General features: G+C 52.9%; 1 protein-coding gene across 2 annotated transcripts; it reads left to right on the forward strand.

The window, feature by feature from the left end:
- The first annotated feature begins 12866 nt into the window (after nucleotides 1–12866).
- On the forward strand, nucleotides 12867–45656 carry OLFM1 (olfactomedin 1). 2 transcript variants are annotated; one of them, XM_063409518.1, is made up of 6 exons: nucleotides 12867–13439; nucleotides 26150–26299; nucleotides 31757–31912; nucleotides 34329–34548; nucleotides 40285–40391; nucleotides 43802–45656. In XM_063409518.1, exons 1-6 carry the CDS (start codon nucleotides 13374–13376, stop codon nucleotides 44474–44476), a joined length of 1374 nt encoding a protein of 457 aa, XP_063265588.1. In that variant the 5' UTR covers nucleotides 12867–13373; the 3' UTR covers nucleotides 44477–45656. The 2 variants fall into 2 exon arrangements, with proteins under 2 accessions (XP_063265588.1, XP_063265587.1); XM_063409517.1 differs by lacking the exon at nucleotides 12867–13439 and adding an exon at nucleotides 23829–24279.
- Nucleotides 45657–69580: the final 23924 nt, after the last annotated feature.

The raw sequence follows: 69580 nt of genomic DNA on the forward strand, positions 1-69580 counted from the left end.
ATAAATAGGGTCTTGCCCTCCTGAAAAAACCTTTTTTTGTTGTCCCAAACAGCCATAAAGTGCAGAATGTCCCTGTCCCTCTGCAGGCCTCAGCTGATTCCAGCACAGAAACGCCAAACCCCAAACGTGGGGCTGGGAAATGAAACGTGTGCCTGCTTCCTTCCAGCCTGGTTTGAACAAAAACACCTCAGCAAATGCAGAGATTTGCAAATGTCAGCCTCAAAAATCAGGAGGAGGACTCGGGAGCCTGGCAGGGATGGGGAGGGGTTGGTTTCCTACAGCGAGGTCGGAGGGAACCCCGTGGAACAAATGAGATTTTCTGTGGGGTTTTTGGTGATGGAGAAAATGAGGGAAGTCACAGCCCTGGTGCCAGCACATTCCATCAGCTTCAGAGCACAGAACAAGTGTGCAACAGCTTCAGTTAGCAAGGGCTGGGGCAGTGAAACCACGGCCTTGTGCAGCTCCTGAGGGATTTTTTTCCCTCTTTCCTAAGTCTCCAATCCATCTAGTTCAGGTCCTGCCACGGGAAATGGATGGTGGTGGAAAGGATTAGCAGTGCTGCAGGGATGCAGGAGCAGCTGGCTGGGTTAGGAGCAAGGGAAGGACGCCTGAGCAGGACTTTTGTTTTCACCTGAGCTCTCTGGATTAAACAGAGCTTTTCCAACTTCTTTTTTATCTAAGGACAACCCCACCTTGGCCATGCCTGCATCCCCACCTCGATGGACAGAAAGTGAGGGGCCTCTGGTTGGAAGAGGCTGTTTAGGAATGAGAAGCTGCTGCCCTGGTGCAGCTGTGACCACCCCAAACTCGATGGCCAGGCCAGCATCTCCATCATGGACCAGTAATTTGGGGTCCGTCACTGCTCTGCTGCTCTTTGGTCATCCCAAAAAGAAGGGAAAAGCAGGAGCTGCACCCACGAGAGACGCTCTGCCCTGGAGTGGGGAATGCTCTGGGAATCACTCAGCCAGCTGAGCCAAAATCAGAATCAAGGCACCAAATCCCCCTCATTTATCAGCTCCCACCTTGGCTCCTCCAGCACCAGCTCTGTTCCTAGAGCCAGAAAAAGCAGAATCCACTCGGATGCCTCCCAGCAGCTGCCTGGTGCCCAGGGCTGTGCACGCTGGGGTTGGTGACAATGATGAGCCCTGGAAATGTGTCTCATCCGGAGATAAGGAGCAGCTGAGCCCCAGCACCATGTAAGGCTCATTTCTTTCACAAGCAGAGCGCTCGGGCATGAAATGCTGCCACGCTTTCCCCCTGGATGAGTGATTCCAGCCCCGACACAGCGCGAGGCACCGCCAGCAAACGCGGCTCCTCCATAAATGATCTCAGCAATCCAGAGCTGGCAGTGGGGAGAGGAGGGAAAACACTGGCCTGGTGGTGCTGCGTGAGATTAATGAGATTTTTCTCTCCTTGTTTTGGATCCTGGGAGCTCAGGTGACGCGTGGCTCCGTGGTGGGTGTGACATTTCCATCCGGCTCACGTGTGGAGCCTGGGGATGATTCAGCTCAGCTCCAAGTCCCTTTTGTCACCATCAGCCCAGCCCCCAGCCTTTGGAACTGTTCCTCCAAAGCTTTTCCAAGTGTTCTCCAGCACAGAACCAAACTCTTTCCCTGTGTTCATGATGTGTTCATCCCCGAGGGTCTGACAGAGGGGCCCTCTGTGAGTGTTGGGAGGGACAGAGCTGGGGAGCATCCCATAAATACAAAAAAAATCAGTGTTTTTCCCTTTGCCTACAGCATTTCAAACCTGAAATAGTCCAAGCCAGATTTTGAAATAACCCATTTGTTTGTCTGTAATAGATGAGGGTGGTTGTTAACTGTTTATTTTTATCTATACTGGATCCCTGGAAGTGTCCAAGGCCAGGCTGGACAGGGCTTGGAGCAGCCTGGGACAGTGGAGGTGTCCCTGCCATGGCAGGGATGGAATGAGATGTCCTTAAGGTCCCTTCCAAGCCAAACCATTCCATGATTGCTTTAATTCCATAAAGATGACTCAGGGAAATGAAAACTGGGGAGACAACTCTGCCTTACACCTCCTGGTGGGTATTTTCAGGAAGCTGGGTTAGGATTTCAGCAGTAAATACAGATTTCAGCTGCACAGGTCAGTGCCAAGCTCCTACAGAGCACAGGCAGTGGGAATCAAGGGTCCTGGATGAAATGGATAAGAAATATAAATATTTTACATGAGCAGGGATGAAAACCAGAGAATAATTCCCCAAATCATTCCTGATCTAGGAATTGTTTCCCTGTGGATTAGCAGTGGGGGCTTGTCCTAGGGCAGGACAGGAGATTCCTGGGCAGGGGCTGTACCCTGCTCTGCTGGGGATATCTGACACTTCCCCAGCTCTTCAGTAACTCATGGAACAGCCCAAAAACCAGCGAGCCCCAAAGCCTGCAAGGGACAGGAGCTCACCCAGGGACGGAATGGCAAAACCAGGAATTCTTCAGGGCTGTGAAAAGGAGCGGCCGCTGCCTCTCGGGACAGATGGAGAGGAAAGGGAGACAGCAGGAAAAGCCCACGATTCCAGCCAAGCCATATGTCCAGTCCCCCAGCCTCCTCCCCTTCCACGGCAAGGCAGTGACAGCACGTTCTGAGGAGCTGAGAAACCCCTCCGGGGCTGGGGTGTCACCCTGTGCAGGCTGAGGGGTGAGTGACACCCCCAGACACGTCCCTGGGAGCTGGTGACAGACAGCAGAGCCTGTCCCCCATCCCAGCCCTGCAGGGAGCACCCACAGCAACCTGGCTCTCCCTACCTTCTTCCTGCCTCTTTTATTTTTTTAATAACTAAAAATACTCCTGTTTGCCTCCTGTGAGTGCCTCCAAAGGCAGGCTGAGTCCGGGCTTTGCAAATTGCCACGGGAATCTCTCGGGAGCAGCGAGAAGCAATATTTGGATGGGAAGCTTATGTCCTCCAAGCTGGCAAGTCCCAGCACTGACACACATTTCCTCCTAGCTGCAAAGCTCTCTGGAGAAAGGGTGGGAAGTCCCTGCTGCCTTCTCCTCCTTCTCCCCCCGCTGTTATTTAACAACTGGCTGTGATTTACACGGTTCATTAATGCGGTGGTGACACTGCCACAGCCATCCCCAAACAAGCCAGGAGGTTCATATTTGACCTGGGCCCTCTGCTCGCTGCAGATGCCCCAGAGGATTTGAAAAACAGTGATTTGAAGTGATTGCACTGGATAAGGACATTGCTCAGTGCAAATACAACTGGATGCGAGCATTTAATTTTTAAAAAACACGGCTGTAGCAGTGCCTGTGAGGCAGTGAAAACAACAGTTTAGCTCCCTTGGTGGCCTTGGCTCTTTATTCTCCCCCGAGGACAGGGAAGGGAGGCAGGCCCAGTGTCAGGCTGGAGAGGTTTTGGCAGGTGGCTTGGCTGGGATTGCTCTGAAATGACCTCCAGGGCTTCTCAGGTCCCACCCTGGGGACCGGCACCAGAGGTTTGGGGTGGCCCTGGGTGCTCCCCCTGCCCAGGCACTGCAGAGAAGCTCTGGTGCTCCCATGGAGATTCCCACCAGCATTCATCAGGCCCAGGGATGAACCATACACGGAATTATTTGTCCCCCTCGGGTTGGGTTTTTCTTGCTCTGTTTGGGTTGTTGGGGAGCAAGGGGAAGAGGAAAAGGAGAGGGTTTAAAGCGATAATTGCACAATAAACAGCAGCAGCTCCCAGCCAAACACCCACAAAGGTGGGTTTGATGAGGGGCATCACCTCCCCCTTCCTGCCTTAACTCCAGCCCTTCCCAGGCAGGCAAGGAAAATTCAGGGAGCTGGAGCACCAAACCCACAAACCCTGGGACAGCAGGAGGGGAGGGAGGGATGCCCAGGGAGCAGCTCAGGGATGGGGATGGAGTGAAGGAAATCCTGTACAAGCAGCAGGAGCAGGAGCCAGGACTGCTGAACACTCAAGGCAACAGCGAGAACATTCCCAAATTCTCCAGGGCCAAAGATTGCCAGGCACACCTTGGGTGGCTCTGAGGAAATGTTTCCCTCTGCAAAGTTTATTAAAGAGGCTCCCAAAAGCACCAGGAGAGGGACAGAAACGGCTCTGCTTCCACCTATTCAGGTGTTTTCTTTGCCTTTTTCACCCCAAATGAGAGAGAGCTGAACCCCAACAATCTGAATCCCCCAAATGCCAGGACCGGTTTCTTTGCATCCTGCAGCCACTCCCACATTAATCCTTAAATCCTTTAGGGATCCACACAGCTCTTCCCACGATTGTTTCCACACAAACCCCACCATTCCAGTTTGTCTTTCTGGCTCCCCTGGCTGCAGGAACCATCGCTGGCTGCTTGGGCAGGCAGGAATTTCCTGGGGAAGCAGGGACAAGCTGCCACCTCCCCTCTGTGCCAGCCCCACCCCCAGGAACCCTGGCACCATCCAGAGTGGAGAGGGATTTTGAGGTTAATTCCTAAAAAAAAAAACCCCAAAACCTCTTGGGGTTGGATTGAAAGACCCAAGTGAAAGGCTCCAGTCTTTGAGCACCTAAAGGTTGTGCACACCAAGGGATTTTCAGCCCGGGCTTGGGATGGCAAAAGGCATCCCGAGGAAACGAGATGGGAAGAGTGGAGCTGTCCCTGCTTCCCCTGAACCCCTGGAGCTGTCAGCAGCGCTGGGAGGATGAGAGCAGCAGGAGAAAGGCAGATCCTGCTGGGTGCCCACAGGGAACCAGCTCAGGATAATCCCCAGCAGCTTTTGGCTGGCTCTGAAAGGCAGCTCTGAACCCAGCGCAAAGGGCTGCAGACACTGGAACGCTTCTCCAAACACCCCAGTGGGCCTATTAATTGCAATATTGGATCTTCCTCCTCTTCCAGCAGGTTCCTGGCAGCGGGCACGCAGCCAGCTTGGCTGTGGGGTTGTTTATTTTCCAGCTAATGGAGCAGCAGGAGCGGTTCCAGAGGAGGGAAGTGGGAATGTCAGGAAAGGGCTGTCCAGTTCCCACAGCTCGTTTGTGACAGGCACCTGCTAGACAGTCATTAGCGCTGTAATTAATCCAGCTCTGTGCCACAGGAGCAGAGGATCATGGAAAACCTCGTGGATTTTGCCCCATGGATTATCCCTGGCAGCTGGCTGGATGGGAAAATTGGGAAGAGGGCAGAACAAAAAACACAACAATTCAGCTGTACAGCAAGGGCTGGAGGTGGCATCACTGCCTGGTGTCCCTGAGCTCAGAGGTGACAGTCCAAATGGAGCCACCAGCATTTGTCACCAAGCTGTGAGCAGCTCTGGAGCCTTGCTCCCTGCTCATCCCCGGCTGGGGACACAGAGGCTCTGGCACACAGGCTCCAGAGAAAGCAGGAGCTGCCAAAATCCCACCACTCACCCCTGCCGCGTCCTCTGGGAGGAAAAACAACCAAAATCTTCCAGGGGGGAAAAAAAAAAGACAGGAGTAGGCCAAAAGTGAACTAAAATGGATTTAAAAATCCACAAATTTTTGCCTTTTTCTGTAGTTTGGATGGGATTTCAGCAGGTGCCACCTTTGTGGGGTCTGCAGGGCAGCCCTCGCCTTGCACCAAATCCTCCCTTTCATCTCCTCTCCTCCCTTTTATTTTTAAATATGCAAATACACCAGAGGAGCCTTTCGAATTCCTGACTGCAAATAGATCTGAAGGGCTTTTGAGCTCCTGAGAGGCTCCTGCCTTTACCCTAACCAAATAAACAGCCACAAATTCGGGGATGTTGTGCATCCACCGTGGATCTGTGTCACTCCAGCCCTGGCTCCCAGCAGCTCCTTTGTCTTCCCAGTTTGTGGGGAATTTTCTGGGGTGCAGAGGAGGGAGATTCCCCCTTTTCATCCCTTTCCAGGATGGGATCAGCCCCGTTTCAAACCGGGGTTTTGAGGAGGAAATTTTTGGGAGGATGAGCAGAGGGAACGTGAGGCTTCAGCTCGACAACACCGAGCGTGAGTCATAATTCTCCCCCAAAAAACGGAACAAATAACAACTCCACGCCAGCTGGGAAGCACAGCGCTTCTGAAAATCTCTGATTGGCTCTGATTGAAGCATTCAACAGCACCGGGGCTGCTGGAAAATCCTGAATGAAGGCGCTGAGGCCCGGAGCTGGCTGAGCACACCAAGCTGAGCCTTACGGGCACCCAGCACTGTAGTGGGACAAATCCACAGCAGCAGAACTGGCTGGAGGAAGCCCCAAACCCAAGTGATTCCTGTTATTCCTGATATTCCATTTTTTTCTCTGCATTACCACCTCAACCAGCTTTTGTTCATCGATCCCTTTGCTGTTTTTCTCTGCTTTAGATGCTGGAAAATCGAGGCTCGGGGGGAATTTGTGCCTTGGGAGTCCCAGCCCTGTGCTCAGCCTTGCCCACCCCTCCTCTCCCTGCTGAAATCCCTATTTATGGCACCCTGTTTGCCACTAGAAACCTCAAAAGTGCGAAATGCTTCCAAGGTTTCAGCTCAGATTTGATCCCCGGGCGACCTGTGGTGTACAGTTAAATAAGGCTGGTTTATGTATGCTGCACCCTAAATCTAAAGGTCAAGGGTTTGGTGGCCATAAATATTCAAACCTCACAGGCTGGGTCTTTTCAACCTCCTTTTAAATATTTATGACGCTGCTTCCATGGCTGCAGGAGAACGTTATAATAGTATTAAGAGGGGGAAAAAAAAAACCCTTCTCCATCTAAAAGCTCAGCATGAGCCATTTTCATATATTATGCATCGCTAAGTGCTGTTTATGGCCGGTTTTGGCACCGGATCCCGGCAGAGTTCATGAATCTGGGGCTGGGCACGGTGTTGGCATCACCCGGGGTGGGCACAGCTGAGCTCCTGCAGGGCTCCCTGTTGCCACAGACCCACGAAAATCTTCCCTAAATTTTGCCCCAGGCCCTGGAGATGGTTGGAGTGAAGATGCCACCACGGCTGGTCCCTTATCAAAGGGACAAGGCACGGTTTGTGCCAGCTGCAGGGTGGCACAAAACCTCCCGGGGTTTTTGGCTGGGAAGCATCAGGGGAGGGCAGGCAGCACCAGCTGCAGGAATTCTGCTCCCGGCGTTTGTTCCAGCCCAGCTGTGCCCTGCTGGCTCCTGGCACAGCTCTGCTGATCCCTGGAAATCGGCAGAACCAGGGTGAAATCCCGGGATTTGGGCTTGCCTGGTGTGTGTGGAGTGAACTGGGGAGCAGAGGATGAGCCAAGCACGGAGGTCAGCAAAGCTGGAATCCCTCCTGGACTTTAATGAACTCCTAATTAAAACTGAGATGGGCTTTTGTCCTCGGGTAGAGCAGAATTCAGCCTGATTTTTGGTGCTTCCCACCCTTATCTCTTTCATTTCCAGGAGTGGTTTAGGGGAAAGTGCTGGCTCAGCTCAATTTCCCTGGGCTCGTGAACTTGTATTGTAAATTAATCTCTCACATGAAGTCATTTGGGGAGGGAAGAAAACTGGATTTTCCCTCATTCCATTGAAACAGACCCTGGAGCTCTGAAAAAAAATAAAATATAGGAGAATGATGGCCAAGCAAATGGACACCCAGCATCCACGGGCGTGCATCCAGAGTGGGATGTCACGGGCTTCATTTCCTCAGGAAATCAGGTTGCAAATTAAAGCTAATCAGAGTTAAAAAACACCACGGCTCCCCCAGCCCGAGCAATGCTTGATGTACTCAGTATTTTACATCCTCAACAGCAAAGCAGCATCTGCTCCATAAAATGAAATGTGTGTGCCACCATATGCAGGCAGCATAATGTGGGCGCAAATTAAATAAAAACATTTCGGGGTATATGGTCCAATCTGGAGTCTGGGCCCTGGGAACGGCTGAGATTCACTCCCAAGTTCTCAGCAGGTGGCAGAAAAGCTGAACCCAAACCAGGGCAAACTTGGGGGTTTTATCAGCAGAAGCTGCTGCAATTCCCTCCCTTTGAGCCAATGGGATTTTTGGAAATTCAGGAATTATTGGTCATGTTTTTAATATTTTGATTTTTCTCCCTCCTTTAGTTGGGTTTGGTTTTTCTCCCTCCTTTAGCTGGGTTTGGTTTTTCTCCCTCCTTTACTGGGTTTGGTTTTTCTCCCTCCTTTACTGGGTTTGGTTTTTCTCCCTCCTTTACTGGGTTTGATTTTTCTCCCTCTTTCAGTTCTGGTGTTTTCCAGTTCCCTCCCTGTGTCTCTGCACCTCCCCGTTTCCCGTGTTACTCCTTTCACCATTCCTGGTGCACACTCCTGGATCCTGACCTGCTCTCCCTGAAGCTTTGGTGGATGAATTGAAGTCTGGCAGTGTGTGCTCCTCAGCCCTCTCCTGAGCAGGGAGGTGAAGAGCTGCAAAGAATGAGAGATGTTGGCTTTAAAAAACACAAAAAACCCCAAACCCTTCCCGTGTTTCCAGATGTGTCTGAACCTTGCTTTTCATCCCTGCCCCCTCTGCCCTTTGGGGACAGTTTGAATTCTGTGCTGAGGGACCGGGTGAAAATGCACGGAAATGGCTTTGTCTGACTCCAAACCAAGAGATCAGGTCTTAAGAGATGATAAATCCATGGAATTCACCTGAAATCAGCTGGAATTGCTGATTTTTGGGGTATGGGTGGATCCTGAGGCAGCTTTACTTCAGGTCTGTCCTTGCGAACAACTCTCTCTGGGACCTGGGGGTGTTGTCACCTTCCTGCCTCAGTTAATCCACGACTTTTCCGTGCTCTCTGCGTGGCCAGAGGCTCTGCTGGGGTGCTGAAGGTGAGCAGGGACAAGCCCAGGAGGGGCTGAGGCACCAGAGGCTCTGGCAGGAGGATTCTGGGGGTGAAAACAGCCCCAGGAGCTGAGAGAGAGCTCAGCACAGGGAGCTGTGCAGGAGCCACAGCCTGTGTCCATCCCTGTGTCCATCCTGTCCTGTGTCCATCCCTGTGTCCATCCCTGTGTCCATCCCTGAGCCTGTCCTGTGTCCATCCCTGTGTCCATCCCTGTGTCCATCCCTGTGTCCATCCCTGTGTCCATCCTGTCCTGTGTCCATCCTGTCCTGTGTCCATCCCTGTGTCCATCCTGTCCTGTGTCCATCCTGCCCTGTGTCCATCCTGCCCTGTGTCCATCCCACCCTGTGTCCATCCCTGTGTCCATCCCTGAGCCTGCCCTGTGTCCATCCCTGTGTCCCTCCTGTCCTGTGTCCATCCGTGTGTCCATCCGTGTGTCCATCCCTGTGTCCATTCCTGTCCTGTGTCCATCCCTGTGTCCATCCTGCCCTGTGTCCATCCCCGTGTCCATCCCTCTGTCCATCCCCGAGCCTGCCTGCAGATCACAGAGCTCCAAATCCCCCTGGGATGCGTTTCCCAGTCCCCCAGGACCAGACTGCCAAAACATCCCCGTGTATGGGATGAGAGCTCCCAGGGGCAGCAAACGCTCCTGTCACACAGCCTGCAGCCCCACGACAGCCACTCTCCTGTGTGACATCCCTGCCACACTGCTGACAGAGGAATCGATGCTTTGGGGCTGTCTGGAACAGCAGTTCAGCACTGGACAGCCCTTGAAGGAATTCCATCAAAATATCAGGCGAGGCAGGGGTCCCAGGAGGAGACAAAATCCGTCTGGAGTCACGGATTGTGCAGGAGTGACGAGCAGGGGGAGGCTCTGCAGGTGCCTTTGGTTCCCAGCACAGAGGAGGGGGCTGCCTGCTGTCCCTGGCCCTCCCCTGCTGTCCCCTGCCATCCTCTGCTGTCCCCTGCCCTCCCCTGCTGTCCCCTGCCATCCTCTGCTGTCCCCTGCCCTCCCCTGCTGTCCCCTGCCATCCCCTGCTGTCCCCTGCCCTCCCCTGCTGTCCCCTGCCATCCCCTGCTGTCCCCTGCCCTCCTCTGATGTCCCCTGCCCTCCCCTGCTGTCCCCTGCCCTCCCCTGATGTCCCCTGCCATCCCCTGATGTCCCCCGTCTGTCACTGCCCTTTCCTGATGTCCCCTGCCTGTCTCTGCCATCCCCTGTGTCCCCTGCCAACCCCTGCTGTCCCCTGCCATGCCTTGATGTCCCCTACCTGTCTCTGCCATCCTCTGCTGTCCCCTGCCATCCTGTGTGTCCCCTGCCATCCCTGCCCTCCCGTGATGTCCCCTGCCCTCCCCTGCTGTCCCCTGCCATCCCCTGTCCCCTGCCCTCCCCTGCTGTCCCCTGTGTCCCCTGCCCTCCCCTGTGTCCCCTGCTGTCCCCTGCCATCCTGTGTGTCCCCTGCCATCCCTGTGTCCCCTGCCATCCCTTGCCATCCCCTGCCATCCCATGTGTCCCTTGCAGTACCCTGCCGTCCCCTGTGTCCCCTGCCCCTGTGTCCTCTGCTGTCCCCTGTGTCCCCTGCCATCCCTGTGTCCACCTCTGGCAGCTGCTCCAGGGGACAGCAGGACCTGCAGAGCCCAGCCTGGCCTCTCTCTCCCCTGTGCGTCCATGGGCAGGAGCTGCGCTTTCCCTCCTCTCCTCCATCCCACAGGAACAGGAGCTCTGCTCTGTGTCTGGAGGAGCAGGGCTCAGCTCTGGGCATGGCTCCTTCAGCTGAGTTATTCCACAGCTTGGTTATCCTCCCCTGAGGGAAAAAAAAGAATCCAGGCCTTATTTCTACTCCAAACTGTGGACTCTTGCTTTGCCTTTTTTATTTTTTTTAAGAAGATAAAAGAGCCCTCATGCACAGACAGCTTCCCCCTGGCAGCCTCCTCCCAGCCCTCCCTCTTCCCAGGAAAAAGGCGGAGCCTCTTTAGCAGCACTCCACGGGCAGAGGTTCTCCAGACCTTGAACTCCTTCCAAATTTCGAGGAGGTATTTTTCAAAGTCTGAGGAAGACACTGTGGGCATCAAAAGATCTGAGCTGTGTTCCCACTGGGTGATTTTTTTTTTTTGATTTTTTTTTTGATTTTTTTTTTTTTTCTTTTCCCCCTTTTATTTCTCGTGGTTTCTCTGATTTCTGTCCTGGGAGTGGAGCTCTTCCCTGGAGGAAGGGCCATGCAGGGCCTCCCCCTCTGGAGCTCCAGTTCAGTAAGGAGGCTGTTGACATTCATTCAGAAATACTTCAAAAGAGGAAGAAATTAAACCAATTGCAGGGCTGCTGCTTCTGCCCACATGCAACCCATGAAGGTCGATAAAACTGGATGTGTATAAAACCAAAGGAGGGGGAAAAAAAAGGAGATTCCCCTTTGATCCCTTAGGAAAAGTCCATTTCAGAGCCTTCCCTGTGCAGAACAAGCTGGGGCTTCTTCTTTGAGGCCTGAACCAAACTGAAATCACCCTCCATGGGCACAGCAACTTTCCAGGTGATGTTGAGCTGCTTTGTTGAACATTTTTTTGAGTGAAATCAGCTCTTGTTGCTGGGTTCTGCCTCTCTCTCCAATCTATTTTAAGCCCTGGGAGCTCCAGCTGCACCTCCCGAGCTGCACCAAGCCCGCGATGCCTCTGTCCTGTGGCCCAGGAGCTGCTCAGGTGGGTTTGGAAGTGCTTTAAGCAGTGAAAAACCCCCAGAGCCACACAGAACTCGCTTCTCCTCCTCCCTGCCCTGAGGTTGGGGTTATTTTTTGCCCTGCTGTGATCCTTGCCAGGGGGAAGGTGGTGCCTGTGGTACTCAAACACCTCCTGGGGTGCCAGGGGAGGAGGAGGTGTTCAAACCCTGGTGCTCCACTGATGCTCTTGGCTTTGTGCTGCCTCTCCATAAAGTCAAAAGGGGTTTAATGCCTTTTTTAAAAAAAATCCTCAGCTTTTATGGGCTCTGAAGCACTGAGTTTAAAGGCAGGTGCTGAGGGAAGTATCTCAGGAGGGATCTCTGACATTCCAGCTGCTCCCTGGGCTGCCTTTTCCAACCTCACTTGAAAGGGATGGGATGATTCCCGTGTCTGGAGCTGCTAAAACCCTCCTAGGAGGACTGGCACAACTTTCCCTTCAATATTTGCTGATAGAAACACACAGGAAGCTTTTCCCAGTTTGTTCTCAGGGTTTTGGCCCCACTAGGCTCAGCCACAACTCTGCAAATCCCCTGGTTCCTGCTGAATCCCCTGATCCCAGGACTTGGAAAGCACCAGCTCATCCCTCCACGGATCCCATGTCCTGCTGCACCCCCAAGGGCTCCAGGTAAAAAAACCCCGGAGAAATCAAGGGTGGAAAAATCCCCTGGTGGATTTCCTAATTAACAAGGAATTTCTGCCGTGGTGTTAAATAATCACCACGAGGTGACCTCTGCAGCAGGGTGGGAGGTGATGTTTTGCACTTGCAGCACCACAATCTAAAATATTCCAGAATATTTCTGAGGTGCTGGAAGGATCTGGGGTTTGGGGAGCATTCGGGGGGTGCGAGAGAGAGAAATGAGGGGCAGAGCCTGAGGTGAGAGGGGTCCCCGGGGCAGGTGAGGCTGCTCCGTGACAAAAGGATCCTCTCTGACAATTCCTGCTGCCTGCAATTCCCTGGGAGCTGAGCCTGGCAGCGGATGGAGCTCGGAGCCCTCCCGGGGGGGTTGGTTTGGGGTCTCGGTGATTTTGGGGGGGATCCGATCCCTGCGCATCCCCCCTTGCCCCGAGGGGTCCCCGGAGATGGGGGGCGCGCAGGGAGGGGCCAAGGATGGGGTTAAGGATGGGAATTACGGGTGGGAATTACGGGTGGGAATTAAGGATAGGGTTAAGGCTGGGAATTAAGGATGGGGTTAAGGATGGGAATTACGGGTGGGAATTACGGGTGGGAATTAAGGATGGGAATTAAGGATGGGGTTAAGGCTGGGAATTAAGGATGGGGTTAAGGCTGGTTTTAACCCCCTGCTCCCCGCGGGGTCCCCGCAGCCTCACCCTCGCTCCCGCGGCTGCTTTTCCCCCTCTCCCTTTGCCGTGTTTAGTTAAATTTCCCCCGCCTTACTTGATGTCACATCCTGTCCCACAGCCATTCCCTGCTAGTAGCCAGCCCTACCAATTCCTTTCTTTTTCTTTTTTTTTTTTTTTTTTTTTTTTTTAATCCCCGTCCTCTCCCCATCACCCCCCTTTTCCAGGCAAACTTTTGGCAATAGCGGAGATAATCACTGCGTGCTCCGCTGAATTCCTCTTCGCAAATGTCTTTGGAGCAGGGGAGCCATTAAAAAAAAAAAAATAAAATAAATAAATTACCAGACAGCCAGCACCGAGAGCAGAGGAGAGAAACTGGGATCCCAATAAATATGCAAAGTGAAGGCTCTGCTGAGCAGATTTCTGGCATCGCTTCCCGAGGGTGCTGAGAGCCACCCGCAAAATCAGGCTGGTTTTTGCTTTTTTTTTTTTTTTGTTCGGTTGTTGTTTTTTTTAATCGCGTTTTGTTATCCATCTTTTTTTTTTTAAATTTTTTTTTTTATAAATTAAAATATTAATAAGAATAAAGGAGTGAGGAGGCAGCGAGGCTCGGGGACGGCGCAGGGGAGGCTCGCCCGGAGGTGATCTGTATGCGAGCTGCCTAGAACGGGGGTGCGAGAGATGCAACCGGCAAGCAAGCTGCTGACCCTCTGCTTCCTCATCCTGATGGGCACAGAACTCACCCAAGTAGGTCCAGATCTTCCTTTCCCCCCACTCCCCCCCGTCCTCCTCTCCCTTTCTCCCCAACGCCATTTTCTGCTAAACCTCGAGAGCAGCGGAGGGAAGCGGGAGATGCTGCACCTGCCCCGCCGCCCCTCCCTTCCCCCGGGCATCACCTGTGCCCGGCCCGCCGCACCTGGGCACAGGTGATGGGCGGGGGGCGCAGGGTACCCCCGGCGTGGGCAGAGGAGGGGCTGCCCCATGGGGGGGTGTTGGGGACACCTCCCCTGCCCGCACCCGCGGGGCTGGGGGGGGCTGCGGGACCCCCGTGCGGGGCTGGGGGATACTGGAATTTGGGGGAATGCTGTGAATTTTGGGGAAATGCTGTGAATTTTGGGGAAATGCTGTGAATTTTGGGGAAATGCTGTCCCGGGTGGTGGCAGGGACCGGGGGGAAGTGCTGGCCCTTCTTGTCACCCCCCACACCCCGCCGGGTCCTCGCGTGGGGGTAGCTGTGCTGGGTTTAGGTGACATTTAAATGTCCCTTGGTGCTTCCATCTGTGACAGCCTGGTGGGAGACAGGGGCAGCTTATTTATGCCCCTCTCTCCACTCCTCCTGCTTTTATTTTTTGCCTGGATTTTCCTGCTTTTCTTTCCTGTCCTGGCCCCTGGGCTGAGTGAGTCTTGGGGTTGTGAGGGGGAGGAAAGGAGGCACCCAAACCCCATCTCTTGCAAGTGGAATTAAAACTCCATTTGACTTCTTGAGGCTGGCTGGGGAGAGGCAGGCAGGGTGGTTTCCTTTTGGGGTTTTGGTGGTTTTTTTCCTCACCAGTCGCTGAGGAAAGGAAGAAAAAAAGTAATTGCAAGAGGATGCTCTAGATTGTGGGGTTAATTGTGGCACTGCCTGGAAGCACAAAAAAAAAATAAAAGGGGGAAGAAAAAGCAGCTATAAATAGGAGGGGAATGGAGGCTTCTTAGTGTAGGAGCAATTAGCAGCTGGGCTCTCATCCTGGATGCTTTATGGAGATCATTTTTCCCTTTCTCCCAGTGACAGAGCTCTCCCTGTCACTGCCCTCCTGCTGAAGTTTGAGCCGCTGAAGCCTTTTGGCTTTGCACCCTCCGAGGATTCGCACTGCCCCCCAGCAAGGAGAGCTGCAGAGAGGCCGAGCAGCCCGGAATGCGGGGCAGGGAAGGGGGGGAAGCCGAGAAATCCATGGGCTGAGGGGATGAGGAGGGGTGGGGAGGAAGCAGAGCTGCGAGGAGAAGCCCATTGTGTGCGAGGATGCCGGGGCCGTGCGCATGCGCCGCGCTGGACAAAGAGCCAGGACCACCAGCACGGCGGGTCCTGGCCACCAGGGCACGGCCAGCGCTGGCCACAGTGCCAGCAGGGTGGCAGGGATGTCACCTGCCTCAGTGCCCCTCCAGCGTCCCCAGGGGTCACAGCCACAGCCCGGGCAGTGGGGTGCTGTCACCCGCTGGTCGGCCTTGTCAGCATCGCTCTGCTCCGGGGGGGCTTTCCAAGGAAAAACCATGGAAAAACCAAGGAAAAACCAACCAGGGCTGCTGCCATGCCCTGCCTGGCTGCTGCCTCCCCTGTTTGCTTCCTCTGTGACTGCAGCACCTCAACTTTGGCAGCAACTTTGCACCGGGGTGGGCACAGGGAGCCCAGCGCGCCCCGGGCACAGCGCCCTGCCCTGCTGCTGCCTTGGAGCCCTGCTCAAGCCCGGCTTAGCTGAGCCGCCCTGCTGGGGGCTGGCTCAACTCTGCAGTGCCCACCTGGGCAGGTGCCCCGCTGCCCTGGCGTTGTGCTGCTGTGCCATCCCCAAACCCTCCTGTCAGCGCGGGCACCGCCCAGCTCGGAGCTGCCGCGCTGAATTCCGTGCCAGGCTGGCACCTCCGGGCTGTGGGGAGGGGAGAACCCTCCCTCTGCCGGCCCTACAGAGACCCCAGAGCCGGGGAAGGGGGTGCAGGTCAGGCTCTGATCCCAGCAGCTTCCCCGCGGATGCTGGAGGTGCTGCTGTCCCCTCCTGTCCCCGCTGCAGTGACAGCCAGGCCACCAGGCAGGAAGGAACGGGCACAGAGCTGCCTTTGAAACGGGGCTGGAGGGGTGAGCACGGGGCTGTCCTTGCAAGGTGTGGGTGCTGCAGCACCCTGGGGTGCCCCCTGGGTGGGAGGAAGGGTGCTGGGGGCACAGGGGTGGTGATGCACAGGCTGAGGGCTGCAGCTCTGCTTTGCTGGGGGTTTGGAGAGCTGCCTGAGGTGGGGGAGCTTTACCTGTGTGAGATACGGGGGTAGCTCCCCCTAAATCCCCTAAATGCTCCCTGTCCTGTCCCCTGATCCCCCGTGGGCCGAGGGGGTGGCAGGAGCCCACAGCGAGAGCTGCTCTGGCATTTCCTCTCTCAGGGTTCCTTTGTGCCTTGCCGGGGTCAGAACCCAGCCCTGAAATGCCCCATTTTTGGCTGGGTGCATTCGGGGTGCTGGGATGGGGGCCAGAGGTGCTGTGGGCACCCTGGGGTGCAGCCCCTGGCCCTGGCCGGGCACACAGCCCTGGGCAGGCCCTTCCTGGGGCTGCCTGTCCTTGTCCTCCTCTTGGGGACACCCAGGGCAGCTCTCCTGGTGTCCTCAGGGGAGCAGAGCCAAGTTCTGCTCTCGAAGGATCTGCCAGGAGGGCAGAGCTTGGGGCTGCTGTGGGACAGCCAGGACGATCAGCACAGAGGGGCTGGGATGCTGTCTGTCTGTCTGACCTGTCCTTTTGTCCTTTTGCTGCGATATTTCAGTGAAAACCTCCTGGTGTTCCTCAGAGGTGCTCCCACACCCACTTCCCCCAGTAATTATGGGAACCACACGGGAAGCAACACCTTCCTGGAGCAGGCAGGTGTGAAACATTTAGGGCTTCTGCAAGAGGAAAAAAACCCCTAAAAATATTAATTATATTAATTTCCCCTAAAAGAACCTCGAGGCCCTGTCAGGGCTTTTTGCAGGGGAAGGGAGAGCCCTGCCAGGGCTCAGCAATGCCCAGCCCAGCTCCCTTCTGCCCAAACTCCCCAGTGCCCAGTTTGGTGCCCAGGCTCTTCCTCCCCCTGCCACGTGGAAAGGGGCAGGATTGAGCTGCAAATCTGCAGCCTGGAACAGGAGGCAGCTGTCTCATAAACCAATTTGTGTCTCGTCTCGCTAACTTCAGCTCGAACCAATAAAGAGCAGAGGTAATTTCCAGCCCTGGCTCGTATTTATTGCTCGAGTTATCAGTCCTTGTAATCAGTATTAGCATCATACGTAATACAAAACTAATTACTGGCAGGGGGAATTAAACAGAGGAGGGCTGGCAGTGGGGAGAGCTCCTGGAGCTGGGAGTGTCACCTTTGCTGTGCTGAGGTGGAGCTAAGAACAAAAGGGGACAAGGCTGGGACAGCCCAGGGGTGCCCAGCTGGGAGCTGTGGCTTTTTTGGGATACCTGAGAGGACGGCTCAGGCAGGCAGGGGAGGGTGGGTTTGGAGAAGCAGAGGCACAGAGATGGGCCTTGGAGCCAGCAAATCCCAAATGTGGGGGGAGAGCAGCTGAAAATCCTGATTTTCCTGCTTTTGGGGACTGGGGCTGTTGGTTGTTATTGCCCTGCTGGAGCTGAGCCCTGCTCTCAGCCTCCAGACTGACTTCAGCTGGAGTCCTGACCCTTTTTCCCTGCTCAGGGTTCCTTTTTCTCTTCTCAGGGTCCTTTTTCTCTGCTCAGGACCCCTCTTTCCCTGCTCAAGACCCTTTTTCTCTTCTCTGGATCCTTTTTCTCTGCTCATGGACCCTTTTTCCCTTCTCAGGAGCCCATTTTCTATGCTTAGAAGCTTTTCTCTCTTCTAAGGACCCTTTTTTCTCTGCTTAGAACCCTTTTTCTCTTCTCAGGAACCCTTTTTTCTCTGCTTAGAACCCTTTTTCTCTTCTCATGAACCCTTTTTTCCCTGCTCAGGACCCAGTCCTGTTCCCAGCCCACCCTCCCCATGCTGGAAGGATAACAGGGGACAGTTCAGGCCTGGGCCAGGAGCAGAGCTGTGTTTGTTAGAAAGCAGCACACACAGAAATTCTTCCCTGGGACTGGAGGTGTGTGCCTGACCCAGGGGAAATGTGCCAAAAAAAGGAAAAAATCCTCCTCCCCAACCACAGCATCCAAAAAAAGGAACCCGGGCTGGTTTTAAGGGGTTCTGCTCTGCCCCAAAGGCTCTGACAGGTCTTGGGAGCTCCTGGGCTTAATGACAAGAGCAGTTTTAGCTAAACACAGATTTAGACATGTGCAGCCCCCTGAAGGGGATGTTTCCTACCAGAGTTCTTTCCCCCAAGGGAAAGGAGAGGTTTCAGTGTTTTTCAAGCAGGAGCAGCGAGTGTCCAGAGCTGGAGCTCATTTTCTTTCACCCTTGGGCTGCCTGATTCCAAAATGTGGCTGTCCCTGGAGTCAGCCTCAGTTTTCTCACGGAGCTCTACCAGGAGCTGGCAGGGATCCCCTTCATCCTGGTCACTCTTTGAGGTCTTAAATCACCCCTTTCTTTCCTCCCTTCACTTTTATTTTCTGTCCATCCCTGCCTTCCCACAACGAGGGGAAGACTTGCTCTGTGATGTGACAGCATCACTCACCTGGAGTGAGATTTCTGCAAGTGGTGACAGCAAAAATGTGACAAAAACCAGGCAAAAAACTCGGGATATTTGGAATTGTGACCCAAAACCGAGGGAGACTCGGTCCCATTTCTTGCAGTGGCAGGTGCCCCGTGGCAAAGGCAGCAGGAGGGGATGGGTACAAAGGGTTTGTTCCCTCCCAAAGGGAGGGTGTGGCTGCCCAGGAAGGGCTGTGGGGATTTTGGATACCTCGGACTGAGGAATGCAAGGGAAGGGGTGAAGGGTTATTGAGAGAGGGATGAGAAACCTCCTCCTCCTGCCCAGAGCAGGGTGCAGGCCTCTCCCTGTGTGGCTCTGAGGTGCTGGGTGGAAAGCAGAGGGCACAGAGTGGGTCAGGGTGGGCTCAGAGCTGGGCTGGGCTGGCACCTCTGTGTCCCCAGCATCTCCCAGCAGCCACAGGAGCTGTGTGGTGCCAGGGGCCACAGCCCCTCAGCCTGGTTTTGGGGGGTTTGGGGGATTTTGGGGGGTTCTCTCCTCCCCACAGTCACTGGAGGCAGCAAAGCCTCCGAAGGGTCAGTTCAGAGCCCCTCCAGCAGCTGCAGGAGGGAGGGAAATCTCAATCCAAGCTTTTCAGGAGGATCCCTGAAATTCCAGAGCCGGGTCCTTCCACAGAAGACAGACCCAGAAGTGTCCATCCCATCCCTCAGATCCCCAGGAGAGAGAGGAGGAGCTGGAAGGAGCAGGATTTGGGCTGTCCCACACCCCAGAGGGGCAGGAAGGAGCAGGATTTGGGCTGTCCCACACCCCAGAGGAGGTGGAAGGAGCAGGATTTGGGCTGTCCCACACCCCAGAGGGGCAGGAAGGAGCAGGATTTGGGCTGTCCCACACCCCAGAGGAGGTGGAAGGAGCAGGATTTGAGCTGTCCCACACCCAGAGGAGGTGGAAGGAGCAGGATTTGGGCTGTCCCACACCCAGAGGAGGTGGAAGGAGCAGGATTTGGGCTGTCCCACACCCCAGAGGGGCAGGAAGGAGCAGGATTTGGGCTGTCCCACACCCCAGAGGAGGTGGAAGGAGCAGGATTTGGGCTGTCCCACACCCCAGAGGAGGTGGAAGGAGCAGGATTTGGGCTGTCCCACACCCCAGAGGAGCAGGAAGGAGCAGGATTTGGGCTGTCCCACACCCCACAGAGTTCCCAGCAGAATTCCTGAGCTGCCAGGCCAGGAGCTGCCAGCCCTGGGAAGGGCACTGGGCTGACGGCACAGCCAGCTCAGCTGGCATCGCCCTCCCGGGGTGTCACCTGAGGTGTCCCCAAAGAGATTTGGGGCTGTCCAGACCCCGGCGGGTGCTGTTCAGAACAGCCCCCACCGAGCTCGGGGTCCCCTGGACAGCACCCCCGGCAGAATTTGGGAGCAGGAGGAATTCGGGCACCTCTTCTGGAGCCAGCCAGGAGAGGGAGACAGTGACCGCCGTGTCCCGCCCGCTGCCACCCGGGAGCTGTCCCCGCTCGCACACCGCGACCCTCCGTGCGCTCCTCCGCTCCGCTCTGCTCATCCCTCCCCTGCAGCGGAATTTTCCAGCCAGCAGCTATTTTGGAAGACCCCGTTCTCTGCTTTTATCTCCTGCTCTTTCTCTGCTCGGAATGTTTGAGTGCGAGAGAAAAAAAAATGAAAGAAAGAAAAAAAAAAAAAGGGAAAAGAAAAAAAGGATCTTTTGTTCCTAGAGAGGTTCTTTGCCTGCTGTTTGCTCGCTGCTGGCAGCGGGAGGGGAATGGAGGGGGCAGTCCTGGAACTCCTCTTTTTTTGGGGCACCCCCTGCTCTCGTGGGAGGGGACACAGGAGGATTTTCTTGTGCAGAGACCTCAAAGTGACCAGGAGAAGGGTGAGCTCCACCAGCTCAGGGCTTCCTGCAGATGTGGTGGTGGAAAGGTTGTTTTTTAAGGAGCAGTTTCCAGCTGTGCTCTGGACAGCCCCATCAGGAAATGCCATCAGGTCAGGGGCACCAGAGTTTCTTCCTTACTGGTTTCATGCTGGTTTCTGTCTTGTGCTCCAGCATGAGGAAAGGCAGGTCTCTCACATGGAATTCATTGGATTTTTGGTCAGTTTATTGATTTTTTTTGCCATGCTGGGTTTTTAAAGCCAGGCAGAGGAGGAGGCTGGGGCAGAGGTTCTGTGCTTGCACGTCCCCTGTGTCAGGCACCGAGTGACAGAAGCCACTGTCCTGCTGGATTCACCTTCTCACACACCAGCAACCCCCAGTTCCTCACTCTGCACCCCTAAAAAAGGAAACAGCCACTCCTGGGAGCCTCTTTTTCCATCAATCTCTGCTTTGGGGCAGCCAGGGTGGGTTCAGCTTCCATGGTCGTGCCTTGGGGAAGGGTTGTGACCCTCCCTGCTCCTGGCAGATTATTAACACATGAAGAATTCCCTAAAAAGGTCTGGAAGGACATTTTGATGGCCCCTCCTTAACTCCCTCAAATTTTGGGAGCAACAAAAAAAAATTCCCCTAAAAGGGCTGGTTTTGGTTCTTTCATAAACACTGAAAGCAAAGAAGAAAGAGGAAAGGGGAAGAGAAAAGGGGAAGAGGAAAGGGGAAGAGGAAAGGGGAAGAGGAAAGGGGAAGAGGAAAGGGGAAGAGGAAAGGGGAAGAGGAAAGGGGAAGAGGAAAGGGGAAGAGGAAAGAAAAAAAGGGAAAAAGGAAATAAATCCCCCAGGATTTCTCTTTCTCCCCATTTTTACAGGCACAGCTCCTCTTTCAGCTGACAGGGAGGGGTTTTCTCCAGGGAAACAGAGCAGTTCTGCCTCCCTCCCCCTGCTCAAACCCTGGGAAAAGATTCCCAGCAATGCCCCCCTCCCTTGGCAGGGACCTGTGGCTGCTGCTCCCTCCCCGTGCTCTGCTGGCCCTGTCTGGAGGAGCTTTAATCACGGCCAAGCATTGCCAGGAAATGTGGATGGAACCACCTGCGTGCACTGCTGGGAATGAGGTTTTAGCCCAGGTGGGATCCTGGTCAAGGCAAGAGATTTTTATTCAGAACAAAGCACAGGAGAGATCCTCACCCCCATTTAAATACTGAAGGGCTGATTCCCAGGTGTGTGTCTGGGGCAGACAAATGTGAGGGATGAACTTCACAGGCAAACTCCCCGAATGAAGGCTGGGAGGGTTGAAGTGCAGCACTGGGGTGTTTGGTGTGATGGGAAATCAGAGGAGCAATCAAGGCCTGGGCTGCCACAGTGCTGAGCACAGCAGAGGAGCAGGGAGCTGGGATTCCTCCTGGAAGGTGGGAGCCATCCAAGGATTTATTTTTCCCTGAGGAAGCTCTTCCTGCCCCCCCAGCCTGAAGCAGCTGCTGGGTGCTGACCCCACCCCGCAGCAGGGGTGGGAAGGGGTGTGGATGCTTTTCTCCTTTAGTTTCTCATTCTTTTCTAGGATGGGAAAAGCTGATTCCATGGAGTGGGGGCAGTTTATGTATTCCCAAAGCAGGACCGTGGGATTCAGAGGGCAGCAGGGTTTCCTTGCTGATTCCAGCAGGGATTGGAGCTGAGAAGGGGGACATGGATGGAGGGAAGCGAGGGAAGGGATGGGATTTCAGCTGGCAGTGCCCTGCTGTGCCACAGGTTTGTCACAGGCACAGGATCCCACCCGGCATCAGCTCCTGCTCAAACTCATCTCGATTTCTCCACCTGCTGGAACAGCTAAATGTGCTTTATTTCAGAGAGCTGCCAGGTGTCCCTGCAGGGACAGCTCCTCTGGGCTGTCCTGTCCTGCTCCCTCTGCCCAGGCTGCTGTGCTGGGACGATCCCACACCAAGGGCACGTCCCCAGCGAGGGACAAGGTCCTGGTGAGGTGGGACAAGGTCCTGGTGAGGTGGGACAGGCCAGCCCAGCAGGGATTGCACCTCGGGGCTTTGCTTCCCTGCTGGGATGTGCTCTGCACGTCACCTGCTGCTGGCTGTGAGGAGGCACTGGGGGCTCAAGGTTTTGGGGCAATAAAACCTCCACCCCAATAATCCACACGGGTGGAACAGCAGCTCTGGGGGGTCACGCTTGGGGCTGGGCTGGTCAGGCTGCAGTGGGAGGGTGGTGGCTCCCAGGGCCAGGCCGTGGGACAGCTGAGGCTCTCCTGCATCCGTGTCAAGGTTGGGGCTGTGCCACAAGCAGGGGATGTCACCTGTGTCCCCTGGGGAGGGACAGGGGATTCATTTCTGTGCGAGATCCAAGGTTCCCTTAGGGAAGGACGCTCAGGAGCTGTGGAGTTCTGCTGGTTGCAGGTTCTGGTTCTGCAAATGGCCTCGGGACACCTGAGGGGTGCCCAGGTGACACTCCAGTGTCACTGCGTGCCCTCTGCATCCCTCGGCAGGCACTGCTGCGCTGGGAACGGGGCGGAGCGGGGCCGGGGCAGGGCTGGCGGTGGGGTTTGCTCTGTCCTCCGTGCCGAGGAGGTGCTGTGCTGGCAGGACGCGGCGAGGGGACAGTCGGGGCTGCTGTGACAGCCCGCTTGGACCTGACGACACAGGGGACCCGCAGGGTTCCCCCCGCTCGCTTGGGGTCTGTGCGGGAGGGGTGCGACTCTTGCGGATCGCACCGTGGTGAACTGCTCCGGCTGCCCTTGGTCCTGGCACGTCCCCGCTGTGTCCCCGCTGTGTCCCCGCTGTGTCCCCGCTGTGTCCCCGCTGTGTCCCCGCGACCACCGAGCGACCCCGGCCCGCAGCGCCGCCCGCTGCCGCCAGAGGGCGCCACAGCGCCGCAGCGGGGGAGCCGCGACCCCCAAAATCCCCTCCTGCTCCCCCAAACCCCTTCCTGCTCCCCAAAACCCCCTCCTGCTCCCCCAAACCCCTTCCACCTCTCCGAACCCCTTCCACCTTCCCAAAATCCCTTCCTGCTCCCCCAAACCCCTTCCACCTCTCCAAACCCCTTCCACCTCCTCCCCAATTTTCCCGCTCCCCTCATTCCTTTCCCCCACCCAATTCATCTCCTCAAATCTTCTTCCCTCTCCCCAAACCTTCCCCTCCCTTCCCCACGTCTGTTTGCCTCTGCTCAGTCTCTCCCCCTCTCCCCAGTTCTTTCCCCATTCCCCAAATCTTTTCTCACCAATTCTTCTTCCCGTCTTTTCTCCCCAAATCTTTTTTTTCTCTCCTTCCCTCCACTTCCCTGTTCCCAAATCTCTTCTCCCCATAAATTTTCTTCTCTTCTTCCCTTCGCTCCTCCTTCCCCAGATCTTTCATCCCCAGATCCTTTTATCTCCAAATCTTCAATCCACAAATCTTTTCTCCCCATAATTTTTCTTTTCTTCCCTTTTCTCCCCTTTCTCCCCCAGTCCTTTCCCCCAAATCTTTCCCCCCCCAAATCTTTTCCCCCCTAATCTTTTCTCCCCCAAATCTTTTCCCCTCCCAATCTTTTCCCCTCCCAATCTTTTCCCCTCCAAATCTTTTCCCCCCAAATCTTTTCCCCTCCAAATCTTTTCCCCCCCAAATCTTTTTTCTCTCCTCCCTTCCACTTCCTTGTCCCCAAATCTCTTTTCCCCATAATTTTTCTTCTCTCCTTCCCTTCGCTCCTCCTTCCCCAGACCTTTCATCCCCAGGTCCTTTTATCTCCGAACCTTCCATCCACAAATCCTTTCTCCCCACATCTCTTCCTCCACTCCCCTTTTCCCCGAACCTCTCCTCCCACTCTCTTCTCCCCAAACCCTTTCTCCCCTCCCTCCCCGCTCTCCCCCCATCCCCAGACCTCCCTCCCCTCCCCTCCGCGCTGTCCCCTCCCTCTCTCCCTCTCTCCCACCGCAGTGTCCCCGGCTCTGGGGCGCTCCCCGCCCCTCCCGTTCCGCCCCGCTCCCGCCTCCTGCAGCCGCTCGCTCCGGCTGGGGCGCGCCCGGCGGCGGCGGGCGCAGGGAGCCAGCCCCGCTCGGCTCCGGCTGCGGGCACCGGGGACACCTCGGGGACACCGCGGGGACACCTCGGGGACACCGCGGGGACACCGCGGGGACAGCGGGCAGGGCGGCGGGGCGGCGGAGGAAGAGGACGATGGGCCGGCGGCGAGCGGCGGCGGCGGCCGGGCGGCTGGCGCAGCCCGAACCCAGCGGCATGGAGCCCGGCGCCGGTGCAGAATGAAGGGTGCCTGCCGCCCCCCCCCGCAGACATGTCTGTGCCTTTACTCAAGATTGGAGTCGTCCTCAGCACCATGGCCATGATCACCAACTGGATGTCGCAGACGCTGCCCTCCCTCGTGGGGCTCAACACCACCAAACTCACGGCGGCCACGGGCGGCACCTTGGACCGCAGCACGGGAGTAAGTGCGGGGGGCGGCGGGGCACGGGGAGGGCTGCCCGGAGCATCCCGGAGCCTCCCGGAGCATCCCGGAGCCTCCCGGAGCATCCCAGCATCCCGGAGCCTCCCGGAGCATCCCAGCATCCCGGAGCCTCCCGGAGCATCCCCGCATCCCGGAGCATCCCCGCATCCCGGAGCTTCCCGGAGCGTCCCCGCATCCCGGAGCATCCCTGCGGCTGCTCCCCGCCGCCGCCCAGTCCGTCCCCGCCCGGGTGTCCCCCCGGCTGTCACATCTCTCCTCGCCCAGGTGTCCCCGTGGTCCCCCTGCAGGAGCCGCAGCGCCCCGGGAGGGGCAGGGTCGCCGCCCCTCGGGGACATCGCGGCCAAGCGTCCCCGCGGTGGTGCAGGAGCGGTGAGGGGACCGCGGGTGCTGGCAGGAGATGGGGGTGACGGTGCAGGGAGCATCTCTCCCTCTCCCCTCCCCTCCTCCGGTTCAGCCATCCCTCTTTCACGGCTGGGTGCCCCCGGCACGGTCCCTGCGGCCAGAGGGATGCAAAGTTTCCCTCGTCGCCTCCTCCGGGAGAGCGGGCGCGGGTCCCGGGAGGCTCCCGCGCTCCCCGATCCGCGCTCGGTGGGATGGAGATGCAGCCGGGAATTCTCCGTGCGGGGCTGGACGTGCCCTGTCCCTGCTGTGCTGCAGGGTTGGGGCTGTGCTTGAGCTCCCCACTTTGGGAATGGCTGGGAAAACCATTCCGGTCTGTCTGTCTGTCTGTCTGTCTGTCTGTCTGTCTGTCTGTCTGTCTGCGTTCCCCGAGCAGGCAGAGCCGGGCACCTTTCTCCTGCGGGCTGCACGCTCCTGCCTCTGACGGAGCTCCGCTATTGCAGCGCCGCTGCTCCCAGAGTGTTCCGTGTCCTGCTTGTGCTGCTGAGTGAATGAAGCTGGGATTTTTATTTATTTTTTTCCCCCACGTTGTCAGGATTTATGAGATCCATTTATTATTATTTTTTTCCCCCCGGTTGCTTTAGCCAGGGAATCCAATTGCGCACGTCTGCCAACGTGGGCATTTGCAAGGTGATTTGTTCCGTGGTGAAGCCGTGGAAAGAACGTGTCCCCTCTGCTTGGGGACACTGTGACAAGCGCTCCGAGGCTGGGCTGGCGTTAAGTCATCCCTTGTGCAGTGAGATCAAAGGAAAATTAAGACCAGAGAGGTCTGGGGGGCGCGGGGGGCGCAGGGGAACGCGCCGTGCTTGGGGCTGGGCTCCCTTCCCGGCGTGTCCCGGCAGCTCGGGCACTGCTGGTGCCCTCAGCACTGCTCCCATCTCTGCTGGAATTCTGGGCTCGGGGCTCTCCCTGCCTGGAGAGGAGGGAAATGCTGGTCTGGGGAAGCGCCTAACCCCGTGGGGAGCCTGGCAGGGAAAAGGGGCAAACGGGGCTGAGCGCCCAGCAGGGCTGACCTGCTGCCGGCTCCGGGGGCTCTGCAGAGCTCAGGGCAGGGCTCACCCTCGGCAGGACGCTGTGCCCTCCCTGGGGACTCGGGCACGTCCCTGTCCCCACGGTAAGGACAAGCCAAGCGCTCTGTCACCGCAGCAGGGCAGGGGCTCCCCGCCCCGATGTGTCAGAGCTGTCCAGCTCCCGGAATTCTCGCTGTCGGTGGCTTTCCGTGTGTCCACGCTCTCCCTTCGTGTTCTCAGCTCTTCCTCTCCTTTTCAGACCCGTCTTTGATTCGTCCCCGATCCATATTTTTGCATTCCAGGTGAATTTTTGCCAGCTGGGCCCTCGGAGGAGCCTCCAGCTCCGCTCCTCTCCCTGCCACGTCCAGTTCCCCTTCACCTCCCACAGCCCCGCCAGGCCGCCCCTGTTTAATTAACCCATCTTTCCCTGTGTTAATTAGGTGTTGCCTACCAACCCAGAGGAAAGCTGGCAGGTGTACAGCTCTGCCCAGGACAGCGAGGGACGTTGTATATGCACAGTGGTGGCACCTCAGCAGACGATGTGCTCGCGTGACGCCAGGACAAAGCAGCTGAGACAACTCCTAGAAAAGGTAAAGCTCGGCCCCTTCTGGCAGAACTGGTTTGGTTTGAGGGGTAAAAAAGCTGAGCTGAGCCTTGGTTTCCAGGGGAGACCCCTTGGGATGGTTTTTCCGTGCTGTAGTTTGTGTGTGTGTGTGTGCAGTGGGGGAATAATCAGCTGCAGGCAGGAGGAGAAATCTCTTAAGTGTTTTCTGAGAGGAAAGCCTGGCCTAAGGTCAAGGGAAAACTGCTGAGATCAAAGCAGCAATATTGAACTGCATCTCTAAAAAAAAAAAAATTAAAAAATAATGAAAAAATCCCCCTTTTTTAATTTCTGTTGGCACAAGCAGTTTCAAAGCAGAGTCAGCAACAGGAGAGGGGAGAGAATTAAAAGCCCAAAGCCCGGCTTTGCTAGGCAAGGTGGTATTAAAAAGGTCAAGTAAAACCCTGCAAGCTGTCGCCAGCAGGTAGCACAGAGATGTCACCCAGTGGTTTTCATCCCAACGTTGACATCCTCTTGATTAGTTTTTAATAGTCTGCTGTCCAAAAAGATCAAAGAATCTCATTAGGGAAACATCCCCAATAACAAGAAATTTTCCAGATAATAGATTTCAATGAAGTAACGCTGTTTCATGTGAAATCGTGCTCTTCCCTTGCAAATATGAGCTGGCTCCTGTGCAGGATATATAATTAAACCCCATCCCCTAATGCTAGATTGGCCTGTGCCGTGCATGACAAAAGAATTCTCATCCCGCTGCTTTGGGGGAAGCTGCTGTATTAATTCCCTCTAACAATATTAAACCTCCACTTAACTGATTTCCCCGTGTGCTGAGGACAATAAAGCCAGCCAGGAAACATTCAGCCCTAAAACAATTCTTTGGGTTGTCAGAGGCTGCTAAAAATAATCCCAACTCCAGCTTTTCTTCCTCGCAGCAATAACGCCCTGGGTGCATTTGCTCCTGAGAGGCAGCAGGAATTCTGAACGGCTCAGGAGCCTTCCCAGAACTCCTCATCCTCTCTAAACAAGCAGGATTTGACCCAATGCCCTCTGCTGATGGCAGGAGTTAGGGATAGGAGACCTGGGATAACACCAGGAGGGTGGAAGTGCTCAGTGGGTTTTTTGTTTTTTTTTTAATGCAGCTCTCTGGCTGCCAATGGATAAAAAGTGAGGGAGGAGCAGGATTTCTGGGCATGTGTTGTGGGATATGTTACCTGCCTGCTAATCTGGCTGCATCTCACTCCCACGCTAACCTACATGAAAAAACCCCAAAATAAGGAGCAGGCTCTTAGTGCCAGACATCTGATCTTGATGGAGGCTGAACTGATAATCCCTGGAGGGGAACACAGCTGCAGAGCAGAGCTTCCAGCTCCCCAGGAAGGATTTCAATCCTGGAAACTCCTTCCCTTGGCTGGCATTCTAACCCTAGCTTTGTGATGGGGAAAAACTGCAGCTCCTGGTTCCTCCCTGGCAGCAGAGGCAGCAGCAGAATGTGTCAGGGATGTAATTGTGTTTGGATTTTCCAAGGAGCGGGCGTGGAATTCACCCCTGGAAATGATGAGGTGTTGCAAGGCATCAGCTGCATTTGTGTGTACACAAAGCAATCAGAGCATCTTCAGGAGAGATCAATCTCCACGCAGAATCTTTTGGAATTTTTGAGGTTCAGAGCTGCCAGCCGTCCATGCTCAGTTCCTGGGGGTGAGGAGCTGTGTAGGAGCTGCAGTTCCTGTGGCTGGGCAGGTTAGAGAGGGAGGAGAGGGCAGCCAGGGCTGCCCACACTGCACAGAGTGTTCAGCCCAGCGTTGACACTCGAGGTGTGTGAGCTCATCCTTGGCTGGGGCACACCGAGTCCTTCCAGCCTCACACGTGTGCTGAGTCCACACCTTGGACTGCACCCAAACCAAGGCATCGCCTCAGCCCTGCTCATCATCAGATTGTGTTTGATCTCCAAACAGATTTTTATTTATTTATTTGTTCGTTTATTTGTTCTGGCCCTGTTGCCGGGGACAACTTCCTCCTGTGATGGTGCAGCAGTTTCTGGTTTCCTGCCAATCCTTCCTCTCAGCCAGCGCTGATTTCCAGATTTAATAGTTCTTTTTGTTCCTCTGATGGTCACTCCCAGGTGTGGGTAGGGGGACAGGGACATCTCAGCCATCACTGCCTCCTGCAGACCTGATCAGATGAAATTTCATATTCCCAGCCATCAGCTGAGTCCATTCCTCTGCTGATTTTTTCCCTTGAAAATCTCCTTCAAGATTCCTCTTGCTGTTGCTCCATCAGTTTATGCAGCTGCCCAAAGCTAAAGGTTCATCCCAAAGCTAAAGGTTCATCCCAAAGCTGGGCTCAGAACAGCCCTTTTGGAGCTGGCCTGAAATTCTGATCCACAGGGAAGCTTGAGCAGGGCTTAAACCATGGATTTGACCTTACAAACCTCACTGAGGTCATCAGGCCAGTATTGACTCCCTGGCAGTCCGGTTTAATTGGGAATCAACTCGTCAAACAGGATGACAAGAGCAGCACTGGAAGCTTCATTTGTATTAATTTCCTATTACAACTGCTAAAAATAACTCTTTTCCCCCAGACAGCCACAGGTATCTGTCTCACATTATCTTGGTGAAAATGAGGTTTCAGGCTGAGAGAGGAGGCAAAAAAGCATTTTCAGGCGGTGTTTGAGGACTGCAGCTGATGGATGGAGCTGAGGGAATTTAAGAGGCACTAGCCTTGGGCCTGAGTTCATTAGAGCACTTCTGTACATGCTTCAGCCTGAGCTCCAACAGGCTCATTGAAACCTAATCATGTGCCAAAGCACTTTGCTGGATCAAGGGCATAATATGCTAATGAGGGGAAAGAAGCAGCTCCTCAGCTGCTGGAGCACACGGGGCTCTCAGGGATCTCAGACTCCTTCCCTCCAAATCTGGCCTGGATCTTGCCTGATGGAAAACAACACGGGCAACAAATACCCACTCTGGGCTTGTAAAATCCACCCCAGAATAGCACTGTGGTTAATTTTAGGTGTCTCTGTGCAGAGGCACGTGAGGAGGATATTTTTCCTCTGCTTCAGGGAGGAGCAGAAACCTTCCCGGGGTGTTTGAGGGCAGCAGCCTGAGCGAGATGCTCTGAGAGCAGAGAGTGTCTCTCCCTTCCCACCACCTGAGACAGAGCCCGAGGAGCCCCCCAAAATCTCACTCAGCAGACCCAGCTGTTGGTCTGTCATTACAGAAAAGCTCTTTTCTGATTATTTGCAGCGGTGGAATAAATAGGATTAATTTTGAGGGAGCCCTATAAGTCATCCCTCCCTCTGCTCCTTGGAACAGTTCTCTGCTGCACCCGAAGGACAGGCTGGATAACTGGAATAAAAGTAGTTTGGCAGCCCAGCCATGCTTGTCTAAGGCTTTCCTTCTCCTGCCTCAGGGCACAGAGAGGTCTTCAAACTCCTCCACATCCAGCCCAGGTGAATTAACACCCGCTGAGAGCTCGCGTTCCCCGCGGGAGCTTAATGGGAGCTGACCAGGCTGGGGCTGAGCTCGGGTTTGCTCTTTTCTCCTCCCAACCTTGTTCTGCACTTCCCTGCCCCTCACACCTCCCTGAGCAGCTCAGGGTGATGCTGGTTCACCTCTGAGGCTCAGAGATTGCAAATAGCTTCACCTTTGCTGAGGAGCACTCTGGCCCCCGGAGCAGTTGTACAGAACACTCCAAAGCCTGCTGGCCTTTGCCGTACAGCTCATCCACACATTTTTAACAGATCCCTGCAATATTTTCGGTGCCATCCTGCATCAGCAGCAGGCACTGTGATGGTTTTTCCAAGCTGGAGCTCCCACAGTTGGCGTTTGTCCTGCTGTGTCCTGGCTCTGCCACTCCAGGTAAGTCCCAGCCCTGTTCTGATCTTGGGAAGGCTGAGCTAGAACTGAGTCTGGACAGAGAATAAAGCAGGGATTTATTGAAAGGCCTTTAGGGTACACCTTGGGCACGACAAGAGCCTGACTTGGGCTGCACCTAAGATGGACTAAAAATGGTCACAAAATGGCCAACAGGTCACGAAGTCTTAAATTTTTATAAGTTTTGGTCCATTTTCATATTGGTGTTTAATTGTCCAATTCCAGCTCCAGGCTGGGAGGTCCCATCCTTCTCATTCCTCCCTCCAGCCACCCTTGTTTGTGCTTTGGGGCTGAAAGTTGTCCTTGGTGTGCAGCAGGAGAAGGATTTGTTTTGTGTCCCTGCTGTGTGCAGAGCTGAGTGACCCTGAGTGTGAGCTCAGAGCTGCACCCTGGGCACCACAGGGTCTGAAACACAGGGAAGATAAAATTTGAGGCACCAGTGGGATTCACCAGAGGAAATGTGGCACCTGCACCACTCCTTCCTTCCCCGTGCCAGCCTCAGCTGTGGCGAGGACACGGATGGGAGGGGACATGGTGGCACCAGGGGAGTGACCCGTGGGGACAGAGCTGGCCCAGCCACCCACAGCCTGTGGCAGCAGGCTGGCTCTGGAGCCAGGCCCTGACGCAGCAGCAGCAGCAGCAGCAGCAGCAGGCTGCATGCCTGATTCACTCTCCCCACGGACGTCACCGCGGCGGTGGCACTGCTGGGGGGTGACGTGGCGGTGGCAGGAGCGGCGCCCGTGGGCTGAGCCCCGTCACGTCCCCACCGTGGGACAGACACGTCCGGCCCCGCTGCAGAGCCCTGAAATATGGCTCGGTGCTAAATGGGAGCTGACGTCAGAGCTCCGTTCCCCGCTTTCTGCCGGCCTGGAAAACAGGAGGGAATATCTTAATAAATCAGACGGCAGCCAACCTTCAAAATCAGGTCAGCCTCGCTGGCATTTCCCTCCCCTCCTCACACCTCCAGCTCGTTTTCTCACTGTGAGCCCAGCCAAGCTCCTTGCATCATTCCCCTGGCGAGGCCAGATGGGCTCCGGGCGGGGATGCGGCGCGGCTCCGGAAGCCGAGCCTCCCGAGCGGGAGGGCACCAGTGGGGCACCAGCCATGCCCCGGTGCTTCCCGGCTTCGGGACGCCCTCCCCGCTGCTGGATTTGCTGTGGGAGATGCTGGCAGAGCAGGCTGGGCGGGTGATGAAGTTCTCTCTTCCTGGGAGCGAGGTTTGTGCTCTCCAGGAGGTGGAAATGTGCACGGGCAGGAGCTCTTCCTCCCAGCCAGGTGTGCTGCTGTCACCTCTGAGCTCTCCCCTGCAGGTGCCTGTCACAGAGGCCAGCCTGAGTCAGGCATTTTAACCTCAGCACTCCCCTCATTTCCATGTCACATTGCTGAATTCCTCTCTGCAGTGAAAAAAAAAAAAATCATTTACGGAACCGTTTTTGCTGTGTTTTAGAGCACGGGGTCGCAATCTGGGAGCTGCTGTTGATGAAGCAGTAAATAATGCATGGGCTGATTGCCCTTTTAGCTGTGCTGAGTGTGTGGAAAAGGTCAGCCTCGGGATGCAAGGGGGGCTGCCTCGCTGCTGGCAGCACCTTCTTAATGAGCCCCTTCTCGTTTGACAGGTGCAAAACATGTCCCAGTCGATAGAGGTGTTGGACAGGAGGACTCAGAGAGACCTACAGTACGTGGAGAAGATGGAAAACCAGATGAGGGGACTGGAATCCAAATTTAAGCAAGTGGAGGAAAGCCACAAGCAGCACCTGGCAAGGCAGTTTAAGGTAGGTCTGAATTCCAAACTGCTCCGGGAGCTGTGGCCAGGGAATTGTCGGGGTGGGCATGGTGCTGTGGCCCCCCCATCAGCCGTGGGGTCCTTCCTGCCCAAAGCACAGCCAGACCCAGGCTGTGGCCTCACATCCTCAGCCCTGCATCTTTTTTACCCTGTCACAGGGTAAAAGCACAAAAATCTGTGTTCCCACCCCCCCTGGGTGCCCTGAATAAGGCGGGGTGATTCCATCAAGGGCATCTGCAGGGACACACCCGAGCTCTGGGTGAGCTCTGGGTGAGCTCTGGGTGAGCTCAGGGTGAGGTGGGATCCTCTCTGTGGCCAGGCACCTTCTCCATGCCATGCCCAGCACCCATTTCTTGGGAAAATCCAGGGACTGGGGCTCCCTTTCCACTCCTGCAGCTCGTGGCAAACCACAGTGGGCAGTCACCAAACCACCTCTCCCCTGGGGATGGCTGGAGCAAGGAGTTCATCAATCAAACATCACCCTCCCGAAAAAAAACCCATAAAAATACAATTATTACAGCTGTCCTCCTGCTGGCAAACTGCACATCTCCAGGATTTTGTCCAATTTGGGGTGCTGGCAGCAGAGGCAGCACCTTCTGATGGGTTTTGTGTCCTGGTGCTGGGCAGAGGGGAAGTGGAGCTGCAGCCTCTGGAATGCAGCTGGCACTGGGAACAGTGGCCAAACCCTCAGGAAGCTGCTTGAGGATGAATGAAATTGCCAAAAAGATGTTCTGAGCAATTCTGGAATCTTAAATTTCAGCAGCGCTGTGGGTTGATGGATATAAAAAATCAAAACGGAAAAGATTTCTGGTGGAATTCGAGGACTTTTCTGATCAGCCACCCAGCTGATTCCCACCCTGGTTTGCAGGCAGCTGGCTGGTATTTTAAAGCAGATTTTTTTTAATGCCAAATACTGAAATATGACGATTATCTCATAAAAAGCTGGGAAGATAGTTCTTAAAACTTTTCACCAACTCCACCTCCTCCGCTCCCCATCTCCGGTTACTGCAGGACCCTAAATTTAGCTCTGCAGTCTGGATGGAAAAGCTTGAGCATGAGTTCCTTTTATTTAATTATTTCTTTATTTCAGTTATTATTGGGTTTTTCCCCCTCCCCTCACCATTCTGATGAGTTCAACTCTCCCCATTTCCTGCCAGAGAACTTTAAATGAAATAAAATTAAAGCATTCCCCACATGCAAAGCACAGGAGGGAGGAAACCTCGTGGCTGAAATAGGAGGGGATGGATGGGAAGGAAGGGAAGGAGGCTGAGGGGGAATTCCTGATCCTGTTCAGCCCCAAAAAAGCTTCAGTACACAGGCAGATGTCACAGCCCTGGGTGCTGGGAGCTTGGCCACTGTAATTTGAGCAGCACCAGGGATTTTGGGTGTTCTAACACGCTTCATTAACGGGTAGGTGCATGCATATTAATGTCTATACTCATTAGCTGCTGGAGCAAAGCATCTGCAACAAAATGCTGCATTCTGAGCCTTTAAATGAGCAAAAAAACAAAAAACAAAAGAAAAAAAAGAAAAAAATTCATTTCTGCACAATCTATCTGATAATGAATTTTATTTTTCTGTTCCGCGCTTGAAACAAGTGAGGAATTTTTTGTCTAATTTGCTGCCAAAGCAGCATTTGAAAGAACAGCCACAGCATTTTGTTCCTGCTAATGCCAGCATTAAACTGTGAGTGCTTTGCAGCTCGTGTTGGTTTTTTTTTTCTCTCTTTAGTGCCGTAACAGTATTTGTCTATGAATGGCTATCTATATAAGGCAGGTTAGTGAGCTAGATCCTCAACAGTATTTCATTTTCTTGCTTACAGGGCTAACTAAAAAGCAAGTTTTTTCAATGCTGCAGTGACTGAAGAAGCAGTTCACTCCCATGTAACCATGAAAAGAGGGCCACAGAGCATTTTGCACCATGCATTGATTTTCTTTTTTTTTTTTTTTGATTATTTTCCAAATTAGCACCATATCTCACTAAGGAACCTTGAACCACACAACCGAGATCTTCCTTTGCATGCAATTGTAGATGCATTTCATGAATAGTTTGAAACCCTTGTCAATGCATATATATCTTATTTTCTTTTATTTTTTTGGAAAGAAAAAAAAGAAAAAAAAACAACAACTCTTTGTGTATGTGATCTGAAGCATGTAACCCTAAGATGTTGCATTCTAAAAATGACAAATAAAGGCCTTTCCCAAATATTTTGGTGTTCTGCAGCCTGTTTAATATGTTCTTGCCAAGACATCATTCGGACCAAAAATAATAATTGAGCTAATTTTAATGCTAATAATTGTGGGATATGTGAACATTTCGCTCCCATAGGAAGCACCCAGGTCAAGGCAGAGTGTTGCAGATTTTTGCACGCATAGCACTGAACCGAGCTTATTTTAACCTTGCAGGCAATAAAAGCGAAAATGGAGGAACTTAGGCCTTTGATACCAGTGTTGGAAGAGTACAAAGCCGATGCCAAATTGGTATTGCAGTTTAAAGAGGAGGTCCAGAATCTGACGTCAGTTCTAAACGAACTCCAGGAGGAGATTGGCGCCTATGACTACGAAGAGCTTCAGAACAGAGTGTCAAATCTTGAAGAAAGGCTTCGTGCATGCATGCAAAAATTAGGTAGGCTCAGAACCCACCATGGTGGCCCTGGCTGCAGCGCCACCGGTGCCAACGCACGCATCCCGGCCGGAGGCAGAGATGCCCCGCTGGACATCTGGTGCCGCGCCCCGGCCGCGAGGGATGAGCTCCACACAGCCAGGGGCGATCCTGCCAAGGGCTCAGCCGCCAGGAGCGTTCCTCCTGGGAGCAATCCTGCCCAGGGCTGCTGGCAGGAGCGACGCTGCCGGCGGTGCGAGCGCTTCAGGATCCTTCCCCGGAGCGGGGCGTGTGGGCGGCGCTTGCATAAGTGGCAGCTCACGCTTATGCAAAGCCAACTCTTGTGCACCCCTTTTTTGCTTCTGCATCCCCGGGCCTGGCCCGTCAGCGAAGGGCTCTGCTCGTGGTGGGGGGTGTGGGGCTGTGCCTCGGTTTCCCTCGGTTTTCCTCTCTGGTTTTGGTTGCATCTTGCCGGTCCCCCCGGAGCAGAGCATGACGGAGCTGGGGCGCGGCGTGGTCCTGCCCCTGTGCGGGGTGTGAACCCTCCCTGTCCCGTTCCCTGAGGGAGCAGGGAGCCATTCCCACCAGGCTGCTGCTAAAACCGCCAGGGATTCATCTCCAGCCTCATCCAGAGGATTGGAATTCACTGGAGCTCCTGGGGCTGCTCTGGGCAGGCTCTGCTGCCGCCAACCCCAACGCGTGACCCCAAACCCAGGGGGAAGGAGGAGGGCACGGCCTTCCACAGCTGCAAGGACTCTCTGCACCATTTGTTGGGCCAGCTCTGGCTTGATTTAATTTCTCCTTCCATTATTGACTTTCTTGCCACGCCACTTAGATAATCCAAACACATTAACTGCTCTGCAGTCTATTTTGGTAGCACATACGAAATTACACTCTCAGGTAACTTCATGGAAGATCAGATCTCTTCTGAGCACTTTATATCCTTGGCAAGGTAACGCTTTGTTTCTCTCTTGGCTCTGCTGCTGGGGTTGCTTTTGCTGGTTTCTAGATGCCTCCACCCTTTGAGCAGCCACCTCCCCTCCATTCCCTCTGCATTTCCATCCTCTGGTTCCTTGGACATCCCTTGTAGGCTCCATCTCACTCAGAGAGCGAAATTCCCATCTAAATGTGGATGCTTAGAGTTTTTGAAGAAGTCAGGCACCTTGGGACAGGTAAAACCCCCTGGCCAAGAGAGACCAGAGTTTGATTTCTCGTTAATTAGTGAGTGCTGGTGCCCAGGTTTGGTTTGAGAGCAGGACAGGCTGGGGCTCTCTGCCCCTTTCTGCTGTCCCTCCTCTCACCCCGTGATGGTCACAGGGAGGGCAGCGGGGCTGGGCATGGAGGGAAATTCTGACCCTGCCCTCACCCTCTTGAACTTCCCCCTGAAATCCCAGTGGGGACAGGAATGAGCAGGGCTGGGGTGACCTGGGCCCTGATTCCTGGAGCTTCATCAGGTGGGAAGATAAGGAAGGATGAACAGATAACAAGGAAAGATAAGGAAGATAAGGAACAGATAACAAGGGAAGATAAGGAAGGATGAACAGATAACAAGGAAAGATAAGGAAGGATGAACAGATAAGGGAAGATAAGGAAAGAGAACAGGCCCAGGAGGGTGAGGTGGACCAGAGCCCTCCCGGCAGCCCCACATCCCCAGCAAGGGCAGCTCTGCCCTGAGGATGGATCCTCTCATCCCTCCCCTGCTGAAGGCAGAGGAGGAGGAGGAGAAGGCACCCAAGGAGGGATCCCCTTGCTGAGCCTTCAGCCTTGAAGATGAGGAGGAGCTGAGGGTCCCAGGGAGCAGCAGCAGGAGCAGGATTTGAGACTTTGAACTTGGGGACAATTCTTTAAACAAAGCCATCCTGGCCCCCACAGCCCCTCTCCAGCCAGGGAAGCTGGGACAGTGCTCCCACTGACCCTGGGCAGGCTTTAAGGAGTAGCTCCCAAACCATTCAGGGCTCCAAAAATATAGAATTTGCTCTTGGATCATTAACCCTTTCTGCTCGTTCCATCCCATCACACTCAGGTCCAGTAGCCCAGGTAAGAACGAGGCAGTAGGGACGCTGAGCTCTTGCAGGTAACCTTGCCTAAAAACTTTTGAGTGTTTTTTTTAAATCTTTTTGCATCTTTAGCTTGATTTTTTGGCTACTCCCTACCCTTGCTCTCTCTCTGGGGTCAGGGCAGCTCTTTTGCAGCAGCCCTGGGTGCTCACAGAGATGGATTCTGTGCCTCCCAAAGGTTCATCCCAGAGGATTTACCTCTCACTCTGTAGGGTGATTTATTTGGTCACTTAAAAGCAACAGCACGGATTGAATTTCCAATGCTGTTTATCTCTCTGGCGTGTAAACCACTGGAAATGGTTGTTAATCGAGTTAAATTCAGATAACAGCCTTACAAATGCTTTGCTGCCACACAGTGAGGCCCTGATTGCTGAGGATTTCACTCTGCTGCAGGTTTTCTGCTCAGCTGGGCTCACTGATGTCCCAAGGAGAAGGTTTTGGCTGGGATTTGCTGCTCCCCTGGAGTGTGTGTGCCCCAAACAGGGTCAGGGAGCTGCTGCAACAAGCACAGGCCAAGGGCAGGGGAGGGATGTGCCACATTCCCACCCAGCTCACCTCTCCCAGGAAGCCCTGAGCCTTTTCCTTAGCCAAGGCCCTGTTTTGCATTTTGGGTTTCCTAAGCATTATTGATGGATCAATAGTGAAAACACTTCCTGACCCCGGCATGTGTGTGGAGGGGGAAAAGAAAAATCAATAATGACAGCTCCAATCCGTGTTTCTGTTTACACTCCTAAAGATCCCTATTTATACAGGGATTTCAGCCTTTCCATTAATGTTCCTAAGAGGAAGTGCAGGGGTTGTCACTCCTTGGCTCAAGGGGGAATTTAACTCAGGCAGGACGAGATTTCCTTGGGAAGATCCTGGTGTGGGAGCTGGGATGGAGCCCCATTCCTGCTGGATTTGGGATTGGGCATTCCCAGCCAGGCAACAGAGGCAAGATCCAGGCACAGCTCAGCTGCACAGCCCCTCCCTGCCCTGGAGGGCTGGCATTGGGATGGGGGATCAATCCTTGGCTCCCTGGGAAGCGGGAGCAGGGAGAGATCCCGGCTGTAGCAGCAGGGCCAGGGAGCCCAGAAGGAGCTGGTGGCTGTGCGTTGGTGGAGGAGCTGCTGGGAGCTGCCAGGCAGGGCTGGTGGGCAGGATCTGGGATCTGGAGCGGAGGTGTCGGCATCCTGGGAGGAGGGGAGTGCCACGTCTTGCTGGAAAATTCCCGGTGCAGCTGAAGGAAGGGGCTGTGTGGGGATGAATTTCATGACTGAGGCAGGTGGATGGAGAGGGGCAGATTTGTGTCCAGGAAAAAGGACCTGAACAGCGCTGGGCAAAGAGGAAGGAAAGCAGCTCCTCTGTGAGGCCCTAAATTCTGCTCCTCACAGGTTTCCCCTGTCCTGGCCTCCTGGGTGAGCACCAGGATGTGATTTTCCATGGCACAGTTGTCCCTGAGTGACCTGGAATGCCACAACCTCCCATAGTCCTGCCATCCCAGCAGGAGGGGGGTTTGCAGAGGCTCAGTGCTGATATTCCCAGCGTGCTGTGGCTCTCCTCAGGTGGGTGAGGATCCCAGGGGATGCACCTGGCCGTGCCTGCGTGGCAAACCCAGCAAAGCTAACTCAGGATCCCAAAGATTCCGTGTGAAATCCCCCCCAGCAGTTGAGTGCCTGCCATGGGTTACACCAGCAGGGAGAACACGCTGCCCTGTGTGTGAACATTGCTGTGTGTGCCTCTAGCTAAACGTGTAGGAGATGTTGCAAACAACACCGGTTTACCCTTATCAGCTGCTGCTGCCTTTTTTTAAAGCTGTTTTCCTTAAATCAATGAGCTTTTATACCACGCTGCTCTCCAGGGAAATGGGAGGAAGAGATAAAGTGACAGCAATGTAGGGCTGTGATAATGGAAGGCAGCACTGAGCAGATCTGGGATTAGGGGAAGGCTGGACCCCTGCAAGACATTCAAATTTGGTATTTTAACCCGTTGCATCTCTTTTCCAGCACTGTGCTCTCCCTCTGAGCTGAGAGGTTGGAATGCAGCAGGCAGGAGCCAAATTCCTGTGCCCTGTGTCTCAGGAAAGTTCTGCTTTTTGGTGGCCTCTCTCTTTATCTTCCTGGGTTTGGAGGCTGTGGGAGCACTGATGGTGCCCTTGGCCAGGTCCTGCTGGTGCACATCAGGAATATTTTCCTCTGTTTTCTGCCCTGGTCTAAGGGAATCCTTGTGGCCACAGCTCAGAGCTGAGGCGGGTGGATGTGTCTGGTCAGGAATTAAAATGCCGGTGAGAACAGGCCAAGGAGAGAGGCAGCTGAGAGAGATTGCAGAGTTCTGGAAATGCTCAGGGTGTAAAATCCCTGATTCCATGAAGGTCAGGTTGGACAGAGCTCTGAGCAACCTGATCTGGTGGAAGACATCCCTGCTCATTGCAGGGGGCTGGACTAAATGACCTTTGATGGTCCCTAATAACAAACCATCCCATTTTTCCTGGTGATTTGGAGCAGGGTGACCTTGTCCTGAGCTGGCAGAGCTCTCCCTGTGCTCCAGCAGCGCCTGCAGGGGCTCCCACCTGCAGCCCAGCCCTGGGCACCGCTGAGCAGGCGCTGCAGTGCAGCTCCAACGCAGCCCCCAGAGCAGCTCCTCCACCCCAGCGCTGCCACCTTCCCCTTCCGCGGCCTGCCAGGGGCTCCCACAGCGAAAAGGAGAACTCAGGAAACACCTCCTGAGCTTCAGGTGGTGGCTGTGCCCCGTTGCCTCTGCCCTGGATGTGTGTGGGTTTTAAATGAGCCCTCCCTGCCCAACAGGACATTTCCTCTCGAGGCATCTTCATCTCCTCGCCTGTCACTGCTCACTCCTCACACGTTCAAATGCTGCTGGGGAGGGAACCAGAGCAGCAGCTTTGCTGGAACCTGGGGATATTGTTGGGAAAAGGAACTTGGATTGTGCCTGCCCTGCTGAGGCTGCAGCATTCCAAACCCATGGGCAGAGCCAGGGGTGGGAAATGAGCTGCAGGAGAGGGGCTGCTGCTTCCCCTCGTACTTAGGGCTGGGAAACCCAGCAAGGGGCTGAGCTGGCTCCCCGAATTCAGCGCATTTGGAGCACCTGATTGTGCCTCAAGGCTGGCTGGCAGCGCCCTGCCCATCCCTGTGCCCTGAGGCTGAGCTGGACAGGATTCCCGGGGCAGCTCCTGAGGGATCCTCGGGATGCTCCCACCCTCATCCTGCTGCGTTTGGGCTGCTGTCCCAGAAGGGCTGGAGGAGGCTGGCGGATCCCTCAGCATCTCCCGAGTGTGCAGCGCGAGAGGGAACAGGGAGAGGCTGGTAAATGATCCTCGCAGGGAGGAGATTTACCTCGTGTGCCGTTTTCCACCTTCCTCTTTTTTCTCCTCCGCATAACCTGTGCCAAACGCACGTTTCCAGCAGGGCTGGAATAGCCACGGCTGCCTTTTTATCTTGGCTGCAGCCGCGGGAGCAGAGCAGCCCTTCAGCCCCTTCCTCTGCCTGCCTGCTGCTCTCATTCTCCATCCTGTGGCATCCCTGCTTCAGCAAAGCTGCTTTTCTTGAGGACAGATGTCATTAAGAGGTGTGAAACAAACAAAAGCATCCCACCCTTGTTCCTGACCGAATTCCCCGTAATTAAACCAACCCCGGGCAGGGAGGAGCGGGTGGGAGCGGTGCCCCTCGCGGGGCTGTCGCGGTGCTCACAGCCTTCCCCTCTTTTCCAGCCTGCGGGAAGCTGACGGGAATAAGTGACCCGATCACAATTAAAACCTCGGGGTCCCGCTTTGGGTCGTGGATGACGGATCCTCTGGCTCCCGAGGGAGAAAACAAGGTAAGAGTGTGACAGCCTCGTCCCCGTGTGCCAGCAGCGTGGCTGAGGACAGCGAATATTCATCACAGCTCGGGTTGTGCTGAATATTCCTGGGAAACCTGGGGAATGTCCTCACCCACCCCTCTGGGCTCTGCCGGCAGCGGGAGGGGCTGAGCATCCCCCAGGGAGGGAGGATGAGGAGGATGAGCAGCCCCTGCACCGCTCCCTTTCCTGGGCAGGTGGAATTCCTTGCAGAGATGAGGGTCCATGTGCCTGGAATTCTCACCACGAGGTTTGGGTGGAAAAAAAAACCCCAAGTATTGGGTTTCTAACCTGTGTTTGGCAGCCAGGAGGGGCTGAGCAGAGGGACCTGTGGTCCTGCTGCTCCTCTGCTGCCAGCACCTCTGATAATGTCATCTGCCTGCATTTGCCCTCCATCCTCCACCTTCATTCTTGTGAGGAATTAACTGGCTGCAGCCAGAGAGAGAGAGATTTGTTTTGCTTTGTTTTGGCTTTTTTTTATTTTTTTTTTTTTCCCATCCCGACCATTCAATTTTGATCCCAAGGAGGTAGGAGGCCAATAACTGGCTGAAAATCAATCCCGGCTCCCCATGTCTGATGGAATGGAAAATATCTCGAGTGTTTGCCGAGGATTTGCAGGCGCCAAAACAAAACAAAAAGCACAAAGCTTGGCTGCCTGTAATTCCCTCCTGCATGCAGCATCCTTCAAAGGATAAAGGCACCAGCAAGGGCTGGATCAGGGCACCTATTTTGGGATCTGTGCCCTGGCATCAGCTCTGTAGGCAGGAGAGGACAAGGGATGCTCTGGAGAAGTCACCCCTGGGTGGTTCCTTTGAAGGTGACTTGAGTTCGGGCTCTTTCCCTGCAGCAGCCAACTCCTTGCTTGGCACTGCTTCCCCAATTCAACACCTCTGTATTTTACAGTTATTAAGCAAGATTTCACCTCCAGCCCAAATAAAACCCTGCTTAGAGGTGAGATGGGGAGGTTTCACTCACAGCACTTCTCGTTTTGCTCAAGAGAGGGGACAGAATTTTCCCCTTTGGGCCGTGTTTGCTGCTTCCCTGGCACTAAGGCAATTTTCAGCTGAAGCTGGTGGTTCAGATGCAAAAGATCCTCCTGTGTCTTCTGAGAGTTTTGTCTCAGAATGCTATTTTTTGGTATTTTTTTAGCCATGCCTTTTTCTGCGGCGTATTTTTGTTTTACAAGTAGCCTGCAAACTGGAGCTGGAGCTTCCCAAGCCTCTCTGTGTATTTAATATATAAAACCTGCTGGGAATTTTATTAGGAACACACCATTAAGTGAACTCCATCGGCTGCTCAGCAGAGTGGCAAAGTGAGGACGGGCAGTTTATCATCCCCAGCTCCTGTCCCCGAGCTCCAGGAGGGGTTTGGTGTTCGTGTGATCATTTGTCCATGTCATGAAACCACGGAACACAACTGGGGGAGAAGTGTGAGTCCTGTGGGTGCTGAGAGCTGGGACTGCTGTGGCTGGACAGGAGGAGGTTGCTCAGAGCCAGCTGCTGTGATGGGATATGGTTCATCCATCAACCTCTGCTTTTCCAGAGCTTGGGATGCTGTTGGGTCCTGCAGCCCCAGCACGGTGACACAAAACTCTGCTGGGCTTTAAAAACCGAGCACAGCACATCTGCGTGTTGAATTTTTAATGGCAGATAACGAAATGGGAGCAGCAAAGGGAGAGTCATGGTTTGGATATTTTTTCCCCCTATAATTTCCCAAACTGGCCCAGCTGAAGCTGAAGTTTCATTTCCAGCCCTGGGTGTTCTCTGGTGCTTTTGCAGCCACCCCTAAGCCCACCAAGGTTTGGGGCTGAGGGTCAGAGCCGTTTGCCACACGCTCACTCCCCACCTCTGCAGGTTTTCCAGGGAGGTGATGCCGGGAGGCTGAAATTCCCTCCGAAGTTTTTGGAGACCCCAGCTGACTTCCCAAAGGCAGCAGCCAAATGTTGGGCTGCCCTTCTCAAAGACTGATGATCACACTCCAGGCACAGAGCTGTCACATTTTGCGAGGGGTTTGCAGAAGAAATCTGCACTACATCATCCAAATCTGCAGCCTTAAAGGCTTCCCTCTTGCTAAATTTACCTTTTCTCCTTCCTAAATTTACTTTTTCTCCTTCCTAAATTTACCTTTTCTCCTTCCTAAATGGCTCTTACAGAAAGCAGCTCTCTCATTTTCAGGCAGCAGCTGCATCCAGAATGTCAGTGGCTGGCTGGATATTTCTTGTGGATATTAACTGCACAGCTTGGTCATTTGCCTCGGAATTGGTTTCATATAACAAAAGCTTTTTTTTTTTTTAAGGAGTCTAGACAGTGTCCCCAGTGAACTGGCACTTAAATGATGATCTAAAATCTCTCCCCAATCTACCCAGAGCAAGATTTAGATGTCTTTGCCTCTTATATTTCAGCAGCCTCACTTTAAGCTTTTGATGCAGCAGAGTGTGATTTTTAAACCAATATGGACTTTTTGCCTGAATTTGCCTGACAATGAGTGATTGCATCCCTCGCTCCCGCATTCCAAATTAATGGAGTTGTGCACAGCAGCTGCTGTAATTTACTGAGTGCTACAGCGGGAAGCAAAAGCAGCAGCAGCGACAGAAAATGCTGGATTTAACCAGGGAAAAGCTGCTAATTGTCCTCGGGAAGGGAGGGCGGTGCCAGCCACGCAGCATTCCCAGGGGAGCACTTAAGCCGAGGAGATCGCAGGTTATCCCCCAGGGAAAGCTTTGCTGTTCCCTTGATTTCTTGGCTGATTTGGGGGCCCAGAAATGTGGGTTATTTTTCTGGATGTAGGTGACAGATGTTGGCTGAATTCAAGGCCAGATTGGACGGGATTTGGAGCAGCTTGGTCTGGTGGAAGGTGTCCTTGGCAGGGACGAGTTTTAAGCTCCATCCCAAACCATTTTATGACGATTCCATCATTCCTGGCTGCGGATTTCTCTCCCAGCCCAGTTCCTGAGGCGATCCCTTGCGGGAGATCGGGACATCCGCACGACCAACCAATACAATTGAGCAGAAACCGAATTTATTGTTTACATTTAGCTGCAGTTATAGACTCCGAGCTGCTTGTTCACGTGTTCACACTCATCTCACTGGTTCCCTGGCCTTGTCCACGAGGCAGACACTCATCCTCCAGGACACCTAACTGGTCAGAATCCATCATCCCATCGTGCCTCCTTCATGGAGGTTTGGCATTCCTGGCAGTCAGCTCCTCAGGCTCTTCTCCTCTTGTTTTAGCTCTGTTTTTCTCAGCAACTTTGACAAATTCCTGAGGGTTCTGATAACCGCAGGTGGCTTGATAAGATTACTCACGGTTTGGCTGGTGCACGGAACGGCCTAAATTGTACAAACACACCTCTACAACCCCTAATCCTCCCAAATGTTTGTGCCCTGCAGGTTTGGTACATGGACAGCTACCACAACAACCGCTTCGTCCGCGAGTACAAATCCATGGCGGACTTCATGAACACCGACAACTTCACCTCCCACCGCCTGCCCCACCCGTGGTCGGGCACGGGGCAGGTGGTCTACAACGGCTCCATCTACTTCAACAAATACCAAAGCCACATCATCATCCGCTTCGACTTGAAGACGGAGACCATCCTCAAGACGCGCAGCCTGGACTACGCCGGCTACAACAACATGTACCACTACGCCTGGGGCGGCCACTCGGACATCGACCTCATGGTGGACGAGAACGGGCTCTGGGCCGTCTACGCCACCAACCAGAACGCCGGCAACATCGTCATCAGCAAGCTGGACCCCAACACGCTGCAGAGCCTGCAGACCTGGAACACCAGCTACCCGAAACGCAGCGCCGGCGAGGCCTTCATCATCTGCGGCACGCTCTACGTCACCAACGGCTACTCGGGCGGCACCAAGGTGCACTACGCCTACCAGACCAACGCCTCCACCTACGAGTACATCGACATCCCCTTCCAGAACAAGTACTCCCACATCTCCATGTTGGACTACAACCCCAAGGATCGGGCTCTCTACGCCTGGAATAACGGGCATCAGATCCTCTACAACGTCACCCTCTTCCACGTCATCCGCTCCGACGAGTTGTAGCCCGGCCTTGGTTGGAAACTGGGTTTAGGGGGGGAAATAGATACATAAGTGGATGAGTAAATGAATAAAATAACAGTGAAAATAAAAAAAAAAAAAATATAAGCGATAAAAAGGAAAAAAAAGGGAGAATCTAATTTAAAAAAAAATGCTAATAAGGAAACATACTCTAAATAAGTAAACATATAAACAGCTGCCAAAATTAAGACCAATGTCATGGAGGATTATTCAGCATAAATCTGACAGATCAGCATTACCTCTACATTTCTAGAAGTCTGGCCCTGTGTTATAGACTCACGAGTAACCATGTACTTGCAGCTGGAACTGCACTCCGAGAACCACTTCAGTTTGGGGTTTTGTTTTGTTTCTGTTCTGATAGCAAACCTAGAGAACATCCCCAAAGCAGTAAGGCAATGACTGTTGGAAGTTCACCCTCGGGAGCCTCGCTCTCCTCCGTGTGTGGGTTGCATGGACATTCCCCCGGCGTGGCGGGCAGCTGTGATGGATGTGTGGAAAGGAAAAGCAGGAAAAGCAGGAAAAGCTGACCCGTGAGGAGCCCTGGCTGTCTCAACAAGACCTATCACAGGTTAGTTTTCTTTGCCTTCCATTGCAGCTACTGTCTCTCTCAACTGTGTTCTTGTCACTTAGATTAACTGTGCTGAGACCCGAAGTAGCTCATGGATCTGTGTCTTAGTAACTTATTAAACACGATGGTTTAAGTATGTATTATGAACAAGTTGTTGTACCCATATTGTTTGAACTTATGTATTCAGCAAATATATTGTATAATGTATGTCTGTTATTTACCAGAGGTGGCGAAACTTTGTATGTCCAGTTTATGCAATGAATGTTGTAAATGCAATGATGTAGTTTGGATTTAATAAATGATGGTTTTTTCGTTTGTAAAAAGGCAAAAAAAAAAATAAAAAAAGGTCAGTGTTCACCCTTATACACAGGTAACCAATTTCATGTTGATAATTACAGGAATATTCTCTTACTGTTATACTATCTACATAGCATTATGGTGGTTGGAAATCGCTTCCGTGGAGATTCTGCTGGCAGCAGATTCCCATGGGAAGCTTTGTTTATGGAAGTGTGAAGGTAATTATTTTTTTTTTTTTAAGAGGAAAACTTTGTACTATCCACAGTTATCTAAGGAACAATAAAACTATTAGGAGACTTCCCTGCTTTGTTTGTTGTCTTCTCTGTGTGAGAGAGCGAGTGCAGGGGAGGGAGAACAGGAATTTTAGGGGTAAATGCTGAGCAGCCATCCTGAGTTTCCTTCCAGGGAATATTTCCTGATGTGTAGCTGGGGCTGGGGGCTAGGAGGGTGGAGGATTGGCTCTCTGCTCCGTAGGGATTCCCTTCCCATTTTCATCTGGAGCAGGCACTGCTTCAAGGAGATAAAATCCTGTGGCTGCTCCTGCTGTAGGCAGGGTCCGGCCACGCCCTCAGGGACTCACAGTGTCTGGTGTTGGTGCCACAACAGGAGGAAATCTCATCATCTGCCACCTTTATTGGAGCTGCAGACACTGCTTCGGACTGCTGAGAGCAGCTGGATCCCATTCCTTCCTGGATTATTGGAGCGCTCCCCACCCTGAGTTTGCTTCAGGCTTGTGCAGGTAAAAATCTCCTTTATTTACCTTGTTCTAAAGGGTGACTGTCACTGCTGGGGGCTGGGCATCAGCACCATCAACCCTCCTGGTTCTGCCAAAGCAGGGCCCTCACAGGGGTGCAGGGTGCTCATCTCCCTCTGCTGTGAGATTTGGGGTCCCATCTCTCTCTGTGTGAGATTTGGGGTCCCATCTCTCCTTGTTGTGAGATTTGGGGTCCCATCTCTCTCTGGTGTGAGATTTGGGGTCTCATCTCTCTTTTCTGTGAGATTTGGGGTCCCATCTATCTCTCACGTGAGATGTGGGCTCCTCTCTCTCTCTGGTGGGAGATGTGAGGTCCCATTTCCCTTTGCTGTGAGGTTTGGGGTCTCATTTCTCTTTTCAGTGACACTTGAGGTCTCATCTCTCTTTTCAGTGAGATTTGGGGTCCCATCTCTGTGTGTGTGACAGTTAGGGTCCCATCTCTCTTTTCTGTGATATTTGGGGTCCTATCTCTCTTTTCTGTGAGATTTGGGGTCCCATCTCTCCCCTGCACCCCCAGAAGAGCAATATTTAGCAATTCCCACTCCAGCCAGCTCCAGGTGAAGGGACAGCACCTTTCCCACCCATCCAGGGCTCCCCCTGAGCTGGCTCTGGAGGGCAGCTGGGGCACGGTCAAAGAGCTCGCTGGGGTGGCCTTAGGACTTTGCTGCCTCTTCCCCCACAGATTGGCCATGTTTAGCACCACCAGGAACAGCAATTTTCCAGCCAAGTGGCCCAGTGAGGCTCAGCAGATGGATGGTTTAGGGCCCTGGGAAGGAGCAGGGATCACCGAGGTCAGGAAATCAAATATCAGCAATCGGTGTTTGCTGCAAGCTGCTCGTATGGATTTCACCCTCTCAGCCTTTGCTGCAGTTCCCTGCTGGGCTCTTTAACAGGAGGAGGGAAAGGAAAAATAAACCAAACAGTGTAATGTGGTTTCTCAGAGCTGGATTAAACCACAGGCACCGAGCAAACCTCGCTGTGAAGGTGTTCCAGGGCTGAGGCTGCCCCGTGTCAGCACTGCTGCTCTCGCCGAAGCCTTGGCTGGATGCAGAATGGGGACAGCTCTCTGAGGACTCATTCCTCTGCTGCACTCTGCAATTCCAGCTCTCTGGACTGCCAGGTTTGTGGAGAACTTCACTATTTAGCAGTGGTTTTCCCTCCAAGGAGCTCAAAAAAGGGGGGGCTGGAGACCCGTCGAGTAATTGGCAGCAGTATTGATCCTCGATGTGCAGGAGAAATCTGTTAAGCCAAAAAGCAGGAAGGCACCTGCAGTCATTTCTATTTAATTAATGCATTTCTTCAGGGCAAACTCATTGAAGGGCAGCACACTGTTGTTGTGGGGGTTAGAGCTGGATCCAGGGGTGCTGCAATCGATGGGACAGAGGCTGATGATGGCTCCAGGGCTGGGCTTTGCACTGGAACTGCTCCTGCCCAGCTCCTCCAGGGCTCCAGGGTGGGAAAGCGGGAGGGAATCCTGGCTGTACCACGGGCTGGATTGCTTTTTGGTGTGGTTTATCGTCCCAGCAGCCAGGCTTGGTGTCCTCCATCCTGGAACATGTTCTAAGGTGGAGGTGGTTCCTCTCCGAGACTTCACGTCTCACAGCAGAGAGAGATGAGACCCCAAATCTCACATACACAGAGATGAGACCCCAATTTTCACACACATAGAGATGAGACCCCAAATCTCACTTACACAGAGATGAGACCCCAAATTTCACACACAGAGAGATGAGACCCCAAATCTCACAGCAGAGAGAGATGGGACCCCAAATTTCACACACACACACAGATGGGACCCCAAATCTCACAGCAGAGAGAGACAGGACTCCAAATTTCACACACACAGAGATGGGACCCCAAATTTCACACACACAGAGAGATGGGACCCCAAATCTCACAGCAGTGAGAGGGAGGAGCCCACATCTCACAGTAGAGAGAGATGAGACCCCAAATCTCACACACACAGAGATGGGACCCTAAATTTCACACACAGAGAGATGGGACCCCAAATCTCACAGCAGAGGGAAATAGGACCTCACATCTCACAGCAAGACCTCTGTAGGTGTTCACAGAGTTGACCCAGCCAATGTTTCCAGTTTTGGGGAGAGGTTTCAAGCCGAGCACAGCACACGGCAGGGCAGCACTGAGACCCGCCCAGCCCACCCTGCCACACCAACACCACCCAGTGCCAGGTTCCCCACAGTCAGCGTGGCCACTAGGCAGGAGTGGAGGACGAAAGAACACGCCTGCTTCAAAACATCGATCTGCAAAAATAAATCAAATTACAGAAAGGCAAAATAATGCTGTTTGCTTTGGGGCACGGCTACATTTAGATTCTAATTTTCCGAGCGCAATTCATTTAAGACAAAGGCTCCGGAGCACAAAATGTCCTTGAGCTCACCAGAGCAGGAGCAGCTCCTGTGTAACATGTACCCAAAATTAATGAGATGAGAGGAGTGCTTTGAGGGGTGTACCTTTGTCCTATTTGCCTGTAGTGCAATATTCTATAAATGGATGCCATATGGCCGTTCACTTAATGGTATGGATTAGATTGGGAGTGGATGAGCCACTCAAAGACAAGAACGTCCCAGAGGACTGCTTTCTATAGCCTGTGACTTAATTATTTGATGCACGAGGCTCGTTGGTCCAAATTTAGTGCTGGGAGTCAGTGAGCTGCTTCAGAGGAACATCTGACCACGGTTCTGTGTGTGTTTCTGTGTTGTTGAGATTTGCCAAGGTATTCCTTGGGAAGCCCCAGGGATTTGGGAGGGCTTGGTGCAGGACCCAAGCTGCTCCCAGCTCCAGCTCCATAGCTGGGACAGAAGTGATGGGAAGGGAATTTTTATGGATGACAAGATGAGGGGGAATGGCTTAAATGGAAATAAGGGAGATTTACATGAGATATTAAGGAGAAATCCTTCCCTGGGAGGGAGGTGAGGCCCTGGCACAGGGTGCCCAGAGAACCTGGGGCTGTCCCTGGATCCCTGGAAGTGTCCAAAGCCAGGCTGGACAGGGCTTGGAGCAGCCTGGGACCGTGAGAGGTGTCCCTGCCATGGCAGGGGGTGGATGAGATGATCTCTAAGGTCCTTCCCAAGCCAGACCATCCCATGATTTAATTCTGCCTTCATCCTGGGTCAGAGGGAGCAGTGCCCTCCAGCTGGGTCACGCCTGCCCTGGGATGAAGGGGGCACCTGGGGGGGTTTGCTCTCATTCCTGCACCTCACCAAGCCCTGATCCTGCCCTGCCCTTGGCTCTGATCCATCCCCTTCCCTGGAGCCCTCAGCCCATCCTGGGGCGTCCTGCCCAGCTCTGGGCTGTGAAATGCAGCTTTGAGCCTTAAAATACAAGTCTGGGCTGTGAAATGCACCTCTAGGACATGAAATGCAGCTGAGGGCTGTGAAATGCAGGTTTGAGCCTTAAAATACGGCTCTGGGCTGTGAAATGCAGCTCTGGGCTGTGAAATGCAGCTCTAGGACATGAAATGCAGTTCTGGGCTGTGAAATGCAGCTTTGAGCCTTGAAATACAGCTCTGGGCACCCTGTGCCAGGGCCTCACTGCCCTGGGCAGTAAAATGCAGCTTTGGGCTTTAAAATGTAGCTCTGGGCGCTGAAATAGAACTTTGGGCAGTGAAATGCAGCTTTGAGCAATAAAATGCAGCTTTGGGCCATGAAATGCAGCTTTGGGCCATGAAATGCTCCCCAGCGTGTCCCAGGAATAAATGAAGCTCACTCAGCCCCTGGCCTAGAAGCCAGGCAGAATCCCGGGCTGTTGTTTAGCATCATCACAACTCTGACAGCTCCAAATCTCCTTTTCTTCCTTTGCTGTTGCCTCCCTGACCTTCATTAGTTCTGCAAGCACGGAGTGCTGAGCCCATATGGAGACAGTTATCATAAAAAAAGGAATCCTGGCCCCTTAATTAGCTGCTCATTATCGGAGAGCTCCATATTGAAGCACTAAGAACTCGCGAAGCAATTTGTTGAGTTTCCAATTAAAACTTTTTCAGAATTGTTAAGCCTTTTAATACTCCGTGTTTACAAATTGCCTTGGACCCACACCAACACACACATTTCCTTCACTGGGGAAATACAACTGAGGAGCTGCTCGTTATTTATGTGAAACCCCAGGTTTTAATAAAGTCATAAACCATGTCAACGAGGCTGCTCTTTTCATACCTGATACAATAGAGATGACTCTGAATGAGTGCCGAGGAGTTAGAATCATTAAGAGGGTAATTAGAGGCTGATTTCCTAATAACTCCACTCTCACAACACTGTAAAAATAAATGTACACATCCCTCTCGATATGGATTTCCCTTGGATGTGCTCCTGCCTGCTGCCAGGTCCTGAGACCCTCTGTTCCAGGACCATCAGGGATAAGTAAAAGCCAGCTGGGCGTGGATTATGTTCAGTGGATCACACTGAAATGGGAGCTGGGGGAGTGCAGCTGCAAACACAGGAGGGAAATTGAGTCTCCTGTGAAGCACAGATGGGTCCATGGCCAGATTCACCGAAAATCTGGGGAGGTGAGCGACCACTTGGCAAGGGCAGGGATGAGCTGTTCCTAAAATCTGCAGAGCAGGGGAGCAGCAGTGGCTCTGCTGCCCCGGAGAGGGATGAAGGCATGTGCTGAAAACCTCCCAAATGTGGTTCCAAAGCCTTTTGGAGAGGATGGCCACGCTCCCATCACGTCCATGAGGATAAAGGAGGGATGCAGCAGAACAGGCACCAGCCCTCAGGGGTTTAACTCACCCCAAACTACTTCTTCCTGCAGAAAAACAGACTCAGGAGGAAGAAATTCATGGCTGTCAGGAGTCTGTTGTGTAACCACCACAGGAGAAGTGTTTTTGGGGGTGTGGCAGAACTGTGACAGCCCCAGGAGCCACAACCTGAGCTGGGCTTTTGTTCTCAGCCCTTGTGATAATACAGCACTTATCTTCTCCGGGAGGTTGTAAAGCCAGCAGCTGATCTGGATTGAACATGTCGTTTGTATTCCCACGCTGGTTTTCAAGCAAATCTGTCAAATCAAACCAAAAAAAGAAAGGGACAAAAAGAGGATGATTGCATGAGGAATTGTCTGGGCAGGCAGCCGTGGTCACTGACGGCTCCGTGGCTTTGGTGTCCTCAGGGAGGAGGCAGAAGTGACCCTGAGGAGCAGGGCTGGGACAGGGAGCAGCATCCCACACCAGCTGGAATCCCACAGGGGCTCAGGGCCATCTCCATGGGCTGGTCCAGAGCCTGCTGCTTCCCTGCTGGTCCTCAGCATCCTCCCAGCTTTGGGAGTGGATCAGCTCACACAAGGGCTGAGCTTTCCCTCACCCTCCTCCTGCCTTTTTGATCTGGTTTGTACAGAACCTCCTCACCTCGAGGAGGATTTTCCCATTTGCTGAACTTCCTAAGCTGGCAGAAAAAGTGTCTGCAGGCAGAGCAGCGCCGTGGGCCTTCCTCAAACACCCCAGCACCAGAGGCCTTGGGGAGAGGAAACACAAATCTGCCATCTGTGGCAATCCAGCGTTCACCAGTCACACTGCACCGGGGCCCTGTCACTGCGAATGAGCGTCAGCGCTCTTCCTCTGCGCCCTGAGCAGTCTCACTCTCCCATCAAATTGGCCCTGGCATCCCATAATAAAACACACCCCCTGTGGCTGCAAAAGGTCACCCCGAGGGGGTGGCACTGACCCAGGGAGGTCCCCTCTGGAAGGAAGGGATCAAATTATCAATTAAAGTTTTATTGCAGCTCTGCAGCGCGGAGGAGGAGGAGGCTGTGCTGGGATTTCCAATGAGCAGCTGGGCAGGAATTTGCCAGGGATGCTGGCTGGGAGGAGCAGGCAGGCGGCTGTGCTCTGCTGTGTGAGAAAAATCCAGGGAAAATGGGCTGGATGAGCAAGGAATGGCATGGGATCAGCAGGCAGCAGATATTGGAGGGGGAAAGGGCAGATCTGAGAGGGACATTGGTGGCTCTGAGTGCTTTGAGAATTGAGAGTTGTGTGTGTCCTGCAATCCAGGGGGAGATTTTCCTGGGGAAAAGGTGGTAGGTGAAGCCAACTGTCTTCAAAACCAAATATTTGTGCTCTCAAATAAAATTTCCTGTTGCAAACCCCACCTGAGGGCTGGAGGCAGCAGAGAAACCCTCCCGGACACCCACATGGCCTCTTCCCTGTCACTCCTGTCATTTCCCCTGGAACACCAGGAAAAGTCAACACGGAGCACAGCAGTGGCCAGAGGAATTCGGGATTTGCAGGGGATGGAGCCAAGCAGGGCTGGGATGCTCAGGGTGGCCGTGGTGGTGATGATGATGATGATGATGAGGAGGAAGAGGAGGAGGAGGAGCAGGACACCAGGCCAGGTGTGCACCCCTGTCTCCTCACTGGACACACGACGCTGGCTCTCCTCTGGGGATTTTAGGATTTCTTACTCCTGGGAAGGAAACCAGCCCCTGGGAAGAGGGGATGTTGTGCAGGAGGAGATCCCGAATTCCTGCCGAGCATCCCCCAGTCTGTAACACAGCCCAGGTGCAGGTGTCTGCAGGTGTTTGGGGTATGTTTAAGTGGTTTTGCAGGTCTGTGGTGTGTTTGGGGTGGTTTTGCAGGTCTTTGGTGTGTTTGGGGTGTGTTTGAGGTGGTTTTGCTGGTGTTTGCAGGTGTTTGGTGCGTTTGGAGTGATTTTGCAGGTGTTTCCTGCATTCCCAGCACAGCCCTCACTGCCCCAGCAGCAGAGGGAGGGTGAAGCTCTATAAACCAGCAGAGTTCCGTGCCCAGATTCCAGCCACGACTCTTGCTTCAGAAAAGTCAATAAATTGGAGGGGATTTTTTTGCACAGGGGAAAAAAACCCCACCAAACCAAACAAAAAAAAAAAAAAAAAAAAAAAAAAAGAGGAAAAATAAAAAGAAACCCCAAAAACACCAAACAAAAAACCACAAAAAAACCCAAAAAACCCCAAAGGGGATCCAGGACCCCGAGCCCCCGCCCCAGGCATGCACAAAGCCGGGATAAAGAGCTGGGAAATGTTTGAGCAGATGGGAGAGAACCCGCAAAGGGTCAGCAGCAGCTCTGTCCTGGGGGTGATGGTGTCTAATGGGCTGTGTGAGGAGCTGGAATGCTCTGCTGGAAAGGGGCCACCAGAGCTGCACAGCCGGGCTCTGATGTGGTTTATTTAAATAATAAATGAAGTGTGAGCACTCTGGGTCAGGCAGGCAGGGGTTTTGTGGGTGCTCTGTCGGGTCCAGCACCCACCTGGAGCGCTGCAGAAGGTCCTCATTTGGGTTGGGTGTGGGTTTGTGGACTCCTGGATTGGGTTGGAAGGGGCCCTAAATTCCATCTCCTTCCACCCCAGAAACTTCTGCCTAGCCCAGGTTGCTCCAAGCCCAGCTGAAACTCCATGAGGGCATCAAACCATGGTGGGTCATTAATTTCCTCCTTCCCTAATGAAGGGAATGAAGAAGGACACCCCCAAAAATGTCCTTGCACGAGGAACAAGAACTGCCTGGAAGTGGAAGGGGGAAAAGTCCAAACCCGAGGAACTTGGAGTGCTTCATCCCATAGCAACAAGCCCGTTCAACAGGAGGAGTGTGTTCACAGCAGAGCCCTAAAAAAGGAGCTGTTAAAATAAACATTGGCATATCTCACACCTCCCTCTTCCCTGAAGGATGCTCCCTGGAAACACACGCGGACAAACGAGGCAAGGGAAGGAAAATGGGGATGAAAGGGGAGATGAGAGGTGTTCTAATGAAGTGCTGAAATTAATCTCTGTTGTCTTACAGTATCTAATAAGTTTAATGATTTGCTGTCTCTGTTGTTAATTGATGAATCCAGAGTCTCTTACAGAGCATCTGGTCATGTTATCCCTGTGCTTTTTATATCCTAAAACATTCCATGAGTTTCTGTGGAGCTTTTGCCCTACATTTCACATTTTAGGCAGGTAACAGAGGCCCCATAACCCCTCTGTACCCTTCAAGCTTCAGGTTCCAGGGGGCTTTCCCTGCTTTATTTGTGTTACTGTGCTACATGGATTGATAAAAAAAATTTCCCATTTTTCTTTTATGGACTGGAATAAAACTCCTGGAGTCTTTACAAGCCTGTGCTGGTCCTAGGGTGGATACTTTGAGCAGCAAAGGTCTCTGCTCTGGGAAATCTGTTTTAATTCTGAGAAATCCATCTCCCCTCACTCTGGGCACGCAGCCCCCCACAGGCACAGCTGGGAGGTCACAGATGCTTTTTGGAAATCCCAAAATTTCCCACCTTCATGGAGGTATCACCCATGTTGGACCCAAAATGGGCACAAAATGGACAAACAGTCACAAAGTCTCACACTTTTATAAGTTCTGGTCCATTTGCATATTGAGGTTTAATTGTCCAATTCCAGCTCCAGGCTGGGAGGTCCCATCCTTCTCGTTCCTCCCTCCAGCCCCCCTTGTTTGTGCTTTTGGGCTGAAAGTTGTCCTTGGTGTGCAGCAGGAGAAGGATTTGTTTTGTGTCCCTGCTGTGTGCAGAGCTGAGTGAGCCTGAGTGTGAGCTCAGAGCTGCACCCTGGGCACCACAGGGGCTGAAATAAATGGAATTAAAACTGAAGGCATCACCAGCAGCACTGCTGGGGGCTGGCAGAGCCCTCCCTGCCCTGCAGCCCTGCAGGACTGAGCTGCAGCCTCTGCTGCAGGTTGGACACTCCACCTCCCCTTGCATAATCCCTGGGCTGAGGGGAAAATAAAAAAACACCTGACAAAACCTCCCACTCACACATCCAACCCACCCCAAACGGCTGCTCCTGGCCCTGGTGGAACAGGAGATTGTGAGACTGCCAGGGAGAGGTGGTAAAATCAAATAATGAATGCTGCAGCCCACTCCCATCTGCCAGAGACAAATCCTGCCCGGGGAAAGCCGGCAGGGACGGCTCCATCCTGCATCCTGCATCCTCCATCCTCCCCGGGCAGCAGCTCCTGCTCCACCCTCCTGTTCCACACCTCCAGCAGGGTGGGCAGCGCTTTTCCCCCAGCCAGGAGGAGCTGCTGGTTGCAGATGGAAGCTCTGGATTGCAGACATCTGGCTGCTGTGTGCCTCACAATGCGGCGCTGGCAGTGCTGTGTGAAAACATTGATGGAAAGCGGAGCCAGACGCTGGGAGGGGGGGAAAAATGAATGTGTAAAACTTTGGAATTCAGTCTGGCGTTGCTTTGAACATGAGCGAGTGGGTTTGGAGGATAAAACAGCAAGGGGCCCGTTCTGCTGGTGGAAAAAAATCAGCTAAAATCAATGTATGGATCGGGGCCTCTGCAGCAGCTGCACTGACACAGCCGTGGCTGCCCCCGTGGGTGTGGGACCACCCTCAGATCCTGGTTTGGGACAGACCAGCACCTCTCAGGACTCAAATGTCCCCAGGCTCCTCTTGTCCAGGTCCTTAGGGTGGCTTTGGGGTGACCTGGGTGGGGCTGGGCTGAGCAAACCCCCGATTTGCAGGTGCTTGGGTGGGTTTGGTAAAACGGGGTTGGATGAACGACTCCAGCTCTCCATCAGCCATCTCAGAGGACACCGAAGGTGAGAACAATCCCGTGGGAGTTGGGATGGTTTGTAGGACTCGGGATAACCACCAGAGGCACGGAAAAAACCCAATTAACCACAGGAATCCTTTCCACCAGCTGTTTTTGTCCCCTGTGCCTGACAAGTCGGAGCCACACAAGCTCCAGGGGATTTCTGGTGGGTCCCCCAGGAGAGAGGGCGAGGCAGGAGCAGCTCCACTTGTGCTGCCCCTCTCTGCCCTGGGTGAGCCCATCATTCCTGGGAATGTCACCATTCCTAGGGAATTCTTCATCCCTTAAAGGGCTTTCTTTGCTTTTAACCTCTGTATTTGTGTTATCAAAGCCGTGTGGGGAAAATGCAGCGCCGGGAGCTGCGGGTCAGGGCAAGCACAGCCCCCTTCCCCTGCCAGGGATTTTTGGGAGGCTGGGAATGTGATTTTCTAGGAGCTGGTCCTGAGCAGGGACCTTGCATGTGTACACAGAGTGCTGATTCATCTGCCTGCCACCGGGGACAAAAGAACATCTAATTAAGTCACCCGCGTTTAAATAAATGTACAAGGTACAACCTCGGGAGCACTGAGCAGCACTGGAAAATCTCAGAAATGCACAAGATGCTTTTCCCCACTCTGGCAGGGCTGGAGCTCACCTCTGGAACCACTCTTTTGTTTAGAAATATCAAAGAAGTGGATTTTTTTATTCTTTTTCTGTTGCAGTATTCGTTTTTTACATCAAAATTCAGTAATTTCTCCTCTCCCAGCGGTTCAGCTGAGTCTCAGGTGCACCGAGGCTTTGATAACCCTCCCAACACTCCAAGCAGGGTTCACTCCCCAGCTCCCTCCAAGGGGTGTGCAACCCTTTTTTGGAAGAAAAACAACAGCAAGACCAAGAAAAACCAGAGAGCAATTAACTGCTGCCCTAATTGCTGCACCACGGCCGGGCTGATGTGCGGGCATCACTCTGTGTGTGTTAATTAACCTCATTAAAGGCCTTTCCTTTTGGCTCAGAAAGGGGTGAGACCCTTCACAGTCCGGAGTGGGAGCAGGGAATTATTTGGATTTTTTTCCCTGCAATCCCCAGCTCTGTGCTGGGGCTGTGGGGGGCTGTGGGGGCTCCCCCTGCTCATCCCTCTGTCCCAGCTTCCCAGGATTTTCCAGCTGCTGACGGTTCCCTGACATTTTCCCACCCCAAGCTGAATTTTGCTGGTCTCTGGACACACACAGGCATCAACTCTTCCCCTGGAAGTCTTTGCCATAAACCATAAAAATTGTTATTTTTACGGCCCCTTTCCCTCCCGGAGCCCCGGCTGTTTAACGCGCAGAGAGAGGCCTTTGTTGTGTTTTGAGGCAATTAATTTTGATGGCATAACGAGGCTGATAAATTACCACCTTGGCCACCAGCTTGGGGTGTTTGTGAGGAAAGAAATCCCTCGGTGTCTTCCTTCTGCCTCGCTCCTGAGGGGTTTTTTTATGGTGCCTCGAGGGTGACAGCAGGAGAAGTCACCAGAGGTGTCCCTGCCCAGGGCAGGAGAGGATTTTTAAGTTCATTTCCAGCCCAGAGCAGTCTGGGATGTTATAAATACACATTATATTGTTGGTTTTTCACCAGGATTAAGGTGAATTCTACATGTATAATATTAAAATGGCTTTGCTGTATGGATATAGTTTTTATTTCTGCAATTAGCAAAAATTAGGCAGAGTGGTAACAGTTAATAAAGTATGCTTAAAGTGTCCCATTAGCTAGATAACATCCAGTGAACATATGATAAAGAGCCTGCTGCTGACAAGCCAGCTATCAAACACCTGCCATCTATAAAAAGTACAGAAGTGATAAGAAAAACAGATTAAAACAGATTAAATCCACCACCAAGAAACACGCGTGTGCTAAAAAGGCAGAGCCAGAGTGGCCATGCAAAACAGTTTCTAGAATATGGGAATTAATTTGTAGAAAAGTATGGATAGACACAATGGTCTATAAATATACAACAGGGTAATGCAATAAGAAAGTATTTAAGGGATATTTCCAAATATAGTAGGTGTGCTCTTGGCTGAATGCCAAGCACCCAAATTACCCTTTACTTTTTTTTCTGTTTCCTATTGTCTTTTTTATTAAAATTAAAAATTTTATCAAGAAAATGAACCTTGTTTTTCTCAGGGGTAATGGGAAGAACCTTTGCCCACCCTGGTGCCACCCTGCTGCCCTTGCTGGCCGTGCCCAGGGGGAGGTGGCTGTGAATTAAAGCAGGATGACTTTTCACCAAGGACCTTTTTCTACTGAGGCAGCACAGCACAAATCATCTCCAGGAGTTTGACTGATTAAAAGTGAGAAGATCTGAAAGTTCTTGCAAGTGAGTAATAATAATAATCACCTCTCCCTCTGGCTGCTCCAAATGGTGGGCTGGGAGATTCTAATTAAATCCATAATCTATGCACACCCCCTGCTGCTTTTTGGGGGTGATGCTGCTCCAGCCCACGTCCCACGCTGGCAGTGCAGGAATTATCACAGTCCCAGGCTCAGAGGCAGCTGCCTAATTGCACCAGCAATGAGTTTTTTTAATTTTTTCCTACATTTCCTCCATCTGATAAGGTCAAGCCCACCTTGAGGACAGCTGCTCCGCTGTCCTTTCCCCTTTGGGATCCACAGAGGATGCAGCTGCTCTGACCTTTTACATAAACCTCCTTAAAGGTGACCAAGAAATGCACAAAATGTATCTCCCAAAGCAGTTTGAAGGATAAGGTTTGGGTGTGTTTTATTTGCCGTGCCAGGTGTCCCAATGGATCGCTGTGACTGCTTTTCATGGAAAATTAAGGTAAGCAGGGATACGCAACCTGCAGCAAAAACATCCCTGGCTAAAATTGGAATTTCATGGCTAGGAAAGGAAAGATAGAAACAGCAACCAGCCTGCTCTGAGCTCTTCAGCAAGGTTGGTTTTTTCTCCTATTTATTTATTTTCAAGTTGGGACTGACTCTGTTGAAGGAATGAAAAATTAACCTGGATTTTCCAACGTGTCCATTGCTGTGACCTGGTGGAGACTTCCAAGGGCTTGGCCGTGGTTCAGGGGTGAGGCTGAGAGCTACAAAATGCCCCAGGGAGGTCCTGGTGCAAACCCAGGCCACCAACACCAACACCAGGAGCTCAGAGCCCGTCCTGCAAGGTGAGAACCAGATTTGGGGCCTGGTGGCTGCAGAGAGCTACACTGACCCATTTTCCTCTGGCTGATGGATACAGGCACTGGGAAAAGCTCCATAGCAACTGGATGTGCACAGTTTAATTATGAAATCCCCACGGTGCTCCCTTGTAAAGATAAATGGATCCAGGATATTTTTCCCCCCCTCGCAGCCATTAGGAAAGGTCTATATTTAGAAGGTCCTGTCCCACTTTGCCAAACAGCAGCAGAGCCTGGGGAAGGGCAATGAGCAGGATGAGCGTGTCCAGGTCAACACAGGGAACATCCTTCCAGGAAGCTTTGGGAGCCTGAGGAAACCTGGTGGTTATCCCATGGAGTTTTGGGTGGGAAAAACCCTGCCAAAACCAGTGCCAGGCACTGCTGATGGTGGTGGTGGCGTCTCACACCTCTGGAATTGTGCAAAATAACCCCAGGTGTGACAGGGAACCCAGGAACCCCGTCCCAGGTGTTAATCCCAAAAGGAGGGACAGATCCAGCAGAGCTGCTGGATCAGTATCACCCCGGGAAGGTCCCAGAAAAACCAGGCAGCAGAGCAGAGCTGTGTTGGTGAGGATATTCTGGGTTCTCTCCTGGCTGTCTTTTTTTTTAAGCTCTCCACAACAGCTCAGGTCAGCTCTCATTACCTTCAGCTGTCCCTGCTGTCCCCTGGCACGGAGCGCTGGGACGCAGACAGTGAGAACTTTGAGATGGCAGGATAAATAAAATAGATGCTATTATTGCAGCCCTCTCCCGCTCGCTGCCGCCGTGGTATCTCTTCTCTTGTCTGACTTATTGCTGATGTCTCCTGTCAGCCCAGCTCGCCTCTCCCGGAGATGTGATTTATGGGCCGGGGAGGCAGAGCAGAAACACGGCAAAAATTGCAAATGAGGGTGGCCGGGAGGAGCTCGGGGGAAAGACAAGGAGCGCCTGTGATGAGGATGTGCAAACGGGTCCTTGTCCCACGGCCCCGTGGCAGGGATGGGGTTGGGGACAGCGTGCTCAGACAACCGAACAGCCTCGCTGCAGGGCTCCAGCTTGAGCTGGGAGAAGCAAATCCTGGAGCAGGGACACAATCCCTGCCCTGAAAGCTCCCCATTCGGGGTGTGAGTGCCACCATCAGGGGCTGGCACCTGCCCTGAGAGCCCGGGCAGCACTGCCCAAATCCAGACCCACCCCGTCCCTCCTGCCTCAGGGGTTTGTCCTCTCCCATCCCTGCGCTTTGGATGCGGGCAGGACACGAGGAGAGAGGATCACAGCTTTGGGGAGCTGTCCTTGCCCGCAGCCCCTGCAGGATGCTGCTATTTTCATCCCCGGGGCTGAGGCTCGTGATAATTGAAAGCTGTTCCTCCTCAGGCTCCAGGCGCCTCTCACGAGTCCTTCCTGCTGCCAGCCCCAAACCTGGGAGCAGCGTGGAAGTGCCAAGAAAACAACCCCTGGTTTTTCCTGGGTTTTATTGCACCCTCCAGGACAGGGGGACTCGTGTGTGTCCTCTGTGCCACCCTGCAGAGCAAGCCCAGGAGTGTGAGTGAGTAACTGTGCGCTGGGAAGGGGAGAGAAAGCCCAAAAACATTCCCTGTAATCCTCCCCAGAACTCAGGGAGAAGATGAGAAACGAGGATTTGTGTTAGAAATGAAAATTAAACCCGTGCGTGGTTTCATTTCCCTGCACAGGAATTCCAGAGGCTGCTCCCAGGCAGATGCTGCTGCTTTAATCCTGCCTTTTGGCCAGTTATGCACACATGTACCAGTCCTGCTTGGATTACACTTTCCAAGGATTACAGCTCAAATCCAGCAGGGCTTTTAATGCCTGGAATGGGGCAGAGCAGCTGACATTAATAAATTCCAGGAGTGCAAACGCAGCCGGCGCTGGGCTCGCCATTAGAAAGTCTGATGGAGGATTAGAATGCAACTTGGAGAAATCAGAGAAATCAGCCACACTGCTGCACCTCCAGCTGGGGATTTTTATTTTTGATTTTTTTCCTTGGGCCATGTCACCCTCTCGTTGAGCAGTTCTAGATTCTGGATAATTGTTCCAGGGGAAATCTGATGAGTGGAATGCTGCTGGAGGCTGCTGAGCCTGCCCAGGGGCTCGGACTGCTCTGCCACGCAGGGAATCCCAGTCCGTGCCCTCGGCAGGAGTGGGAGCCAGGGCAAACCTGGGCACGGGAGGCTTTGCAAAAACACAAATAAACAGAAATATCCAGGAGCTGGCAGGGGGAACCAGGGAGTTCTGTTGTGTTTGTGGCTTTGGTCAATTTAACACCCAGCTGAAGAGACAAAGGAGCTTTTTTATATAAACCACATTTAAGATGAGGTGATTTGGGGTGCCCTAGGTATCCTAAGACCCCGAGGGGATTCTTAGGAATCCAAGCATCCCTAGGAATTGTTGTGTTTTCCCAGACAATCTTTCTCCTGTTCTCCAAGATATGGGACAATTGTTGCAGGTGACTGAGTTACCATTTATCAGCAGCCACGATGCAGAACCTCAGACTGTGAGGATCAAAATACATGAAGAAAAAAGGAAAAAAAAAAAAAAAACCAAACCAAAATCCCCAATTCCCTTCTTTCCCAGTGATCTCAGGAAAATCTGGATGGTGCAGCAATTCCCCAGCTCCTGGACTAAAACATCTGTGACAAAGCAGAGCAGGTAATTGCTCCTGTCAGCTGAGCAGAGGAGTAAACCTGTAGGAAAATCAGTGGTTTTAGGAAAATCAGTGGTTTTTAGGAAAATCCTTGAGCTGGGAATGCCAGCTGGAGGTGAAGCTGCCCTGCAGCCGAGGCAGCAATGCCATGAGCAAGGAGACGCCCTCAGAGGACATTTCCTTGCCTGGGGTTTCATTCCATCCTTTCTGCCTCGGGAAGGGTTAAATCTCTCCTGCCGAGGCTTGTTCCTCATCCCATGTGGAGAGGGTGCTAATTGCACTGAAAGGCCCAGGGATTAGCAGGAGAGGCAGGCGAAAATGAATCGAGAAATGAGGAAAGGGATAATTGGCTCCCATGTGCCCGAAGCCGTGAATTCCCCCCGGGTGAGGAGCACCTTCCTCGTGGTGGGGCTTGGCCAGGAAGCTGCAGCTGGGTCTGGCACCAAATTCGGGACAGAGTTTGTGGACTGGACAGAGAAATCCTTGGACGAGCTCATCCCTCCTCCACCATTTCCTTGGAGCAGCTCCAAGGAAACACAACAAGCCCTGTCCGGAGGGATGCTCAGCATTCCCTCTCCAGAGCCTGGGTTTGGAGGCTGTTCCAGGGAATAAACCGGGCATCCCTGGAGTTCATCCATCCCGCTCGGGTCACTGGCGGTGTTGTGACAATGGAGAGGTGAGTGTCACCTCCTCAGCGGTGACATTCCAGCCCGGGTGTGCCTTGGTCACTGCTGTGGGTAGAGGAGGAACAGCACCTGCAAGGAAGGGTTGGACTCACGTTAAAATCAGGCTGGGAGGATTTTGAGATGAATCAAGGCGAGCTCAGTGATGCTGTGTAACTCCTGTGTTTGTCTGAGCATCTCCTCTGGAGCAACCATTGTTGAGTGTTCATTCAAATTCAGGTTTGGAACAGGCTGCCCTGGGAGGTGCTGGAATCACCATCCTTGGAAGGCATCAAAAATCAGGCAGATGTGGCCCTTGGGGAGTGGTTTAGTGGTTGGACTCGATGATCTTGGAGACCTTTCCCAGCCTGGATGATGCTGGAATGTGATACAATATTGGGATTCCTTGTCTGCAGTGCCAGCAGTGCAGCCCACAAGTGACAGCTGCCCTTGGCTAAACCCAGCCTGGATATCAAAGCTGCTTTTAATTTCAATGTGGTTAATTATAAATATTTTACCTCTTGCTCAGGACAGAGGAGCAGGCAGCAGCTGCAGAGCTGTGTTTTTCTCAGAGGCTCTCTAGGAAAGCCCCTGGGAGCGAGGTCAGCGATCCTCCCGGGCCACTCCTCTCCTTGCTGGGCTGTGGGGTGCACAAGGATTTGTGCATGAGGATACCTGGCAGAGCTCGGCAGCCCCGTGGCTGTGGCCAGGCACTGGCAGGGATGAGCTGAGCTCAGCTGAGCCCTCCGAGAGCAGAATCCTTTTATCCCATCGCTGTCTGAAGGTAGAGAGGGCTCAGGATGGCTCTGCTGCTGCAGAGGTGAGTTCAGTTGAGGACTCTGGCTTGAGTCATCTTGGCTGAAAGTCGCTCTGGGTAAACTTTCCATTCCAGTAGAATGAGGAGAGCAGAAACGAAGCTGCTTTGGGGATTTTCGGTGGTGGCAGAGGCTGATGAAATATTGAAGAGCCAGGCCATCTGTAACTGCTGCACGGGCTGGGGAGCACAGACACCAACTGGGCAGGGGCAGGAGGGGCTGTGGACACCCGTCCTGCAGGAAAAGTGGCCAGGGGGACAGATGGCACGGTTTGCTGGGAATTACATCCCCTTTCCCCCGTTTTTGGCACTATCACAGTCAATAAAGTGCAGAGGAGAGTCAACAACACCCAGCACGGGCTGTGGAGCAGAGCTCTGCTGCATCGCTGTAACTTTATTTAAATAGATCGTTGGTGCACTCTTAATTAAAGCGAAGAAGGGAAGGAAGCGCTTTCCCTGCGGATTTGGTGTTGATGTGGGATAAAGGAAGGAGCTGTAATGAGATTTCCGTCCTGGGATGCTGCAATCCCGTCCTCAAGGACTGTGCTGAGTGATTGATGTCTCCTTGCTCGGACCGGGGGCACAGGACACCGGGAATGCTCCTGGGTCCATCCAGTGGAATAATTACGCCCAAGGAATGTGAGAAACCATCTACAAATGAAGTCCTTAATTGCCACTTCAGCCTGGCCATGATGAGATGCTTCTCCGCGGTTTTGCCAAAGAAAGAACAAATAAAATTGGGTAAAAGCAAAGGCGAGAAGTTCCGATTTTCACATGCAAAGTGGAGAATCCTTGGGAGGATTTGGCTCCTTGATCCTGCCCGGCTCCAGCTGCAGGAGGAGTGGAAGGAGCAGCACAATTTGCAGCACAAAGAGATCTCTGGGGTTGTTTGAGGTTTGCTGGAGGTGGCCAGTCCCGAAATGGGCTGCTCTGATGTGCAGAGATGTTCAGTGGGTAACAAAAGGAGCAAACCCAGCAAAGATTAAACAGCTCGGAGCCCCCCGAGGCAGGTCTGAGTGGCAGAAGTGATGCCCCAGGGAGGTGTTTGGAGAGAATTCCTCAGGTTTCCTTTGCTGGGATGTGGGATAGAGGGAAGGGACACGGGAATCAGGTAAAGGAATCCCTCAGGGTTGGAATCTGCGTGACCAATAGGGCAAAGCTCAAGCAAAACACTTCGGGGTTAAAGTGTGATTTAAAGGAAATGCAGAGTTTTAAGATGATTCCTTTTGATGTAGAAAGCAAAATGCTTCTCCTGGAGTCCGGCTTGGTTGTGCACATGGGGATTTTGGAAATCCTGGTAGGGTTTGGGAGTGTCCAGGTGTCCCAGGTGGGTGAGAGTTTGTCCTGCCCTGGTTTTTCCTGGCAGCGTCCCTTCCAGCTTGGATGCAAGGACACAGGGCAAGGAGCTGGGGAGAAATTCTAATCCCAAATTTCCAGCTCATATTTTCATCTTCCTCTGCTTTTGTCACCCTGTTTGCACCTTGAGCTTTGCCTTCTGCCTTGTTGGCACTCCTGCAGAGTCTTGCTCAGCCTAAAGTTAGTCTGGGTCTAGAAAAATAAAAATCCTGACTTGGTCTTGGGCTCTCCCTGAGAAATTTGGTTCCAATACCTCCCTGTGTTTCCAGGCAGCCTCCAGGATTTGGGAGCTCCCCAAATCCTTGGTGACCCTCTGGGACCTTCCATCACCTGGACACTGAAGGATTCCAAAGCTCCAAAATTTAAAACATTGGTTTCAAATGAAAAGGACTTTCTATAGGATTTCCTTTGGGGTTTATAGGATTGCTTAAAGGGAATTTGCAGAACCATCCCTGGCAGTGTCCAAGGCCAGGCTGGACGGGAATTGGAGCAGCCTGGGGTAGTGGGAGGTGTTCCCATGGAGGGGGTGGAGCTGGGTGATTTTTAAGCTCCTTTCCAATCCACAGCAGCCTGTGATTCCAGGATTTTCCTGCACGAGATGGAATGAATAAAAAGAAAGAGAAAAATTAAAAAAAAAAAAAATAAAATCAGTGCACAAAACGGCCTGGGCTGTGGCTGGTGCTGTTGTGGGTGTGGGATTTTCCCCCCACAGGAGCCCAGGTCTGGAGCTTTGGAGGTTCCAGGTTTGTGAAAATCCTTTCCCAGGCCTTTCCTCTGCCTCCCTTCCAGGCAGCTGTGAGAACCCATCCAACCTCTGAGAAATAATGAGCTTTTTTTCCCTTCTTCTCCCCAAATATTTTCTTTTCCTGCCGAGCCTGCCACGGGTGAAGCATCTCCAGAACAATCCTGGCAGGAGGGCAAATTCCGGGTGCTCCAGCTTGGCCTCTGGGATGACACATTTGCTCTTCCCTGAGCTTCCCAAACATCTTTTAGACTTTCTTTAACCTTTTCAAACTCCTCACTTGCAGGGCTTGCTCTGTTATTTCCACATCGAGCTGGCATTTTCACGGGAAAATAGCCTTCCCATAAAAATTGGTGATTTTCAGCTGCAACCATGGATTTATTGAAGAAAAGAATGGATTTTTCCATTGGGAGGAATGGGAATATTAACTCCCCATGTGGGCACATTGAAGCTGCAAACTGCCTCCTTCCAAAAAGATTTAATTATTCTGGAATGATTTTTTGAGTTTGTTGGTTTTAGTTGTTTTTGGGGTTTTTTTTTTCTGTAAAACATTCCACCCTTTTTTATTTTCTCTTCCAATTTCGAGCCAACAAATACAAAATAAATCAACTCCCAATTATTTCCCCCCAACTGCTTCCCCCAGGGCTGTGCTGAGATTATGTGGAGATAAATAAATTTAGTTAAACAATGGCAAATTGTCCTGAGCTGCCTTTTATTATCAGGAAGTTGCGTTGGCAACTGGGATAATTTGCTGATGTTTTTTTTACGTGATCTCAGTCCCTTGCATCTATTCATGAGATTATTCCAAAATGTTGTATGGGTGCATTTAAATTAAGCATGAAAGTCTTTTAGGGCTTTTTGCAATGATTGCTTATTTATTTTATTATCAATAATAAATTTCAACCCAAAGCTTGAAGCTTCCCCTTTCAAGGGCAGTAAAAAGGCAGAAGAGAAGCAGCTGGTGGCACATAAAGAGCAGCTCTTATGGAACTGGGGTTGTGGGGAGGCTGCAAAGAAAATGAGCTGAGGTTTCTGGGTTCTTCTCCCAAATTCTTCCTCTTTTGAAGGGAATTTTGTCCTCTCTGGGCTCCAGAGCTGTTCCAAAGGAAAGGAATTATTTTTTTTTGATGGTGGGATGATATTGCTGTGCTGGGAGGGGAAGAGCTTTTGGTAGGACTGGTTGGAAATGTGGCTCTGTTGTTATTTTTAATGGCAAATTCTTGATATTCATGGAATCACGGGAGGGTCCCAGCCCTTAGAGCTGTGAGAGAGGCAGAGCAGGAGCCCCAAAGCAGCACCCAGGGCTGTGTCCCTGCTCTGCCTGGCTCTCCATCACTTCAGCCACTCCCTGAGCCTTGGATGGGGGTTTGTTCTAAGCACAGATGCTGCCTGGCAAGAATAAACTCCCGTGGATGGTTAATGAGGAACAGAAGATGCTTTTCATTTTCTTTTTTTCCTTTATTTTATTTTTTTGTTTTAATTTTTCCCTCCATCTGTGATCTCCAGGGTGAGCAGGAGGGATGGTGCCCTTCCCAACCCTCTGAAAGTTGCTTTTCCCATCTCCCATCCCCATCCCGGCCTGCTGGGGCTGAGCTGTGCCCCAGGACGTGCCCCTTTTTCTGCCCCAGGCAGGGGTAGGAGCTGAGCCCTCATTTCAGGGGGAAAGGGCCCTTCTGTGCATCCCTGAGCTATTCCCAAGCACAGCTTTTCTCCCCCACTGCTGCTGGAATGATCCAGGCTCTGCCTGGCTCAGGGCCAGCTGTTTGCTGCTCCCTGAGATCCTGAATTTCTGCTTTTTTTGGTGCAGATTGACAGGAGAACTCCTCAAACTCCTTCCAACACTTCCAGGCATGTGGGAAATGGGATCCTCTGTGCTGGAGCAGAGCTGCTCCTGGGCTGAGGTGACTTTTCCCCGAGCTAGGATGGCTCCTGTTCCCATGTCAGGCTGATTTCTGCTCCCTGGTCACAAAGCAGGGCTGAATTCTCTCAGTATGGGAGGCACGTGAGCCTGCCCGTCCCAAGCTGGCTGCCAAACTCTTCATCTTGCAGGGCCTGTCCTCCTGCCGTGCCCTCAGGGCTTTCCTAAATCTCCTTGGCTTGTCTAGCAGCTAAAATAAATATATATATATGTATTAAAAGAGCAGAGCTGACAGCAGAGGTCTTCCTGGAGGCTCTCTGAAATCCAAATTAATGATGTCATCTGTGACAGCGCAGAGCCCTCCCTCCAACACCTGTGAAAAAGAAAAGGTTCAAGAAAAAGAATTAAAAATAAAGGATTTGGGGTCTGTGGTTGCTGCTGTTGATGTGGGATAACCCCCAAATTCCTCCTTTTGAGTAGTTTTGCTTTTAGGACTTTTTAGGGATTTTTTTGCTGCCCTAAAGCAAATCCCCAGCAAACTGGGGGTGATGTTTGCTGTGGACAAAGCTCAGATGCCCAACTCTGGCTGGTTTTGGGGATGAAACCTCTGACAAGGACAAGCTGTGATGTTCCTGTGGGCACAGCAGCACCCTCAGCCTCCCCAGACCTGCCTGGATTTTGCCTGAATTTTGCCTGAATTTTGCCTGAATTTTGAATTCCTCGACTTTGACTGGAGCTTTTGCTGTCCCAGCGATTGGTGTCTCCTCCAGCCAGGATTAAAAGTAAATTATTAAGCAAACAACAGAGTCCCCCTTCCTCTCTGTCCCACCTCACAGTGCTGAGGAGGGAAAAAAGCTTTTTCCAGAGATGTCCAGCCACAGGCAGTGCCCAACACCCCAAAGGAGCCCCTGGGACAGGAGGACCCTGGAGCTGAACTGTTCCTCCTCTCAGCACCCCTGCACTGAGGGAGGAACATATTAATATTAATATTAATAAAAACCAGAGATAAAATCTGGATCCTGGCCAGAATTCTGCCTCCAGATCTTGCTGGGGTGGATCACTTCCAGCTCATCCTTCCGTGCCTGGCACTGCCTGGGGGTGGCTGAATCCATGGGGAAAGGCTTGGGGAGCATCCCAGGGCTGGGAGGGCACCACGGCAGCTCAGGGCACTGCTGAGCTCAGCCCTGGAGTCAGCACTTCCCTCCTGGCAGCTCCATCCTTCTTTTCCTGCAGCTCCATCCTTTTCCTTCAGCTCCGTCCTTTTCCTTCAGCTCCGTCCTTCTTTTCCTGCAGCTCCGTCCTTCTTTTCCTGCAGCTCCATCCTTGTCCTGCAGCTCCTTCCTTCTTTTCCTGCATTTCCATCCTTCTTTTCCTGCAGCTCTGTCCTTCTTTTCCTGCAGCTCCATCCTTTCCCTGCAGCTCCATCCTTCTTTTCCTGCAGCTCCATCCTTCTTTCCCTGCAGCTCCATCCTTCTTTTCCTGCAGCTCTGTCCTTCTTTCCCTGCAGCTCCATCCTTCTTTTCCTGCACCTCCGTCCTTCTTTTCCTGCAGCTCTGTCCTTCTTTTCCTGCATTTCCATCCTTCTTTTCCTGCAGCTCCATCCTTCTTTTCCTGCATTTCCATCTTTCTTTTCCTGCAGCTCCATCCTTCTTTTCCCTGCTCTCCTCCCGGGATGCAGCGATGCTGCCCGGCTCCAGCTGTCAGGGATGATGTTTCCCACCTGCAGGAACAAAAGCAGGAGTCAGCTCCTTCTCCCTGCGAGATTTCCCAGCAGGAATGGCAGGGAGATCACGAGCCATTAACGGCAGCAGAAAATCGCAGCTCTTGCGTTAAAAAAAAAAAAAAATAAAAGCAGCTTTTTGGCAGCTGAAATGAAGTTTTAGGTGGATGCTCTCTCCAGGCCTGCTCCAAGGCTTCAGCCCCTCTTTTGGGGTTGTTATTTGTGTCCCTCTCTCCTTATACAATGTAAATATTAATATAAAATATATATTTTCTTATAAAATCAGCCAATTGCATCCAAGGCAGGCAGCAGGATTAGGAAGAAGGCAGCGAGCAGAGTGAGGGGCCCAGAGATCTCCTGGGCAGAAGAAAACAGCAAGAACTCTGTAGAAGCAAAGATAATTCTGAATATTCGTGTCTTCCATGGAGAGGAAGAGCCTTCCATAGCTTTTATTTTCCAAGTTCACCACTCTTGTGGCGAGAAATAATGGGATTAAAATATCAGCAGAAGAAATTGTTGGGGAGAGATCAGATAAAATTCTGTCAGGAGAGGGTTTGGCCGAGCTGGTCTTGCCTGGAGGGTGGGGAAATGAACTCAATAATTTTTCAAGGTCCTTCCAGCCCGTCCTGTGTGGCTCTGGAGCCATTTCCTTCCCTCTTGCCCTCCTGTTCTCTCTTTTAAGGTGGTCAAGTTCTTCACTGAAGCTTTTTTAGTTAGAAGTTTGGAAATATGAAATGTCCCCCAAAGCCTCGGCAGCTTCACTTTGCCCATCACAGAGGAGCAAAGCCTTGGGCTCGGGTGGAGCCCTGCCCCTCACGCCAGGTACAGGAGATTGATTTTAACAGGAGATTGATTAGGAGATTGATTTTAACACCCCCAGGGATGGAGGCTCTGATTTTATCAACACCCCCAGGGATGGAGGCTCTGATTTTATCAACATCCCCAGGGATGGAGGCTCTGATTTTATCAACATCCCCAGGGATGGAGGCTCTGATTTTATCAACACCCC

This window comes from Prinia subflava, chromosome 12 (genome assembly GCF_021018805.1).
Source record: "Prinia subflava isolate CZ2003 ecotype Zambia chromosome 12, Cam_Psub_1.2, whole genome shotgun sequence".
In the NCBI taxonomy this organism is placed as follows: domain Eukaryota; kingdom Metazoa; phylum Chordata; class Aves; order Passeriformes; family Cisticolidae; genus Prinia; species Prinia subflava.

Excerpts from the sequence above, each read along its gene's own strand:
- OLFM1 (XM_063409517.1), top strand. The coding sequence starts at position 24,130 with ATGTCTGTGCCTTTACTCAAGATTGGAGTCGTCCTCAGCACCATGGCC. Across the intron at positions 24,280-26,149 it reads CCTTGGACCGCAGCACGGGA|GTGTTGCCTACCAACCCAGA; the intron begins GTAAGTGCGGGG and ends TGTGTTAATTAG. Across the intron at positions 26,300-31,756 it reads TGAGACAACTCCTAGAAAAG|GTGCAAAACATGTCCCAGTC; the intron begins GTAAAGCTCGGC and ends CTCGTTTGACAG.